We start from the raw sequence: 72,089 nt of genomic DNA on the forward strand, positions 1-72,089 counted from the left end.
AATTAACATGAAACTCCATTAGACTCTTGTTATTTTTCTTTCTCTGAATTTAACTTGAAGCTAATTATTCCACCAACCAAAGCACAACACTAGTTATTGATTAGATTAAACAATTAAACTTCATCGGATGAACAAAAGTTCACTGACATACAACCAACAAATTTCGATGTAGATGCATAGGTGTTCGTTCCCAAAGTTCCAAGAGCAATTTTTTTTTCTTTGTCTTCAACCATTCACCAAAGTTGCAGCGCCGCAAGGGGCTACTCCCTCTTCTTGAAAAGTGACTCTCAAAATCGTGTCTTTGATACCGCTTGTTAAACAAAGAAGAGTTTCACAAGTGATTTACAACACAAACCAAGAATCCAATCTCACAGACTTCTGTTACTTTCTGTGATAAACTAGAAAGAAACAAACAAAACTCTTAGGCTGCAAGCTATTGATCAATAAAACCCAAAACAAACCAAAGGACGGCTTATGCTTTATTGATAAAAAAGACGAACTAAAAAAATCCAGTTACATCAATTATCAAAGGCATATATATAATATCCTTTGAACTACTCCTATTTGAAATTAAATACAAAATTTGAAACTAATAAACTGACTTAACGGATAAAACTAACTTATTTGAAATAAGACTAACTTATAATTAAATAATAAACTATTTATTATTTTAAATCTCCTCAAAGCCACCCCATGAGATTTACCGAACCACCCTTAATGAAGTAATATTGCAACGTTTAATATTCCCCCTTTCTAAAATATTGCTAGACTAATATGTATATTGATATCATTTTTCAATTAAAATGGAAAGATTAGAATGAGAGATAAAGATACAATGTTGTGGTCAAATATCATAATCTATTATTCCAACTTTAGCCTTTGTCCTCAAACATACAAAATGAAGAAATTTATTGTGACCTATACTTTTTCATGAAACAAACTAATAGGTAAATGTACATCCGTAGAAAAAAAAAGGTGAATCTAAAGATTGAGCTACTTCTTATATATGGTTGATATATTAATGTGTTGGTGTTCCTTGACCAGTTATAAATCATGGTTTTGTCCAAGTATTGATGGATCGATCAGTTGGATACTTATTAGATTAACTAGTTAGTTAGATCACTTAGGATATGTGCGACGAATCTAGATCAAGATTTTGTTAATTAAATGGCTTGGATTAGATTGGATTGGATTGCCTTGCATTGAGTATACAATGCTTCAAAATGGTGTACAAGTATTGTCTTGGAGTGAGTGAGACATTGGAGTCAGTGACATTAGATGCCTTAGATATGAGATATCGAGAGTAACACATGATGAATAATGAATAGGTTCTTGAATATGAAGTATGAATTGTTAAGTAATATCCCACTGATAAAGAATTGTTGGAAAAGGGTAATCGGTGACTTTTATTAATATGGCAAGCATTACAATTATCATGGAAGTTCGAATTAAACGAAATAAATGATGAAAATAAATTGAAAATTTTATTGTTGGGATGACCAAGGCGATGATGCCAATTCTTGGTGGTGGTTTGTTGCATGGAGTAGACTTATGGTTTAAGAGGACATCACAGCTCATACATTCTGTTAGTTGCCGAGCCCCGAAGTAGCGGGGTTTGTGAATCCCGATCCTTGCCGACAAAAAACGAAAGAGTAAAATTGGATTAGAAGATTATTGTCAATTCAAAGTCGTGATATCGAAATAATGTTGCGGGATATGGATGGTACACAAAGGACGCTTTTAAGAATAAATGAGGTGTATGAGGCGTTAATGATAATTGAACCAATATGAGTTATAGGTAAACACGAACCGTCATCAATAACGAGTTCTTATGTTCTATCGTACGAAACATGGAGAGATAAGTTGTTAAGGTCATTTGTAACATGGTATCACAGCCCCGTTCAAAAATTTCAACCTTCGATCAATTCTCATTCTTCTTCTCCGCTCAAAAACATGTTATAAAATTAGTCGGATTCCCTTCTCATAAATAGCAAACTAAAAGACCTCACCATTGTTACTTTTCCTAGCACCCTCAAACTCACATCCACTAACTATTTGGGATGAAAAACACAAATCGAGGCATTCCTTTATGGCCTTGATTTATACAAATACATTGATGGCACGCTAAAAGCCCCAGCACCCAATGTTGCAACCAACGACTCTTCCACACCCCACTCCAACTACAACAATTGGTTTCGTCAGGATTGATTGCTGTTTGGAACCCTTGTTGGTAGCTTATCTCCACCCATTATACCTCTCATCACCCATGCATCCTCCTCTCATGAATCTAGGAAGATCTTGGCAGCCACCTATGCCTCACCATCACGGGGACACATCAAACAGATGCAACACCATTTGAAACAACTAACTAAAACCCCAACACAATCAATCACTTACTATAAGAAAACTAACAAAACTTTTGTCGATGAACTAGCCATTCTTGGCAAAAAGATGGACCAAGAGGATGTGAATGATTCGTTCTTAAGCAACCTTGATCAAGTCTCATACAAATCAGTCCTTGACTCCGTACATGCCTGAGACAACCTTATTTCCTTCCATGAATTGCATGAAAAACTCATTAACCATGAGCTTACTATTGCACAAAAAGTTGTTAACATTGGGATATTACTTAACAGTGGGATCCATCAATCCACATCAGTTTTCCATGTTCAAAATAAAGGAAATAAGTCTTGGAAAAACTCACGCCAACCCACCACATCCCATCAGTTTCATTGTTCATCATCAGCAGGACTACTTCCAATGCCTAACGGGCCGAACCGCAATCCATCTACTGGTGCTCGCCCGTTCCTAGGAAAATGTCAATGGTGCCATGAACGTGGTCACTCGCTTGCAAACTGCCCTATATTCAAATAGGTAAACCCTAATGTTGTCGCACCATCTTACAATCGCGACTCTCAGGTTAAATGAGCACATGCCAACATGATGAAAACATCTGCAACCCCCACTACCAACTAGTTGTTCGACTCTGGAGCTTCTAATCATGTTACAAATGACCTTAATTGTAACATCCTACTTTTGATAATAATAAATCAAAGGAATTTTCGTTCATTTAACGGGGAGTTATTATTTAGTTAAGTAATAAAACTAATTGAGTGTGGGCTTGGTCAATAAAATATGGAATAAGGGATGGTGATGGGTCTTAGGTCCATGAGCTTAAGCATATATAAACCCCTTAAACCTACCTAAAACCCTAAAACCCTCATTTCCACCAACCTTGCCTCCCTACATACTCAAAACTCACACACAAACACCTCTATCCTTTACGGATCAGATTTAAATCCGAACCAAGAAGTGTTTGTGCTAGATATTCTTCATACAAACAAGAAAAACGTCCTTAGTCATGTGTTGAGGCTAAACCGTAGCTAGAAGGATCTAAAAAGGTATGTTTTAGGTTAAAGGTCATGTTTTTAAGGTCAGTTTGGCCTAAGATTTGATACTAAGGAAAATTGGGCGTTTTTATGCAAGAAAAATATGAACTTGAACGTAAACGAGGTGTTTTGAAATGAAACAGGACAAACGGGTAACGTTTGGACCGGGTTATTGCAAGAAAACGATGTCGTTATAAACCAAGGCTCATTTCTTATGCAAGACGGTCAAAACGAGTCGAAAGGGAAGGCTAAAAAGTGATAAGAATGGAAACCATATGTGAATCGAGCCCTTAAGAAATGTGATTTAGTAGAGTAAGTAATCGAATCGAATAAGAAGAAGAACTAATTGAATCGTATATAAGAAAAAAGTAATCGAATCGAATAGAAGAAGTAATTGAAAAGAAGAGAAAAAGTAATCGAATCGAGTAGAAAAAGTAATCGAGTCGAATAGAAAAAGCAATCGAATCTAGTATTAATAAAATCGACTAGAAAAAGTAATCGAATCGAATAGAAAAAGTAATCGAATCGAATAGAAAAGTAATCGAATCGAATGGCCAATCGATTAGAATCTGTCATTCTATTAGAATCTGCCATTCGATTAGAAACTTTCATTCGATTGGAATGGTCATTCGATTAAACTTTTCATTCGATTAGATTAGTTCAAACTCCAATTTTTTTGATAAATTTTTAGTAAAGGGCTGTTAATGAAAATTAAATCTTTTCCAAGTTGACCTGGCAGCTCGACCCAAGCCAGGGGCTCTGCCCCTTGGACCATGCTAGGGGATGTTGCCCTTAGAACCTGCTGCCAGGGGTGCTGCTCCCGGACCCTGATATGTTGTAAAACATACTTACTTTCCTTATGATTTTATCATGGTTTTTATGCTTAATTTTTTATTTTATGAAAGTATTGGGGGTTAAGTGCAATAATTTACAAAGTTTAAATGTTAATTGTAGGCTTATGAAAGATGTTGAAAAAAGAGTTAAGTTGGAAGACTTTAGGGGCCTTTTTGGTCAAGTTTCAAAGCTACAACTCAAGGCCCGACCCAAGCCCACAAGTTAGAAGCCTTACATGATATTATATTAAGTTAATTAACTTAATTTTCTGCCACATAACAGCCCATCAATCCCGAAATCAGCCCCCAACTAGTAAAAAAATAACCCTAAAAGCTCACATTCAAGAGAAGAAATTCGTTTTTTGCAATTCTTGAGCCAAGGGAAGAAGAAGGAGGCTAAGGACAGTTGTGGATAGCAGCTACGGGGCATATACATTCATAATCTCAGCCATATAACCCTAAGTAATCATCCATAAACTTTGTCCTTTGTTCAAGAACCCTAACTTGTTAAGTTTAAGCTTTTTGTTGGATTGTTTTGCAAGTAATTTGAAGTTTGACTTGTGTTTAATTGTTCTTGATCATTGAATGAGTTTTATTATGTTTTGGTTGAGTTATTTGATATTTATCTTAACTATATCCTGCTGTCCAAAATCAATGTTAGGCTAAACTAGTTAGTTCTACCTAGGTTAGATGATTGTTGTTAGGTTTTAGTAAGTAGTTTGGATTGTTGATGATCATGGCTTAAATTGTTAATGTAAAGTTTGGTTTAACATTGAAATAGGTTGTGTTTATTGGCTGTGAATTTGTTAATTACACTTATAAACCTCTTGCTTTAATTAATTGAATGAGTTTTGATTGATTGTTGCTTGTTAGGACTCTTTACTTAGTGTTTAGGGTTTGTTTGCGGGTTGATCAACCGTAAGGTTTAAGTGAGTGTTTTAATTGAATATAATCAGCGGGTAGACACCTTCCTTAAGACCAAGAGGTGATACGAAGTAAACTCGTCTCATAGCTTTTACTTGTTAGGATTAGGATCGCGCGAGAGCGGGTTCGGTTCTTGTCGGGTTTGGGTTTGTGAGCGATTAGTTGACCTAGTTTAAGTTAAACTGAATTGTTCCTCTATCCTTGGTTGCGTAGTATTCGTCTCCATTAGGGTAGTGTGTCGGTGAGACCGAGAGGAGAGTCGGCATTAGAGCACATTAACAATTCGTCACCCGGTTTGTTCTTAAAATCAACTAAGTGTAGGTTAGGGCTTGTTAGTGAGACCGAGAGGTAATCTAGCTTCCTGAGTGAACCTTAGTTGTGTCATTCTTTAGGAACCGGTGCCGTGAGATTCTACAATCCAATAGCTTACTATACCTTCAATATGATTCTTACCTAGGTAGACGTTTTCTCCGATTGCAGTAAAGTTTCCAAGTTCCGTCAAGAGTTTCATTTAATTAAGTTAAGTTTAGTTAATTAATTTAGTTAAAGTAAGTTAGGTTAAGTAGTTAATTATATTAAAAATCATTTAAATATTATTAGGTGAGTCTTGGTTAGGGTTAAGTATCATATACGTTTTCAAGTGTCCTTGTGTTCGATACTCGGACTTCCTTAGGTCTATACTATTAGTAATCGGTACACTTGCCGGTTGTGTGTGGATTCGTTAGGATTTTCGTTTAATAAATTTAAGGCTTAGTTGTGAGTCATTTAGAAAGAGCATCATTATACACATATCAAGTTTTTGGCGCCGTTGCCGGGGACACGTTTAGAGGCGTATTAAGAACGACTCGAGTTAGGACTTGCCTTGTTTACTACTTGTTTTTCTTATTTGTTTTGTTTGTTAGTTTAAAATAGTTTAGCTAATTTTAGTTTACTTTGTTTATTTTAATAGTTGTATGCGACGTACTCGATCTCTAGGACCACCAGAAAACGAAGGATTTTCCAAACCAGAGAGAGCTTCGTGAGAGACGTCGTACAAACCCGTTTTCCAGTTCATCTACGTCCGTCGGTAATACATTCTCTTCTCCTGCTTTTTCTGAACCCGTCATTAGGGATAGGATTATGGGCGACGCGAATCCACCACCGAGGAGGACAGTTGCAGACTGGGCCCGTCCGGTCGATGCTGGCGCGAGATCCAACATTTCTCCACCAGCTGTAGGAGTTCAAACGACTTGGCAGATTCCATCTAATGTTCTGAACACGATTGCTCATTCTGCTCAATTTCACGGGTTACTCCATGAGAACCCACATGCTCATATCACTCGCATCACACGAATTTGCGACACGTTTCATCTTGCCGGCGTATCCGAAGACGCCATCAAACTCCGAATCTTTCCGTTCTCACTCGTTGATCATGCGAGTCTGTGGCTTGAGTCCCTCCCACAGGGATCCATTGCTACTTGGGCTGCCATGCAGACCCAATTTCTTGAAAAATACGATCCTCCGGCTAAGGCCGCTCGTTTGCATAACCAAATTCATTCTTTCCAGATGGAGGACACCGAGAGCTTCTACGAGGCGTGGGAAAGGTTCAAAAATCTACTTGCGTTATGTCCAAACCATGGCCTACAAGACTGGGTGGTTGTTGAGAAGTTCTACAACGGAGTGACGTACGCAACTCAGAGTATGCTCGACACAGCTGCAGGAGGTAACCTACTGACAACGAAGGATACGGATGAGTGCATTGCCTTGTTTAACGGTTTAGCCATGAGTGGATACCAGCGACCACCAGTTAAGAGTACCAAAACCGTCGATTCCCTATCACGCGACATGCATTCGGTCGACACGAGCACCACACTTGCAGCACAAGTTGAAGTGTTAGCAAAGATCGTGAAGGACTTGCAGGTGAAAAGTAAGTTATGCGAGATCTGTAGAGGGGGGCATGATACCGTTCAGTGTCCCGTAGGTTTCCGGGAGGAAGCAGTCGACTTCGTTAATAATCCAAACCGAAATCAAAACTCTTTCAATTCTTATAATTCGGGGTGGAGAGGTAACCAAAATTCCAACTGGAGGAACGAAAATCAGTCCGGCTTCCAGCAACGTCAGAGCCTATTCCAGGATTCCGGTGAGGGAACGAGTAGTGGGGAGAAGAGGCCCACGTTAGAGGAGATGATGGCACAGCAGACACAGATGCTGTCGCAGTATATGACTCGGGGGGACTCCCGTCACAAAGAGACTCAAGAGAAATTTCGGGAGCATGAGTCATTCATGAGAAATCAAGGAGCGTCAATTCAAAATCTTGAGTGTCAGATAGGAGAGATAGCAAGTCGTCTAAATGAGAGGTCGCCAGGTACACTTCCAAGTAACACTGAACAAAATCCGAAGGCGTTCGCGAAGGCTGTGACGACAAGGAGCGGTGCAGGGGCACGTAGCGAGGCCGTGATTCAAGAGGCGACGAGAGGAGTCGTTAACGAGCCTGCGGTAGATGTAGAGGAGCAGGTAGACGAGGAGATTCAGTTGGAGTCTCCACCGGCCAAGGTGCATCAGAGGCACAGCTCCGGAAGTTCAGCACAGGCCGAGAACCAACCATTACCCAGCACACCACCGAGAGTCTACAAACCTAGACTCCCATATCCCGGGAGAGTCCGTAGGGATAGAGACGAGGAGCAGAACTCCAAATTTCTTGATCTTCTGAAGCAACTTCATCTTAATGTCCCATTCCTTGAGGCACTCACGCAAATGCCCAAATATGCAAAGTTCCTTAAGGATATTCTTTCGAACAAAGAGAAGCTAGCCGAAGTCTCCTCCATTCCCCTGAGTGCTGGTTGCTCTGCAGTCTTGCAGAGAAAGTTACCAGAAAAGATGTCCGATCCTAGGAGTTTCACGATTCCCTGCATCTTGAGTGATAGTATGGTTGTTCATGCGCTGGTGGATCTTGGTGCCAGTATTAATCTCATGCCGTATTCCGTGTATCGCAAGTTGGGTCTAGGCGAACCGAGGCCTACCCGTATGAGTATCCAGCTTGCTGATCGTTCTGTGAAATACCTTCGAGGGGTGGTCGAGAACATGCTTGTTCATGTCGACAAGTTCATCTTCCCGGTGGACTTTGTCATCCTGGACATGAACGATGACGATAGTGTCCCACTCATCTTGGGCCGACCATTCCTTGCCACTGCATAGGCATTGATCGATGTCTGCGAGGGTAAATTAATCTTAAGAGTTGGGGATGAGAACGTCACCTTTGACGTTCGACAGTCACTGAAACACCCCAAGTCTGCTGATGACTCCTTATACTTCATTGATACCATCATGGAGCATGTCGGGGAGTTTCTCAGCGAAATTTTTGGAGGATCTGCCTCCGACACCCAGATTCTCGATAGGGAGATTCCAGAGATTGAGATGGTTGCCATAACTAATCAGTCCTTAGATGACGACACCGAGTCGCATACCCCTGAATCTGGCGTGTCTGCTAAGATCGTACGAGACGATCCGATGGACCGACCTTCGGTCGAGATTCCTCCTTCTTCCTTAGAGATTAAGGATTCGCCTGCCCACCTTGAGTATGCGTTTTTAGATGAAGAGAGGAAGCTTCCGGCTATCATTGCATCTACTTTGACGGAGGTCAAGAAGGCGAATGTGGTTATCTTGGATATCGAGGGTTGTCATGAAGAGCTTGTGGAGGATACCTCTATGGAAGTAGATGATACGCAATTTGACCCGGGAGGTGACATTGAAGGAATAGGAAGATTAATTTTCAGGGAGACATCACAGAAGAGGGAACATGTATACTTGGATCAAACGAACTTGAAAGTGAGGATACGACATACGAAACAAAATAAAAAGTTGACACACAGCAAAGATGACATCCTCCTTCATTACACGACTCGTATAAAGTTTGGTCTGGGTAAGTATAAGTCTTGGTGGTCCGACCCGTTTTAGTTTTTCAAAATTTCTATAAATTTTTCTGGTAAGTTTTTCCCAACTAATAGTAGACAAATAAAACAAAACGGGTCGAGTGGGAAACGGATAAAGGAGAAGCCACCTGATTGAAATTGAGATTTGGGGTCAGGCTGAGGACCCGTTAAACTAAGCGCTCTCTGGAGGCAGCCCGAGATTTAGAGTTTTGTTTTTTTTTTATTTTTATTTTTGTTATTTAAAAATAGAAAATACAATAAAAATTAAATATTTAATAAAAATAAAAAAAATTAAAAAAATTCAAAAACACAAAAATATGTTTATTTTTTATGTTTTTGTTTTCTGTTTTGTATGCCGCTACATGTGAGCGAGTTTGAGTTTTTACAGGTATTATTATGTGCATGGTAGCTCTGATGGCGTTTTGGAACTGGTTCACCCGAGGTTGCGGCCGCAAATGAAATGCTATACGGTCGTTCGTTCGAGTCATACACAGCTGATGAAGAATCTGCATCTAAACCAGGGGAGTAACCCGTTCTCTATTTTAAATTCTGTTCTTTCAAGTTTTAATTTTATGCTTTACGTTTTATTTTTATTTTATTTCTTTTCCTTGTTCTCATCGAGGACGATTTCGTTCTAAGTGTGGGGATGGGAATTTATTTTACTTAGTTGTAGAAAAAATTTAAAAAAAAAATTAATTAAAAGTTTTCACTTGTTTATCGTTTTCGTACGTTGTTTAAGTTAAAAAAAAAGATGTGTCCCTTGTTTTTAGTTTCTTTTGCATTAAAGTGGGAGATGATGATATTTATCGGAAATCGGTTTTTCAAACTACTAATAATATGAGATAAATTAAAGAAAACGCACTTAACTTGGGATGTGTCGGTAGGCTCAGCCTTGAAAATGAAAGGGCAAATTTGATAAAACGGTTAAACGAAAATCTTTTGTGGTTAAAGCGTTTTGTCCGTGGAAAATAAGCAATGAAAGGTCGGGCCATACTCAAGCCTCAAATTTTGATATGAAAAAAAAGTGGTAGTATCATGAGTTTTAAAAATTTGAATACGTTATCATATGATGCTTGGGTAGGTTTAACGTTAGAGTATGCCGTGTAGCCTGTGATATAAATCTTAAACTGCTAGTTTAGTGTTTTACACCTCATTGGCGTATGGTTTTATAACCTTAAATCCTGTATTGATGGGATGCTTCGGGTCCGGAGACCATGGGTCTGTATGCAATCTATTCATTTGGGTATTCACAATTCCTAAGTGGGCTTGTGGATATTTAAAATAAAGCCAAAGAGCAAACCCTTATAAGTCTATAAACATGATCACAAAAGTACAAATACACTACAGACTTGATCATCCACGTTGTTAGCCATGTGGGGTCCCCTTGCTCGCGTCTCATTACCATTAAGAAACGGACCACAAGGAACACGCTACATGTAAGCCCTACAGATGAAATTTTGCATACTCACCTATGGTGATGGATTTGGGGTATTGCTTGATAACGGGGGTATGTCATGTTGTGGGGATCACTAGCTATAAATAAATTGAACCTTAATCGTATCTAATGGCTGCTTGGTATACTTTGATGCTTAAGCTTAGGTGGATAAACAATACCCTTGATCGTCTTAACTATTCATAAATATTAAGCAACAAAGTTTTAATTCTGCTAATTTTGAGGTTTAAGTCAAGTTGGGGTGGTCTGGTCCGGTAAAAGCTGAAAATAAGCGGGTCTTAATTGTGTAAACCACTAAGTAATATTATTGTCGGATCTTAATTGTCACGGTAAAGATTAAGGCATGGGTTTAGGGGGACAACAATATCGATGATCGCGGTTTTTGCGTTTTTCTGAGCTTTAAAATCTAACCTATATGTTTGATTTGACTATGATTTTCCGATTCTGATCCAACTACAGTCAAATCTTTTTCAGGGACGAAAAAGTCTTAAGTGTGGGGATGTTTGATGTGTTGTAAAACATACTTACTTTCCTTATGATTTTATCATGGTTTTTATGCTTAATTGTTTATTTTATGAAAGTATTGGGGGTTAAGTGCAATAATTTACAAAGTTTAAATGTTAATTGTAGGTTTATGAAAGATGGTGAAAAAAGAGTTAAGTTGGAAGACTTTAGGGGCCTTTTTGGTCAAGTTTCAAAGCTACAACTCAAGGCCCGACCCAAGCCCACAAGTTAGAAGCCTTACATGATATTATATTAAGTTAATTAACTTAATTTTCTGCCACATAACAGCCCATCAATCCCGAAATCAGCCCCCAACTAGTAAAAAAATAACCCTAAAAGGTCCCATTCAAGAGGAAAAATTCGTTTTTTGCAATTCTTGAGCCAAGGGAAGAAGAAGGAGGCTAAGGACAGTTGTGGACAGCAGCTACGGGTCATATACATTCATAATCTCAGCCATATAACGCTAAGTAATCATCCATAAACTTTGTCCTTTGTTCAAGAACACTAACTTGTTAAGTTTAAGCTTTTTGTTGGATTGTTTTGCAAGTAATTTAAAGTTTGACTTGTGTTTGATTGTTCTTGATCATTGAATGAGTTTTATTATGTTTTGGTTGAGTTATTTGATATTTATCTTAACTATTGTAACACCCCGTAACCGCAGCGGAAACGTAAAACGGGATGCAACAGACGCCTCTGATATCAACCACATTGTTTATAAAGAAAACTGAATGCAATAATATACTTCAAAATTACATTATCTCGTATTTCATTACCGTCTAGGTGATACACACATCATACAATACGATACATAATTCTATTTATTATAATGTATCCTAACATCCAGCACGCAAATCTTACACACATCAAGCACTTAGCACGTAAGCAATCACTTCATCTTAGTTGTACCTGAAAAGCATGTGAGAAAACGGGTCAACTACGAATAGTTGGTGAGTTTCACAATTCGAGTAAACCATGATAAATCATTATCAAAATATAATATTATCGATGTAATTATGCTGAGCCCACAAGTGAAACCTCTGACTATCACACACAACCCCCGTGGCATATCCCCCGCCCACGGACCCGTGGCATATCCCCCGCCCACGGAACTGCCCCAAACCGCTATGTCTAACATTACATAGCAAAATAAATAACAACAAAATAGACATGTGCAACTGGCTGGGAAACATCAGCAAATCCATGCCGGACTAGTTGGGTTTGTCAGACCAATAGTACTATCCACACTCTACCGGCTTTCAGTTAATCACTCGTGTTCCGGGGCCTTAGAATGTTAGCAATTCAGACAATTACCATCTTAGTACATTTCCGTACGATTCCCGTACAATAAAATATATATAAATCCACGCAATTCCATGCGTTCAGTATATACTTAAACATTTCAGGAATAACATGCTTCCGCCCCGGGAAAATATTTATAAACGATTCAGAAAAAGGGGCTCGTGAAACTCACCTTAGCACTTGCAAGCAGGTAACAACAATCATTATCAATTAACACGTCCAATCTGTAATATGATCCCTACGATCGTTATTATACAATTATTGTTTATATAACCTTTTAACCGTATCAACCGGTACATCTGGGGACACTGTTAACCCAGTACTGTACCTGTTCCGGGGGCAATGTTAACCCAGAAACACTTCTCCGGACTCAGATTGTGATATCGTTTAGAGTTCCATGGTCATAATTACTATTAGTTGTTTTTCTCGTTTTGCGTGACTAGCACGGTTATCCGTTTTTACGTTTCAAAAATGAGTTTGGTCACACACGATCCGAAAATAGTGGTTGACTGATAATTTAATTAAAGTTGTGAAATTTGAGCTCGGTTTAGACGCCCCGATTGGCCGCGGGACCCGTTTCCGTCTTTGGCGTACCGGAAACTGTTAAATCGGTTAAAAAATACCCAAATCATCCGAATTACTTTCGGATGATTCATTTTTACTTGTTTAACTCTATTATATGAAAATAGTTCATTTTTAGGGTTTTTATACACCAGTCAGTTCGTTTAGACGAACTTTACCGGTTTATGCGTTTTAGACTTTAAAAGTTTGTTTTTATCTTCTTTTTAGCACAAATAATTATCCGTTTAGTATCGGATCTTGAAATTTTGCACAAATCACTTTTTGAAAGTGGGGAATTTTATAAAAATATTTCCAGAATTAAATTTTATATTTAAAATTTATTTATCTATTTTTAAACACCATTTAAACACTAAATATGTCGTAAATACCAAACGACCTTAGAAAAATCCCAAATTTTTCCTGGATGTCCCCTGCCATCCACATAGTCCCCTGTAATTTTTCCAGAACCAAAATCTTCTTTTACATGCCATTTTCACTAAAACCGATCTAGAAAACCCTAGAACTCGTTTAACCGGAAAGCCTACCTAGACTTCTCCAACTGACCTAAAATTTTGTGTGTGACTTTTACATGTTATAAAAAGCTTATCTGCAATTTTCCAGAATGTTTCATGATATTTAACTGATTTTCACCATTTTTGGCCAAAACCGAGCATTAAATTCACCAAAATATTCATCCTTTGTCCAAAAATTACCAAAAATTCACAGAACTCTTATTTTCATGTGTAGAACATCCCTGTAAAATTTCATGACCTAACTCTAAACCATCAACAATCTGTCCACAATTCTAAAACCGAACATAAACCGAATATACATTTCGTTTTCCGCCACTACAAGCTACAAACTCATTTTTCCGCCTTATCTACCACTAAATACAGAACCTACAACCAACATACCACAATACCAAGCAAGTTACACTCACGATCAAGCCATTTCTTTCATGGTTTCGGTTATGATTCATAAACAAAGATTTGACCGTAAAAATTCGTTTTTGATTCGTTTAACTCCTTTCTTGGACCAAGATCCCTTGTATAACCCGTATATATCACTTGATCATGCAAGAATCGGTTTTCATCATTGAAACCTCATTTTCTTGCAAACAAACTCAAGAAACGAAGGTGAAAACGTAGATAACTCGATCCTTACCTCGTTGTTCTTGCTACAAAACTCGGTTTTTAGATGATGAAGTGGAGAGGATTGATGAAGGAGATGGAATGTTTGTGTAAAAAAGAAAAAAAAATAAAGAAGGAACAAGGGAGCCGATCGGAATAGATAGGGGGGTGGGGTGGGACCCACCTCTCCAATTCTAGCCACACAATTGGATTTCCGTAATCCGGATAATGTTTTGGATAATCTGGTTCAGTTCGTTTTTCGGTTAAATGTTTAATTCGGCTTAAAACGAGGCTAAAACGGTCGTTTTTCGGCTTAAAAATGAAATTTATATAAAACCGATTTAAAAACTTTAAAAACTTAAACCCTGACATTTATTAACTTAAAACATCATATTATTAATTATCGCGCATCTTTTTCGGCTTGATCGATCGTCTCTTGCTCGGTTTGGTATTAAAGGTTTCGTTTAACGTACCGACGTACCATTAAATCGAAAATTCTTTTTCTGTGCCGTACTTTACTTATCCCGAAGCATTAATGCATCGTAAAATCACTAAATGTTATAGATATCGTCTATAATTGAACCCTCGATTCGTTCGGGTTTCAATAACTATCGATCGGTTAATCGCATAATCAATACGATGAAGTATATATTCACGTACAATCAATACAGTGATCCCTGTATTCTCGTATAATTACTATGGTAATTCGTGTACCCGACATTAAATATGACGTAACTATTGTCTACCGGTTAGGGTATACCGGGTTTTGTCGGAATCGTTACAACTATATGCTGCTGTCCAAAATAAATGTTAGGCTAAACTAGTTAGTTCTACCTAGGTTAGATGATTGTTGTTAGGTTTTAGTAAGTGGTTTGGATTGTTGATGATCATGGCTTAAATTGTTAATGTTAAGTTTGGTTTAACATTGAATTAGGTTGTGTTTAGTGGCTGTGAATTTGTTAATTACACTTATAAACCTCTTGCTTTAATTAATTGAATGAGTTTTGATTGATTGTTGCTTGTTAGAACTCTTTACTTAGTGTTTAGGGTTTGTTTGCGGGTTGATCAACCGTAAGGTTTAAGTGAGTGTTTTAATTGAATATAATCAGCGGGTAGACACCTTCCTTGAGACCGAGAGGTGATACGAAGTAAACTCGTCTCATAGCTTTTACTTGTTAGGATTAGGATCGCGCGAGAGCGGGTTCGGTTCTTGTCGGGTTTGGGTTTGTGAGCGATTAGTTGACCTAGTTTAAGTTAAACTGAATTGTTCCTCTATCCTTGGTTGCGTAGTATTCGTCTCCATTAGGGTAGTATGTCGGTGAGACCGAGAGGAGAGTCGGCATTAGAGCACGTTAACAATTCGTCACCCGGTTTGTTCTTAAAATCAACTAAGTGTAGGTTAGGGCTTGTTAGTGAGACCGAGAGGTAATCTAGCTTCCTGAGTGAACCTTAGTTGTGTCATTCTTTAGGAACCGGTGTCGTGAGATTCTACAATCCAATAGCTTACTATACCTTCAATATGATTCTTACCTAGGTAGACGTTTTCTCCGATTGCAGTAAAGTTTCCAAGTTCCGTCAAGAGTTTCATTTAATTAAGTTAAGTTTAGTTAATTAATTTAGTTAAAGTAAGTTAGGTTAAGTAGTTAATTATATTAAAAATCATTTAAATATTATTAGGTGAGTCTTGGTTAGGGTTAAGTATCATATACGTTTTCAAGTGTCCTTGTGTTCGATACTCGGACTTCCTTAGGTCTATACTATTAGTGATAGGTACACTTGCCGGTTGTGTGTGGATTCGTTAGGATTTTCGTTTAATAAATTTAAAGCTTAGTTGTGAGTCATTTAGAAAGAGCATCATTATACACACATCAGACCCCTGTTCGTTGAGGGTTTTATTAAACTAGAGATATGCTATGGATATGGCTAGTTAATTGATACTTGTAATTGTTATACAATTAGCGGCACCCAGTTAAGGAAAGAAGTTACTATTAACTCTGAATGGAATCAGACCCAAGTGAGTTTCTAGCCCAATTTCCTTGTTATGTTTTCAGGGCTGTATGCATACTCGATGTGATTAGTTAATACACTTACCTTAAGTGGTATGTGTATGATATGTGAATGTGTTATTTTTTATGTGCGAATGATCTATGAACGATTTAGAAAATGTTAAGAGTATGTGTGAGACTACCTAAATATGAAAGTAATGAAATGAATGTATGATTGTAAGGTGGCATGGGAATATGGGCACCGAACCCTAATAATATCCGAGGATGAAGGGCACCGGACCCATATAATATCCGAGAGAGGAGGGCACCGGACCCTAATAAAATCCGAGGATGAAGGGTAGTGGACACTAATAATATCCGAGGTATGTAGGGCGAAATGCTCTTTATAATGTAAGGATAGTTATGAATGTATTGTGTATGTTAAAGAAAGAAACTATGAAAAAATGAAAGTGTGTATATATGGAAGAACGATAAAGATGATAAGTATGTAATACGTACCTTCGGGCACGTATATGTGAATTTAAAGTATGTTACCTGATTAACTAGAACTCACTAAGCGTAGCTGACTTTTAGTATGCATGCAGGCAAATAGGTTAAGGCAGCTAGCTTGAACGAAGACACATGACATTGGACTGAAGAGGCTGGCATCTTTAGAAGAATGTTGTGATGTTTTAATATGACTTTTGATGTATATAAAATTATACATTTTTTCAGCATCAAATAATCTTTAAAAACTGCAACTTCTATCAAATAACATAGCTCGAAAGGCTACTTATCATAATAAAATGCAAATTCAGGTAAACCCAAGCCTCAAACGAAGAAACAAGCAAAAAAACAAAGACAAACGGAAGAAAACACAAGAAAGACAAGAAACACGCCCCCATGCTCCAAGAAACACGCCCCCATGCTTCTTATCACAAGAAAAGACAAACACTACAGACAAAAGCACGGGGTCGTGCCTCCTCAACCACGGGGCCGTGGTCACCTTCAGATAAGACAAAAGGAATTTAGGAACATGTCAATAAAAAGCACGGGTGAGTGCCCTAAGCATACCCCCGTGGTGAGTTATCATGTACGATCTGATAACATGCAACTGGGACACGTGGACACAGGGCCGTGCCTCATTAAGCATGTGGACGTCCTCCTCCCTCCAGACAGCCTATAAATAGAGGCTTAAGTTGCACTCATTTGGTGTGCTTGAAGTAGAACTTTAAATGGGTTTCTCTTATAAAAACACCCACATTACACTCATATTGAAGATCTTGTGAGGAGTTTAAAGGCTTGGAGGTTATCATCGTCATCCATCATCATCAACATCACCATAATACATCATCATTAAGAAGGGAGATTCATCCACATTTGGTTAGATTGTTCTAGTTTAATCATGTGTTTGCTATTATCATCTCTTTTTATATTCATAACAATACTCATTATGAGCTAAACTCCAATTACCATCTATAATCTATGAAGAAACTTTGTTTTACTTGATGATTATGTGAAACATGTGGTTTAGTTTGGTATAGTTACATGGTTATTTTGTAATTATTCATTGATGAAGAAATGTTTTATCACTTTAACTCAATACATCAAAGTTGACGGTTTATAATAATTCATGTTAACTCATGTTCTTGGAAACTAGAAATGGTAAAAGAATACTTTGATATCTTATTCAAGATAAAACATGGATCCTTATGTTGTACTTAGAAATGATGAGATATAAGCCATGATCTATTTCTCTAGTTTTGATACTTCTGAAATAACATTGTTAACACGATTTCTTAGGTTATCATTCTAGTTAAAGAAATCATATGTTAATGGAATGTGTAAGTATAACCTAATTAAATCAACCAAGGGGAGGTTGTGTGAGTTAACTACAACCACTCGAAGTTGTTAGGATTGGTATTTGAGAAATCGAAGTCAATCCTAATCGTTCTATTATACCAAATGCTTGTCTACTTATATTGACATTCTCGTGGTAGTATGACGATAGGAAATGATGGACTTTAAAATGTGCATGCTACTTTCTTTTATGTCATAAAATATGTTCACTTGGAAATGAGGGACTATTCTATCATATATTCTTAGGAAAAGTTTATCACATGTTTATTTAATAACCATCAAGGAAAAATGGAGTGGATTCTTGATATTAGATGGTAAACCTTCATATAATTGAATTACTCACTTAGAATTTCTCTTCTTGTCACCTATATATTATATATAAGTATTTCCATTTTATAAAAAGTTTAAAAATCAATCTCAAAAATGATTAAACCCTCTGATTAAAGTAAGACGAAGATTCATTATTAGAAACATTTGTGTCCACGGATCGATACTTGGTTCTTACCAATACTATCCAACATATACGATAGGTACACTTGCCTATTTTGTGTGTGTTTACTTCTAGTAGAAATCACTTTTATAAATTTAAAACACAATCTTGTGGAAAGCATAAATCTCCCAGTTATCATTTTTTAGCACTCACGCTCACACCACATCAAGTTTTTGGCGCCGTTGCCGGGGACACGGTACATTTCTAAGAACGATGCAAGTTTTAATTTAATCATTGTTTATAATTATACAATTTTTTAACTTTTATTTTATTTTCTATATTAGAATTAATTATTTCAAGGATAGCCTAACCTTTACCTTTAATTACCTTTACTCTAGTTTAATTAGCTTATGCCTTAGTTTAGTTATAGAATAGCTTAGACTAACTTTTAGCTTAATTTTAGCCTAACTCTTAGTTTATTATAAATAGTTTAAAATTTTATTTAAACCCATGTATGTCCTTTACTGCAGAAACCACCGAAACAATCAAACACGAGTTAGTAGACTCCATGACATCAGGAGGAAATCAAATCTAAGAAATGATGGAAATACAAAACAATGAACCAAATATGAGCCAGTATGCGAAGCCAACTCTCGAAGGCTACGGCACTGGAGTGGCTCCACCCGATATCACCGAACATTTCGAAATCAAATCAAGCACCAATCATATGGTGGAAAATTCAGTTCAATTTCATGGTCTCCTCGACGAAGACCCTCTTTCCAATATATCTCGATTCTTATGAATCTGCGGAACCTTTAAAATTCAAAATTGTTCAGAAGACCAAATCAAACTCAAACTCAAACTCTTTCCTTTCTCTCTAAGGGGTCAAGACTTAGAATGGATAGAATCCCTTCCTTCTGGTTCCATAACTACTTGGGACCAGATGGTTGAACAGTTTCTCCTCAAATACAATCTGCCTGATAAAACTGTCAAATACCGAGCCAGCATAACCGGATTCCGGACCGATGATGATGAGTCGTTACACGCAGCATGGAAGAGATATAAAAGTCTTCTGAGAATATGCCCATACCATGGACTAAGCGTATGGTTGCAAGTACAAACTTTCTTTGACGCACAATCCAGTCAAAACAAACAGGCCATCGACCAAGTCGTCGGTGGAGACCTGGGATCCAAATCACCTAATGAAGCATTTGAAATCATGGAAAAGGAAGCAAAGAAGAGTTTCGCTTATAACCCACCAAGATCTACACCAACACATAAAGTATTGCACCATGTCGATTCCAACACTCTTATCACCACACAGCTTGAAGCCCTTTCTAAAAAATTCGAACAGCTTCAAGCCGAACTATCAAAAACCTAACTCATCTGTGACACCTGTGGGGGAACTCATAAAACGAGTGACTGCAAACAAGTCATTATGGTTATGGAAGAAGTTGATTTCATCGCCTGTCAAAACAGCGCTTTCAGCAACAACTACAATTCAGGATGGAGAAACCACCCGAATTTCAGTTGGAAGGACGGAGGTAACACTCAAACCCTACCCGAATTCGAAAAAGTCCGATGAATCAATCCTTCCAACCCAAAACACACAATTTCAAGACCAAAGTTCCAGTAGCCATCAGAACCCAAGCTACTCAAAAATCGAAGAAATGTTAATCCAAATCATAACCAAAACAAACGAGCGGAAAAGAAGGCCGACTCAAGAGCTGTTGATATCAGCGGAGAATTGTTGAAACTTGAAGCTGACCTAAAAAGTCATCAAGCATCACTACAAAATCTAGAAACCCAAATTGGACAGATTGCCCGACAATTATTCGAAAGACCACCCGGCGCTCTTCCAAGCTACACAATCACCAATCCGAATGCAACAGCTAATGCTGTTACACTCAGAAGCGGTACAACCATTGTTGCCTCACCAACTTCAGAACCAGTTATGGAGAAGGAATCCCCTGACAAAACACAGGAGGTACTGATTCCAAGTTTCCAACTGGCACTGTACAACCCAAGGAACCAGTCCAAACTTATGTTCCACCTATTCCATACCCTGGACGGCTGAAGCAGGAACGATTGGAAGTTTAGTACGAGAATTTTTTAGAACTCTTCAAACAACTCCACATCAACATCCTTTTTATCGAAGCCATTGCTCAAATGCCAAAATATGCTAAGTTTCTTAAAGAAGTGCTGACAAACCAGAGGAAGCTGGAGGAGCTATCACATGTCATCCTGAGTGAAGAATGTTCAGCTGTCCTCTAAAACAAGCTGCCGCCAAAAATGGCTGATCCAGGGAGCTTTACTATCCCTTGTCTCATAGGAAATTTGTCTGTTAGCAATGCCCTGGCCGACCTAGGAGCTAGTATTAATTTAATGTCTTATGCGGATTTTACAAAACTAGGGATAGGAGAACCAAATCCCACCCGCATGAGCATTCAGTTAGCTGACCGACCCGTTAAATATCCTCAGGGAATTATTGAAAACATGCTTGCCAAAATTGACAAAAAAAATTTCTAGTAGATTTCGTAATTCTAGATATGGAAGAAGACAAAAGTGTACTTCTGATTTTAGGAGGAACCTTTCTAGCCACTGCAAAGGCTATCATTAATGTTTGCACCGGCAAACTCACTCTCAAGGTTAATGAAGAGGATATCACTTTTGACATGGGAAAATCTATGCAACATCCACAACATCACGACGATACATTGTATTGTGTCGACGTCATCGATTCCATCGTGAGTTGCTATGTGCGGAAATCTTCTATTAATACCCCATTAGAAACACAGATCTTAACTGATGTAAACATTAAACCCACCTTAGAACACGATAATATCAATACTAACAATAACTATCAAGAAACATCTGAAGTAGTATGTGAGATCACCAACCATAATGAAAAATCAAAAACATCAATCGAAGAACAACCAGCCTTAGAACTAAAAGAACTCCCAAACCATCTCGAATATGCCTTTCTAGAAAAAGACTCTCAACTCGCAGTAATTATTTCATTTCATCTTTCTAAAATAGATAAAGACGAACTTCTTTAGGTTCTCAAAAACCATAAGAAGGCTATCGCATGGAAGATCATGGATATTAAAGGCATCAGTCCTTCCTTTTGTACTCACAAAATCTCATGGAGGAAGAATACAAACCTGTGGTCCAACATCAACGACGTCTCAATCCCAACATGCAAGATGTGGTGAAGAAAGAAGTAATCAAACTCCTTGATGTCGGATTAATCTACCCAATCGAACGAGAAAGACGAGCAAATCCCAATGAGGACCATCAAAGGCTGGCAAGTTTGCATTGATTACCGGAAGCTTGATGACGCCACAAGAAAAGATCATTTTCCATTTCCTTTTATCGATCAAATGCTTGAACATTCATCTGGAAAAATGTTCTATTGTTTTCTTGATAGATTCTCCGGATACTTTCAAATTCCCATTGCTCCTAAAGATCAGGAGCAACCCACCTATACATGTCCGTATGGAACCTTCACCTACCGAAGAATGCCATTTGGACTATGTAATTCTCCGGCCGCCTTCCAACGTTGCATGATGGCCATCTTTCAGGAAATGATCGAAAACTCTATGGAAGTTTTCATGGACGACTTCTCATTCTTTGGAGACTCATTCGATCATTGTCTAAAAAATCTACACAGAATATTGGCTAGGTGCGAAGAAGTGAATTTAGTACTCAACTAGGAAAAGTGCCACTTTATGGTCAAAGAAGGCATTGTTCTCGATCATAAGATATCTCAAGCAGGATTAGAAGTTGATAGGGCAAAAACATAAACCATCTCTAAACTTCCGCCACCAACTTCAGTCAAAGCCATTAGAAATTGGTCATGCAGGATTCTATCGTCGTTTCATAAAAGACTTCTCCAAAATTGCTAGACCTATGACTAAACTTCTGGAGAAAAACGCACCATTCGTCTTCTCTAAAGAATGTGTTAAATCATTTAACACATTAAAAGACAAACTTGTCAACGCACCAATCATGACTACACCCGATTGGACCCTTCCTTTCAAAATCATGTGCGATTCAAGTGCCTTTGCAGTCAGAGCCATACTCGGACAACGCAAAGAAAAACACTTTCACCCAATTTACTATGCTAGTAAAACTCTTAACTATGCACAAGAAAATTATACCACGACAGAAAAAGAATTACTAGTAGTTTTTGCCTTTGAAAAGTTTAGATCCTACCTAGTTCTTTCCGAAACCATAGTTTACACCGACCATGCCGCCATACGATACCTCTTCAACAAGCAGGATGCCAAACCTAGACTCATCCGATGGATTCTCTTATTCCAAGAGTTCAACATAGAAGTCAAGGACAAGAAAGGATCAGAAAATGTAGCCGCATACCATCTTTCACGCTTAGAATGCCCAGCTTTAGAAGAACCTCAGAAAGAAATTATCAACGATAATTTCCCACATGAAGTTCTTATGCATATCCAAGCAGTCATGCAAGAGGAGAATGAAAGTCCTTGGTTTGCCGATTTCGCAAACTACTTGGCTTGTAAAATCATAAGAAAAGGGCTAACTCATTAACAGCGGAAGAAGTTCTTTTCTGAACTTAAGTTCTATATCTGGGTAGATCCATACTTGTTTAGGATAGGTGTAGATCAGGTTGTTCGTAGGTGTGTATCAGGAAAGGAATCCCTAGACATCCTCAAACACTGCCATGAAGGACCAAATGGTGGTCACCACAGTACTGCCACCACGGTTAGGAAAGTGTTTGATGCAGGATTTTTCTGGCCCACCATATATAAAGACACACATGCTTTGATTCAAGCATGCAATGCTTGTCAAAGAGCCGGGAACATCTCAGCCAAAAATGAGATAGATCAAAAGGGCATTCAGATATGTGAAGTCATTGATGTATGGGGAATAGATTTCATGGGACCATTTCCTAACTCATTCGAAAACAAGTACATACTTGTAGAAGTTGATTACGTGTCTAAATGGGTAGAAGCCTAAGCTCTTCCCACAAATGATGCTTGAGTAGTTGTACTTTTTCTGAAAAAGTTATTTTCACGCTTCGGAACTCTGAAAGCCCTAATTAGCGACAGAGGTACTCACTTCTGTAACGCACTAATGGACAAAGTCTTAGCAAGGTATGGAGTCTACCACCGACTGGCTACACCATATCACCCTCAGACTAGTGGGCAAGTAGAAGTCACGAATCGGGGAATTAAGAGAATCCTTGAAATAACTATAGGAATGAATCGCAAGAATTGGGCAGAAAAGTTAGATGACGCTCCCTTATGATAGCCTACAAAACCCCCATAGGAACAACACCTTTCAAACTCATTTATTGAAAAGAATGTCATCTACCCGTAGAATTAAAACACAAAGCTTATTGGGCTCTCCAAGCAATGAATTTTGATTTAAAATCCGCCAGTAAAAACTGGGAAGATCCGATTCATGAGATAGAGGAATTAAGGTCACTGGCTTATGAAAACTCCTGGCCTTACAAAGAAAAGACTAAACGTTTACACGATGCACATTTGAAAGGAAACACGAAGTTTCAAATTGGTGATAGAGTACTGTTATACAACACACGTCTACGCCTTTTCCCAGGAACACTGAAATCTCAGTGGAAAGGTCCATATGTAGTTAAATCAGTTTTTGACTATGGGACAGTTGAGATCTCAAATTCTAATGGCCACAACTTCAAAGTCAATGGACATCGGTTAAAACCATACATCGATAGGCCCTTCGAAGAAGTTGTGGAGGTACTAATCCTCCGCACGAGCCAATAAATACCGTCAGAAGGGTCTGGCCAAGACCTTAGTTGAACTAGGCCTTGTAAATATGTTCCTATGTTTTACTTTGTTTTAAAAAAAAATAGTACCAAAATCACGGGGGCGTGCTCCTAGAAGCACGGTCCCGTTCCATAAAGTGCGGGCAGGAATTTTCGCTGCAAAAATCTCAGTCAGACTTATTTGTAACAGAATTGTCAAATTAAAAACACGGGGACGTGCCTGGTAACTGGTTGGCTATAAAAGGCACCCTTTTCCAATGCATTTCTTTCACCAACCCAAATACAAAACACTCTCCCCTGAGATCACAACATGCCTATTGAGATGAGCGAAGCAATCCTCGTCCCTCATCTACGGAGGAACGAAACCCAGCACGTATCCAAAACCGAGCTTTTTATGAAGCTTCAAGAACTCGTTAAAGAACTCACCGAAATGAATCTCCTTGCAGAGATGCGTCTCGTTCAACTCACAGAAAAAGTGGAGAACATGAAAATGGAGCTTCAAGGCATTAACAAACAACTCCAGTTCCAAGTTCTCGATTTCACGTACTTTCCGACACCAGGACCATTCGGTGGAGGAGAACCCTTCGGAGAGATCTAGGAACCTTAATTCTCTGTTTTCTTGTGTAAACAAGTGTACTAGGCACATTGTGCTAGGACCCTCGGGCTTAACCTGCTTATTTTTCATTTCTAAGAAAACCGGGCTTATCCCATAATTGTTTTAGGACTTTTAATTTTAGTGAAAAGTAATTTTAGGATGGTCAAATTGTTAAAATAACATGTTAAACATCATTCTAAAAATTCCGGCTCTCGCAATCGGCTGAAAAATCAAATAAAATTTCAGTGACAAAAAGCATGGGGCCATGCTTCTTGAAGCACGGGGCCGTGGTCACCCTAGAATCTTCAACTTAATACGCGCTGACTCCGTACAATTCTCTGAATCAGAAACATTTATTCCCCTAGAAGCATGGGGCTGTGCTCCAAGAAGCACGGGTCCGTGCTCGACGTTACAGTCTCTATATAATGCATGCAAAATTCACTATTCAATCCATACCAAACACAAGTTTACTGAAATGGAAAGTAAGAAAATGGAATGGAGACCAGTGAGAAGGGGCAAGCATGGTGATTCTTCCTCAAACCTTGAGGAAGAAATCATGAGGCTCCAATGCATTGTGAGAGACCAAGTCAAAAGTAATCGTCTAATCGAGCTGACCAACAAAGTCGAACTATTGCGGTTTGAGAATTTCCATGTTGTGGATAGCCACAACAAGGATGCGGATTTCTAGCTCAATTATCTTAACCGGGAGATCGCAAAGCTCGATAAAAAGTTTTCCGAGCTCTTGGAAGCTGAAAGAGCCCCACCACACATTCAATACTTGTTCGGGAATGGTGTTCGTAAGAAGTCCAGACTTTGTCAGGAGTTACTCGTGCTAGTTTTATGTTTCGTGATTCGGGCTTGTTGTTTACTTTTCTTTTCTAATTTGTTAAATTATGTGTTTTATGTTTAATGAAGTTTAGGATTTTAATTTTTATCTTAACTTTAAATTTTTAAAGAAAATCAGTTAAAAACGAACCAGATCGACAAATAAACAGCAAATAAAAAGGAATCTGACTGCTACATGCAGCACGGTACCGTACTTCCAAAGCACGGGGCCATGCTTTTGTGTCCAGTACAGTTACGATTTTTATTTCAATAAAATAACATTTTCCAAACACTTAACCCTAACACCACTTCATTCTAACACCGAAAACCGCCGACCCTTAACCAATTTTTCAAATCTTTACCTCAAATCTTCGATTTCCAACAAAAGGTATGTTAATTTATCGAATCTAATGTTCAAATTCATCTTTTAAGGTCTAAATCAAACCCCAAATCTCACCAATTGATAAAATCAGGTACAAATCCGGAAATTAGATGGGTTAATTGCTTAGATCTAGGATAATGAATTGTTAGATAGATTTACACATGTGTTTTGTTAAGAAAAACGATTCAGGTTCGGATCTTGAATAATTTGTTAAATACTTGAAACCCGAATAACATGACAAAACCGGTTGGAATCATAAGTTTGAGTCTTTTTGTGGAATATTTAGGATTAAAAACACGGGTTGTGCTTTACAAAACATGACCCGTGGTCACCTGCTGGTCAACGAAAAGTCAAAGTTAGATTCTAGGTTAAACTGCCAAAGACCCACAGCATGGGGTCATGCTTGTAAAAGCACGGTACCGTGCTTGTTGAAAACATGGGGCCGTGCTTCAAGAAGTTCCCGACAACAACTGGGCTACCTCAATAACCGCCGCCCCAAAGCACATTTCTATGCTTGCAAGGACACACTAAAGCAAGTGAATCAGTGGGAACGGTACAAACAGTTCGTGGAAAGACCATGGAGACGTGTGTTGAATCAAAAAGGTAAGGCTGTGACAGAACTAACCAAGGAATTTCTAGCCTCGTTCTCTTTCAAGACAAGAAATTTGAGTATGTTGGATGAAGAAGCTGTGGAATTCAGGTGTGGGGGAGAATGGTACACGACATCAATGACCCAGTTGGGTATTAATTTGGGGATATACACGAGTGATGAAACTGATAAATCCATCTGGTTCGAGTCTATGATTACATTTTTAAATGAGGATGCGGACGAGTCAGCAGAAGTGGGTGATACCCTAAAGCAAGCTTGGGAACTACTGAGTTATGGGGATGAAGCCTACTATGCTAGCAGCTCAAAGAGCACCGCCTTACGCGACCCACTCATGAGATACATTCACCAATGATTGAGCCACATGGTAACAACACGAGGTCAGAGCAAATGAGTGGTGAACCTGAGGGATTTATGGGCCTTGTACTGCATAAAGAACAATATGGCTTGCAATATCACATATCTGTTTTGTCATCTTTTCAAGACGAATGCAAAAAACCCGAGTACCCCGATCTTTGGAGGTGCCTGGATTTATAAACTATACGAAGCCTATAATGCAGACACAGAAGGAACCCAAAGCCCGAGACCGATCGCACTCAGCCTCGATTATTGCATCATGCAAATGGTCCAACAAGTCAGCCGAAACCCGGAAATGTGGAGGTTCTACGATGCACTGAACCAGGTTTGGGATCCTGAGGACCCGACTGAGATGCTGATTCAAGACATACCCGAGAGGAGGGGAGGATCACCACCCCGACAGACAGGCCGCCGCACATACCATCAGCAGGGAGGCCCATCATCATTAGGGGTCTGCCCTAGCTCGTCACACGACAGTCGATACTCATTTGAGGGTATATACGGCCTCATTGAACAATTCCAATCTAACACTACCGCCTCGTTTGACAGGATCACAGAACAAATTGCTGCATCTGACGCACAACGAGCAGCAGAATACGCGAAAACGAGGCGATAGATTGTCCGTTTGGGATATCGCATGGACAGACAGTGAGGACCATTCGATCCGGACACGGGTAATTGACAAGCAGCGGTGATGGTTGGTCTAACGTAGGTCTGGAACGGGTATGGGCTCGTGACATTAGTATGCTTGTTGGAACAATTTACATTCAGTCGTTTACTTGTTTGTTTGTTGGGTTGGATACTTTTTATGGTCATGGGTGCCAAGACATCGTAGCAGGTACTTATTTAGCCCGTGTGGGCAGGGTATGGATGTTTACATACCCAATTTTCAGTAGAATTATGCTTGGTTGTTTGTGGTTGTTTGCAGTTTTAAATTATACAGGTACAAAACAAGAAAACGGACGAAAACAGGGGACGCTCTGTCGAAATTTCGTTAACCCGTAGGGAAGTACCTCTCCAATTTACCCACCTTACTTCATTCGAATTTTAATCTTTTTATTGAATCTTGTCACATTGAGGAAAATGTTAGATTCAAGTGTGGGGAGGTGAATTACTTGACAAATTGCTTGATCAACTAATTATAAAGTTCTTTATTAAACTAAAACTTTTGTAGCAAACAAAGGCTATTTTTTATAATCAAACCAAAAGAAAATCTAGGAAAATTTTTGGCAAATAATCAAACTAAAAATCTTTTATAACCAAAAAGTGAAAAAGTAAAAAGAAGTTTTGTAATATTGAGAATAAATTTATGAAAAATATGGCATTTAAACCCAATCCCTCCGTTACTGTGAGATTAACCTCATGCCATAAATATTTATTCGGAAACTTTGAGTGAGTCATATGTTTCGTGTGAATTAGAACTTGTCACAAATAGTCATTTCAAAACCGCACGAAGCGTTATATAAGGAAGAAGGTAATATCGCTACAAACCTCTCAAACCATTCTCCAAATTACAAAAACCTAAACCAAAACCTTACCACTTTACCCCTCACAAACCGATAAAATACAACACTGGTCTTTTACCGGCAGACTCTGAAGAACTGGAAATGCTTTCTTTCGATTTCAATTTCCTTTGCTGCATACATTTCGCAAAACCTAGGTTGCCTCCAGAACTTAGGGAGAGAATCTCTCTTAAGCAATGAGGTGAGGAAAAAGTGGCGCCAAAACGAACAAAGGCCTCCATTTTGTGGAGTTTCCAAAAGCGCAATGAAAAGAAGAGCAAAAAGTTATGAAAGATGCTTAGGATGCGGAAACTGGTCCCACGAAGGAAGATGTAGAAGAAGTCAAACTCATTCTCAACATGAATATACCAAACTAATGAGGGTGGGGGGGCTATTAGGCTCAAAGCCGAATGATCCATTAGAGTTGGGAGTTATGTTCAAAGTAGAATTGAGGAAGAACTAATTCATATCCTCGACAAAACTGGTCTTGACGATCTGACCTTAAAAGAGTCACTAGGTTTGTAAAAAAAATCGAGTTTCACAAACGGGAAAATAAAACTAACCATTGAAGACATTTTAAGATTCCCGAGAAATCAACAAAAGTTGTATTTACCATCCTCATTAACCGAAACCCTTGAACCACCACAAAACACCCAATCCCGATTCAGACAAAACCAACCCAAATTACCTTCTGGTCTATGCAACCCTTCACATAGGTGGAGATTTGAACTTGTTACAAGCTTATTTTTCACAAGTCACATCATGACTAAAATTGTTCACATGCATACAGCACATGTATGATCAGATATATAAACAAAGTGAGAGTGAACATTGTGAGAACGTGACGTTTGCATAAACAAAAGCTCATAAAAACAAATCATCTTTTTATATATATATATCACTACATATATTACTATGATTTAAGGTTGGTTATTTTGTTCCCATTTTCTTATAACTCTTTTGGGATATCTGAAACTATGGTCCTAACTTGCTATTTTAGAATTTATAAGTAGCTTGCTTGAGGACAAGCAAGGTTCAAATGTGAGGATGTTTGATGTATATAAAATTATACATCTTTTTAGTATCAAATAATCTTTAAAAAATACAACTTCTATCAAATAACATATCTCGAAAGGCTACATATCATAATAAAATGCAAATTCAGGTAAAACAAAGCCTCAAACGAAGAAACAAGCAAAAAGACAGAAAAATGGAAGAAAACACAAGAAAGAAAAGAAACACGCCCCATGCTCCAAGAAACACGCCCCATGCTTCTGATCACAAGAAAAGATAAAAATCTACAAGAAAAGAAAAACACTTAAGACAAAAGCACGGGGTTGTGCCTCCTCAACCACGGGGCCGTGGTCAACTTCAGATAAGACAAAGGGAATTTAGGCACATGTCAATAAAAAGCACGGGGGAGTGCCCCAGAAGCACACCCCCGTGGTGAGTCATCATTTATGATCTGACAACATGCAACTGGGACACGTGGACACGGGGCCGTGCTCCTCCCTCCAGACAACCTATAAATTTAGGCTTAAGTTGCACTTATTTGGTGTGCTTGAGGTAGAACTCTAAATGGGGTTTTCTTATAAAAACACCCACATTACACTCATATTGAAGATCTTGTGAGGAGTTTGAAGGCTTGGAGGTTATCATCATCATCAACATCAACATAATCCATCATCATTAAGAAGGGAGATTCATCCATATTTGGTTAGATTGTTCTAGTTTAATCATGTGTTTGCTATCAACATCTCTTTTTATATTCATAACAATTCTCATTATGAGCTAAACCCCAATTACCATCTATAATCTATGAAGAAGCTTTGTTTTACTTCATGATTATGTGAACCATGTGGTTTACTTTGGTATAGTACATGATTATTTTGCAATTATCCATTGATAAAGAAATGTTTTATTACTTTAACTCAATACATCAAAGTTGATGATTTATAATCATTCATGTTAACTCATGTTCTTGGAAACTAGAAATGGTAAAAGAATACTTTGATACCTTATTCAAGATAAAACATGGATCCTTATGTTTTACTTAGAAATGATGAGATATAAGCTATGATCTATTTCTCTAGTTTTGATAATTCTGAAATAACATTGTTAACACGATTGCTTAGGTTATCATGCTAGTTAAATAAATCATATGTTAATGGAATGTGTAATTATAACCTAATTAAATTAACCAAGGGGAGGTTGTGTGATTTAACTACAACCACTCGAAGTTGTTAGGATTGGTATTTGAGAAATCGAAGTCAATCCTAATCGTTCTACTATACCAAACTGCTTGTCTACTTAAATTGACATTCTCATGGTAGTATGACATTAGGAAAGGATTGACTTTAAAATGTGCATGCTACTTTCTTTTATGTCATAGAATATGTTCACTTAGAAATGAGGGACTATTCTATCATATATTCTTAGGTTAAGTTTATCACACGTTTATTTAATAATCATCAAGGAATAATGGAGTGGATTCTTGATATTAGATGGTAAACCTTCATATAATTGAATTACTCACTTAGAATTTCTCTTCTTGTCACCTATATATTATATATAAGCATTTCCATTTTATAAAAAGTTTAAAAATCAATCTCAAAAATGATTAAACCCTTTGATTAAAGTAAGACTAAGATTCATTATTAGAAACATTTGTGTCCACGGATCGATACTTGGTTCTTACCAATACTATCCTACATATACGATAGGTACACTTGCCTATTTTGTGTGTGTTTAGTTCTAGTAGAAATCACTTTTATAAATTTAAAATACAATCTTGTGCAAAGCTTAAATCTCCCAGTTATCACTTTTAAGCACTCACGTACACACCACATCAACTTTTTATATTATGTTTAAAGACAAAGTTTGTTTATTATGGAAAAAATTTGAATGATTATGTAATATATGGTTGATGTTTTATATTCTGCGAAAAGTTTTAATGAACTCTGATATTTAGAACTGTGTTTATGAGTAAATACAACATCCAACTATGGCACCGGGATCAAGGCCTTACATTAACAACCTATCTCTCCACGCTCCATACGATGGAACATAGGAACTCGTTATCGGTGACGGTTCGTGTTTACCTATGACTCATATTGGTTCAATTATCATTAACACATCACACACCTCATATGTTCTTAAAAACATCCTTTGTGTACCATCCATATCCCGCAACATTATTTCAATATCACGACTTTGCATTGACAATAATATTCTAATCTAATTTTACTCTATCGTTTTTGTCATCAAGGATCGGGATTCACAAACTCCGCTACTCTAGGGCTCGGCAGTCAACAGAATGTATGAGCTAAAATGTCCTCTCAAACCATCAGTCTACTCCATGCAACAAACCACCACCACGAGTTGGCATCATCGGCTAGGTCATCCCTACAATAAAATTTTCAATTTATTATCATCGTTTCTTTCCTTTAATTCAAACTGTTTGATGTGTCCCCGTGATGGTGAGGCATAGGTGGCTGCCAAGATCTTCCTAGATTCATGAGAGGAGGATGCATGGGTGATCAGAGGTATGATGGGTGGAGATAAGCTGCCAACAAGGGTTCCAAACAGCAATCAATCCTGACGAAACCAATTGTTGTAGTTGGAGTGGGGTGTGGAAGAGTCATTGGTTGCAACATTGGGTGCTGGGGCTTTTAGCGTGCCATCAATGTATTTGTATAAATCAAGGCCATAAAGGAATGCCTCGATTTGTGTTTTCCATCCCAAATAGTTAGTGGATGTGAGTTTGAGGGTGCTAGGAAAAGTGACAATGGTGAGGTCTTTTAGTTTGCTATTTGTGAGAAGGGAATCCGACTAATTTTCTAACATGTTTTTGAGCGGAGAAGAAGAACGGGAATTGATAGAAGGTTGGGATTTTGAACGGGGCTGTGATACCATGTTACAAATGACCTTAACAACTTATCTCTCCATGTTTCGTACGATAGAACATAAGAACTCGTTATCGATGACAGTTCGTGTTTACCTATAACTCTTATTGGTTCAATTATCATTAACGCCTCATACACCTCATTTATTCTTAAAAGCGTCCTTTGTGTACCATCCATATCCCGCAACATTATTTCGATATCACGACTTTGAATTGACAATAATCTTCTAATCCATTTTTACTCTTTCGTTTTTTTCGGCAAGGATCGGGATTCACAAACCCTGCTACTCCGGGGCTCGGCAACTAACAGAATGTATGCGCTGCGATGTCCTCTTAAACCATAAGTCTACTCCATGCAAAAAACCACCACCATGAATTGGCATCATCGCCTTGTCATCCCAACAATAAAATTTTCAATTTATTTTCATCATTTAATTCGAACTTCCATGATAATTGTAATGATTGCCATATTAATAAAAGTCACCGATTACCCTTTTCCAACACTTCTTTATCAGTGGGATATTACTTAACAATTCATACTTCATATTCAAGAACCTATTCATTATTCATTATGTGTTACTCTCGATATCTCATATCTAAGGCATCTAATGTCACTGACTCCAATGTCTCACTCACTCCAAGACAATACTTGTACGCCATTTTGAAGCATTGTATACTCACCGGACATGAGAGATTGTTTCAAACGTTCTGAAAAAAAAATTACACAAAAACTTAATGAAAACATTATTCCTACATGGCATCTATTAATAACTTCTTTTATGTATATATGTTTATTATTGTGTCATCTTCATATAGACACACACCACCACCTTTTGGTCCCCGTAATTCCCTGCAATACACCAATTTGATTCTTTAGATTCACAAAAATCTTCATAACTCACCCATTATTTTATATTTATATATATATCCACATTCCACAATCTTCATATTTATTTTCCCGTATTTCCTCATCATCTTATGATTCCCATTATGAAACTCGGTTGCAGGCTTTTTAACCAAAGCCGAAGCGTTTTCGGGTTCATCAAATCCCCAAATCGCAACCTTCACGTCTCGTTTCCACGATTCTTGCGTCTTCCATGCAAGATCAATCAAACCCGGAAACATTTTTCCCTTTCCTACCCGAATTGGGGCCAATCTAGAGTTTTTCCCGCCACATGTTGTAGTTCTAGCACTAGTAGTAATAATAATAATAATGATGATAATAAGCATGATCACATTTCGGATTTTTCGACGAAACTGGAAACAAATGACAAGAATTCGGAGGAGGGCGTTGTTGGTAGGACGGAATCCGAGATGGAGAAGGAGGCGTGGCGGTTGTTGAAGGAGTCGGTGGTGACGTATTGTGGGAACCCGGTTGGGATGTTGGCTGCGTGTGATCCTGGTGATAAGACGCCGTTGAATTATGATCAGGTTTTTATTCGGGATTTTGTGCCGTCGGCGTTGGCGTTTCTGTTGAAGGGAGAAGGGGAGATTGTTAGGAACTTTTTATTGAATACTTTGCAATTGCAGGTAATTTTGCCATTTTGGGGGTTTTGATATGATTGTGTTTGTGAATTATTAGGTAATGGGCAGTATGACAGGCGGAAAATGGTCACATGGGTTGTATGAGGAGCAAATCATACTATTACGTGTTTAACTGTCAAATGTAATCGATCATATGGCCTGTATAACCATCTTTTTGTTATCATATGGCCCGTGTGATGTGACATGCTCTAGTGTGCAGACTTGATTTGGGTCGAGACAAATCATACAGTTTGTATGATCTATGTGACCAACAAAGAAATGATGACTACCGACAAAGTCATACGGTTTGTATAACCATTTCATGCTCTATGAACAGCTCGCATTAGTTGTTTGAATGTTTGACTAGCAAAACAATGAGTGATGCGACCATTAACAAAGTCATGCAGCCCGTATTTATATAACATGACCATTCTTGTTATAAACTCACTGAAATCATTAATGCTTGTTTGTTATTTTGTTAGAGTTGGGAGAAAACAGTGGACTGCTACAGTCCTGGACAGGGGCTAATGCCTGCAAGTTTCAAAATCCGAACCGTACCCCTCGACGACACAAAATTTGAAGACGTTTTAGACCCGGATTTTGGGGAATCGGCTATAGGCCGTGTTGCACCAGTTGACTCGGGTAAAAAGTCAACCTTTTTTATTCAAGAAGTATGCTAATAATCTTATAAGTTGTGACCATTTTTCACATAATTCAGGATTATGGTGGATAATATTATTGAGAGCATACACCAAAATCACAGGCGATTACGCAATGCAAGAATGGGTCGATGTTCAAACGGGCATTAAACTAATTCTTAACTTGTGTTTATCAGACGGGTTCGATATGTTCCCTACGCTTCTAGTCACAGACGGGTCGTGTATGATTGACCGAAGAATGGGTATTCATGGCCACCCTTTGGAGATCCAAGTGAGTTCTTGTTTGACTTTTGACCTTTCTTGACTGTTGACTTTTGACTTTTCTTTCCAAATTCGCAGTCGTTGTTTTACTCAGCGCTAAGGTGTGCACGTGAAATGCTTGCATCCGATGAAGGGTCCAAGAATCTAGTGGGAACTGTTAATAATAGACTCAGCGCGTTGTCGTTTCATATCAGAGAATATTATTAGATAGATATGAAGAAAATAAATGAAATATATCGGTACAAAACCGAAGAGTATTCAACTGAAGCAATAAACAAATTTAACATTTATCCGGAACAGATTCCGTATTGGTTGATGAACTGGATACCCGAGGAAGGTGGTTACATGATCGGGAATCTGCAGCCCGCGCATATGGATTTTAGATTCTTTACACTTGGGAACATTTGGTCAATTGTTTCCTCTTTAAGCACACCAAAACAAAATAATTTGATACTGAATTTGTTGGAATCAAAATGGGATGATCTTGTTAGTAATATGCCTCTTAAGATCGTGTACCCCGCGTTGGAAAAAGAAGAGTGGCGCATAATCACTGGCAGTGACCCGAAAAACACGTGAGTTTCTTTTTTCTTATTTTGTAAGGGTGGAAAGAAAATGTGCGGGCGGGTCGGATAAATGGGGTAACCGATCAAAACAGGTATATTTTGTTGTAAATAATAACTACTGTGTCTCATATGGTTACAAGTTATATTATGTAAATATAATCTTGGTGATTTTGCTAAATTGATTTGAAGGTTTTATACTCAAAAATCACACTTTGGGCAACTTCTGTTTAGTTGAGCCTTCCAAGCTGTTTGACCCGTTTGACCTAATAAAGGTTAAACATAACCAAAAAGCGAACGAGTCAAACAAGCCGCAGAGTCAGGTGACAGGCCAAACAGGTTGGGGTCAAACCTCAAATGGGTACACTTTTTTCTTTATCAAAAAGGTTAAAAAAAATTTTATTACAAACGTATATTATGTAATAATAGTAATTTTGGGAGGTTTAATAGTTAATACTCAAAAATTACACTTTGGGTGACTTCTACTCCTTTGACCCTTTCAACTTATTTGACCCGTTTGAACTGATAAACATAACCCAAATCATGCATGTTATGTAAATGTGGGAAATGGGCGTGTCAAGCAAGTTGGCTAACGGGTCAAATGGGTACAGTTTTTGGCAATATATATATATATATATATATATATATATATATATTGTTTATAAATAACTAGTACGTCCAAATGTCCAATATGATTAGAAATTTATACTATGTAATAATAATTTTACTAAAATGATTATGGAGATTTTATGCTTAATGATTACACTTTGCGCGGCTTTATATGACCGGTTTAACTTGATAACAGTTACATGTGCATATTAAGTAGTGCTAGAAAATGGGTGCGTCAAGCAAGTTGGGAAACGGGCCAAATGGGTTAGTATCAAACAGGTTAATTTTTGTCTAAAATTTTAAATTTTTTTATTGTTAACTAGTGTGTCCAATATTGTTTACAAAGTTATATCATGCAGCATTAATCTTATTAATCTTACTAAAATGATTTGGAGGTTTAATACTCAAAAATCACTTTGCGCAACTTGCTACATCAAATTATAACAATCTCTTAACTAATTACAGACCATGGTCATATCACAACGGCGGATCTTGGCCAACTCTGCTATGGCAGGTAATTTCTCATTTTTATTTCCTTTTTGTAAGCATTTCATAAAAAATAAAAATAAAAAATCACATTTTTTTTTTCATTTCTTGTGTATCTTAGTTTACATTAGCCTGCATCAAGATGGGCAGAATCGAATTAGCAAGAAAGGCGGGCGATGTTGCTGATAAAAGATTGTACACCGATCACTGGCCGGAATATTACGACACCAAAAGTGGTAAATTCATTGGAAAACAATCTAGAATGTACCAAACATGGACCATTGCAGGATACTTGACATCTAAGATGCTTCTAGAAAACTCTGAAAAGGCTTCACTTCTGTTTTGGGAAGAGGACTATGATCTTTTAGAAATATGTGTTTGTGCTTTAAGCAAAACTGGCAGGAAGCTGTGTGCACGTGGGGCTGCTAAATCACAGATTCTTGTGTGATAAAAGTTAAAGGTAGAAGAACATGAACCCCTTGTGTATAGTAAGTAATATACCATATGAAAATTTGGAGGAAGTTATAAAAAAAATGTCATTTTTTTGTTATTTTGGGCAGGGGTGTATATATGAGATTTTTATGCTCATTGTTGTTTGGTTAATTATTTATATGTGATAGTTTTGACTTTTGAGTGATCAATCTTTGAAATGTCATTCTTGTAAATGCTAGAAGGAGAGATGATCGAATATAAGCAAAAATTAAACTTGCTTTAGTATTATTATTATACTAACGTTATTTTTGTGATCAGATTAAAAGAATTAATTATTCGAATGTTCCATGTGATAAAGCCAAACTGATGTTTTGGCCTAACTTTTTAAAACTTGCATTCAGTAAATCAGTCGTAACACGTTTGGTCTCTAACATGGTTAGGTAAGGGATGTTAGAGTTGACGGTTTCTATTTTTTATTCATGTTCAAGCTCAAGAAGAGCTTCAATGGCCCCAAGTGAAACGGGGTCATTTTTAATTTTATGTATGTTATTTAAACAAATGGGTAAAATGGTCATTTTGTAAAAATGAAACGGTAGGTCGCTTCAAATACCAAACGTGTTATAACAATGAAGACCGTTGATATAATTTTTGAAAAGTTAGGGCAAAAAGCAGCATTCTAAAACTATTTGTGCAAAAAAGTTATATTTAATTCTTCAATACTGTTTCAAGTTCTCTCATTTAAACTAAAAAAAATACACGTTCATCACCAAGCATAACCAATCTACTTTAATTCTAACTACCTTGCGTAAAGAATGAACGATAGAAGAAACCACGCCCTTTGTCTCTAGATTTCAATAGACGCAAAGAACAAAAGAATGAAGTAAAGTTTTATTGTATATGCTAGTATAAGAATAATTGTAATCACGAGCCACCATGTTGCCCCTTCTCCTTTAATGATGCTACTGAAACATTTACGAATTAATTATCAATAGCTTAGAAAACTTAGTAGCATCCGACTTAACTCCATCCTCATTATCTTCAATCGTTGGGCCTCAACGGTTAAAGTAGCCAAACCAAAAAAGAAAGACTAAAATGTCATTTATCTACATCATTTTCCACATTTCTTCAAGAATATTTTCATTTTCTTTGAAGGGTATAAGTGAAAATGATATGCTATTAACCAGTTAAATATACACATGGTGCGTTTAATAGTCAATTAAAATAGAGAACTGTGAGAACCGTATAAAATTTTGTCATATCATCCCGAAGGCGGCCTTGTTGTTCCGTCGCTTGCACACAAAACTTTAGCTCATTATTTTGACATGCTAACCTACTTAAATCTCTCTGAAAAACAAACAAAATCAATAGAATTAACAAAAAAAATAATACCACTTTAATGTTTCCTAAAATTTCACATACTCTCACCTACAATAATAGACAACATTGTCGCTTCGCCCTATAAGTTTGAACCCTATTTTCCAATTCAACAATGTACGCATCTTCCTTTAGAACGAGCAGTCGATTAGCCAAAACGCTAACATTATTCAGAACCATATTTTAACTGTCAAGAAATCCAAAACTTAAATAAAGCGATGATTAAGTTAAAAAAAGTTACACGCCTTTTGACTCTCTTTGGAATATTTAAAGCCATCTCAGCAAGATTCTCATTCTCCATGATTTCCATAAGCTTGACCCCTTTAAACATACTGTTTCCAAAATCCAAGCTGATTGTATCTAAACTCGCGTCAATTGAATCAGATGATGGTAATTTATGTATTTGCCCTCCCGGAGACTGCAACAAAGTAAGTGATTCATCAACCAAGTTCACGCCCCCCCCCCCCCTACTACACTATCCGTGGACACACTTATATAGTGTCTTTTATCAGAATTCTGCATATTATTATCGCTGAGCATTTTTAGTTATATTGTTGATTAAGATTGACGATCAAACAATGCTACAAATGTTAAAGACAAATTTTTCCTAGCAAGAGATACATATCAACTAACTTCACAAGATGTTATTGAATATTATTTTGCAAATGTTAAATCGTTAGTAAATATAATTATATTATACATAATAGACTAAAGTACAATTTGCATCCCTGTGTTAAAGGGATGGAATCAACTTGTGACCCCATATTTTTAAATTTCACTATATAAGTTCTTTTGTCTTGTCTCCAATTTCGTTACAACTTGTGTCCCTCCCTTTAACATCATCAAATACTTGACAAACTGGGGGTAAAATCGTCTTTTCACAATAACAACAAAAAACATGTTATCATTGTCGTCCTTCATTTTGCCACGATCAAATTTATTGCATCCCTCATCTTCCCCACTCACCAAACGACGACCACCTCCTATTGCGTCTCTCCGTTCTTCCCCACCCCCTCCGACCGGAATGGCTGACATGATAATAGTGGAGGCGACGATTGACGCTCCCCATTTGCTATATAGTTATCACTCATTGATTGGTTGGTTGTTTAGTGATGATCGAACTAATTTCGATTAGAACTTGAACAAACATAAATTTGAACATTTTGTAGGCGGGATCAAGGGTGAAAGCCACCCCGAGCCGCCAACGATCACACTTAAAGGTGGTGTTGAATTTTTAGCCCAGCATGTACTTCACTATCCGATTTGAAGAAACCAAGGAAGAAATCAAGTTACGTTAAACATATCTGGTTTTTTTGTACTATATTAATGCCTAATTATGTCGAATAGTGTAAGTAATCATTTTTTTGTATGATCAAGGCTTCTTAGTGATCATGGTTTGTAATGAATGATCAACTCGTTATATATCCTTTGTAACGAATTACCTTATCATCCATCCTTTTTGGTTTTATTTATTTATTTGAATGGCCAACAAACAAAAAATTGCTTAAGTATTTCGTACTAGGCGACCCAATGACAAAAGGCTACCGCCAGCTGGTCCAACCTAGCCGTACGCCTCCATTTTATTTCCAGTTGCGAAGAAAATCCATCTGAAGATGGCAAAAAACATGATATCCTTGGTCGAGCCATGTTAATTAGTGTTGTAAATGGGAATCACCACAAGCAGGGACGGACTGAGGTAGTAAGTAAGGTGGGCAATCGCCCCCCTTAAAAATTTATTTTTAGTGTAACTTCTAAGCAAAAATCTCGATTGCCCCCCTTAATATTTTGGTTAAGCCTTCCTACTACCCCCGATCCTCTAAACTCTAGCACCAACTCATATAAGTTTTTCCAGCAAACAATGGTGGCACACAACGGTTACTGCAGGTTATTGAATGTAAAGAAGATGTAGAGAAAGATGATAAATTTCACCTGTTACTTGTTAGGGTTATTATGTACTTTAACTAATATAATGGGTTTTTTAAAACAAAGCAAACAAAGCCCACGTAAAATTTGAAAGTACAAATTTTATATATAACGCTATGTTGGCCGGCAAGTTAAAGCAAGGTAGCATAAGTTGTAATATTTTATTAAATTTTAGTTTGTATTATCATGTGTTACCTTATTTTACTTTTGCATTACTTTATATAAATGTTTGATTTGAAATTTGCTAACATATTATTATTTTATAGGGGCAATTTCATATAATAGTAACTAAGTTTCAAAAGTGTTATAATTAGGTCACTCAACTTTAAAAAGTGTTCTAATTAGGTCACTCAACTTTCATATTTTATTAAATTAAAGGTTTTAACATGTTTTTTTAACGCTTTTAATTTTTGTTTCACATAGAAAATCTTTTTATTCTTTTTTTTGATGTTGACGTTAAGTGGTGGCGTGGATTTTATTTTTTATTTTTGAATTTTAATATAATAATTTTTTAAAAATATAACTACCTATATTGCAAATTCCGACCCCCACATCTTATCCTCCATTTCTTTATTAACAAACAAAAAAATCGGCGAGACTCGATTTAAAGATTTAGTGACCCGATTTGAGAAAAATATGCATGAGTGACCTAATTGGAACACTTTTGAAAGTTGGTTACTATTCTATGAGATATTCCCTTTTATTATAAATATATATAACTACTGCATATAATTTGTGGAGTTAAGATAGTAGGCATGTCCATATCTTAATACAAACATTACGATGTTTCAGTTAAAATATTTTTGATTCCGCAACTGATATAACATAAAACATCTTATTATAATAATAATAATAATAATAATAATAATAATAATAAAGTTTAATGATAAAATTAAAAAGCATTTATGTCCTTTTTTTAGACGATTGACATTTTGACACGCTTTTGTTATGTATGTTAAATGTAGTTTAGTCTTAACTTTTTACCATCTTCTTGGATTGACCCGACCCGGTATGAACCGAAATAAAACTATTATATAGTGATAGTCAGACGGTTCTGATAATATTCTGACCCTATGAAAAAAATTTCTGAATCCGTCACTGATCACAAGAGTCAAGAACCCTTTTATTTTGTTATTTTAAGCATTAATAATTTTATTATTTCTATCAGTTGGGGAATTAGACAGTGATGTTTTATGTTATATCAGTTGGGGAATTAGACAGTGATGTGACCCACCGAGTTCAAGTAGGATGGTGTAGATGGAAAGCAGCCACAGGTATATTATGCGTCAAGAGTTTCCCGACTAATCTGAAGGGAAAATTCTATAGGGTGGCAGTTAGACCTGCAATGCTATATGGAACAGATTGTTGGGCCATCAAGAAGGCACAAGTGCGGAAGATGGAGGTAGAAGAAATGAGAATGCTACGTTGGATGTGTGGGTACACAAGGCTAGACAGAATAAGAAACGTTGTGCTTCGCGAGAGATTAGGGGTGGCGAACATAGCAGACAAGATAAGAGAGTGGAGATTGAGATGGTTTGGACATGTAAAGAGAAGACAGACGACGAATCCTGTTAGATCAGTAGAAAACATTACTATAGAGGGGAGGAGGGGTAGAGGACGACCGAAATTGACTTGGGATGAGAGGATTAGGCATGATTTGATAGACCTAAACCTCTCCGAGGACATGGTTGAGGATAGGAATTCGTGGAGAAGTAGAATTAAAGTTAAGGATTTTTAGAGAGAATTGAATACCTTATGGCTTAGACTTAACTTATTTAGGTCACATACCATAATGGTATTTCCCTTACATATTTTATTATTATTATTATTAGCTTTTATATTGCGGTTAAACTGTGACCTTTTTATTAATATTATTATAATTAGTAGTAGTTTTTATATAGCTGTTAAACTTTGATTTCCTTTTTTTTTGCTTCATACACATGTTCTTAGAGCCGAGGGTCTCTCTGGAAGCCACCTCTTTATTCCTTTGGATAGAGGTACGGTGTGCCTATATCCCACCCTCCCCAGTCCCTACCTATAGCTCTGCTGTCGGTGGGATTTTACTGGGTATGATTGATTGATTGATTATTTCTATTCTAATTGATTTATTCATCCATCGGTTTTTACTTTAACTTACTTTCCTGGTCGATGAGAAATTAAAACTGGTGGCTCCTCAGGACTCTGTTTCAGTAACCATCTATATCTATATATACAACAGTTATTTATTTATTTCGGTTTCGGGTTAAAGTGATGATTCATCCAAAGCCAAATTATGAAGCTTTAGTATTCCGATCAGTAATCAGAATATCCCAAATCATATCTCTCAGGTATTCCATTCCATTCATTCGTTTTTAAAACGTCGGTCAATCATACTGTTTGTTAATTTAGGTTTCAAACTTTATATATAATAATCAACAATTTTATTTGATTACATTGTTGTATGAAGAATGGAAGAATTGGGGTTAGGGCTTGTATCACTGCTCCGAATAGCATGGATTGCTGCTACTTTACCTATTATTGTTTCTTCGTTGCCCCTTCCGGGCCTCGGTTGGTTCCGTAAAACTCTGTTGGGGTTTGCCAGAAGAGGCAAGATTTTGCAATCCAACACTGTGAGTGATTGTTCATTTAACTTTAAACGGGCACTGACACGTGTTCGTTTATTTAATAAATGGATATGTATGTGTTCGTTTGTTTAAATTCTAAACCAACAGTTCACCAACATAAATGAACAAATATTAAACCATTAAGTAGATGAATCTTATATGCAAATGAACATTCACGAACATAAATGAATGAACGCAACATGTGTTCATGTTCGTTCATTTATTAAATAAATGAACATAAACGAACCTCCCGCCGAACGTTTGGTTCGTTTACAGGCCTAAAAATAAGTAGGGTGATCTTCGGGTTGTACTTTCGGGTTTCTTGGGTAAGGTTCCTTGGGTTTGGGACTTTGGGATTTTAAATCTAGAACCAAAACCTGACCCTGATCAAGGGCGGACCTTTATGGGGGCGAGGAGGGGTTCCGGGCCCCCTGTTTTTGGGCTCATAACTTCTAAACATAGCAGGTATATTTTTGTTAAATATAGCACATATATATCCAGTAATGTTTTTGGCTCAGAAGTGGTAATTTATGCTTTTTTATAGCTCAAAACAAACCAACTAAAAGAACTCGTTATTTATTTTTTTTTGGAGGTTTATGGCTTTATTTGGTGACAAAATTTTGTTTTTTTATGTGTAAGAACTTAATATTAATTTCTAATATTTTTGGCCATTCAATTAAAAAGTTCAAGTTCCGCCACTGACCCTGATCTCTCCCGGGTTCTTCGGCTTCTGGTTTTATCAGGATTAAACAGACTTCGATGTTTAACTTAGAAAACTAAAAATTAAATTTAATGCTAAAATTATAGCAACATTATCGGGTTGGGCTAATCGGGTTTCGAGTATTTGACCTAGCCCAATGAACCAATCAAACAATGAAGGAATGCAAAACAAAGATGGGTACGTACGAGTACTGCAATACACCATCTGAAACTAAAGGTTGTTTGAGTTTAAAGTCAAAATAAACACACTAATATTTACAATGAAATCTATTTGCGAACAGTGGAACTGATGGATTCGGGTTCTTTCAGGTTTGGGTTAACAGTTTCTCGGGTCGGGTTTCGAGTTACAAAGTGACAGGCCTAAATTCATAAGTACACAAAGATTTAAATTAGTTAACAAGATATTAATGTTTTGTTTGTGTGTTACAGAAATTAACAGTGCCTCAAAGATTCTTCTCTCACTTTTATGTGGTGGCTATTTTCTGGACAACAATGTTGCTTGCTGCAGTATGGTATTACGCAATCAAGATGCTACCATCACTTATTGAACAAGACCTGTTTTCAACTATAACCAGTCACCTAACCGGTGGGTCACATACCTTATCATTGCACAAATCTTTGTCAATGAGAGACCACGTGTACAATGTTTGGCTGTCTGTGTTCCTCCTTTTGCTAATGGAAGCTCAAGTTCTGAGACGGTTTTATGAAACAATCTATGTTTTTAACTATAGTCCATCGGCCCGTATGCACATCTTTGGTTATCTTGCGGGATTATTGTAAGTCTTGCTATGTGAAATCCTTTTACTTTTATATTGAGTAAATTACAGATTTCATTCTTTATGTACATACCCAATTGCAGATTTGGTTCTTAATCTTTATTAACTATATGGAGGTATGGACTGCCTTAAACTAAGGGATTTGTAACAATAACTGATGTCAGAATTTTCAGCTAAATTCATGTTAAATGACCAATATGCCCTTATTGAAATGCATTAAAAACAGAAACGTAATTGTCAGTCTTGCGTAAATTCCAGTTAGATCCATGTTAAAACTAAGAGACGTATACACTTTACTTCTTTACACTAACTGGTATAAGAATTTCCTTTTTATTAATAAGGGCATATTTGTCATTTAACATAGATTTAACTGAAAAGTCTAATGCTAGTTAGTTTAAAGGACGTAAAGTGTTACGAACTTCTTAGTTTATGGACGTTCAGTATAGTTAGTAAAGACTAAGGATTTTAAGAACCCCACCTGCAATTGGGTATATACATAGAGGATGAGATCTGTAATTTACTCTTTTATATCTGAACTTCCTTATTGCTTTTTGAAGGGTTTTTCTGATTTGAATGATGTTGTTGAACTAGTTTTTATACAGCAGCTCCATTGTCACTATGCTGTACTTTTGCACCTGAAGTGTTTGACTTTGTGAAGAATTTGGTGGCTGAGTTTATTGTTAAGGGGAAGGACCATATGTCTAAATCCGAGTTTACTATATGGATGTTTGTGACGCCGTTTTTGAAGCTTCGGTGGTATGCGTGGATAGGTGCAGTTATATTTTTTTGGGGATGGGTGCATCAGTACCGTTGTCATGAAATTCTTGTAAGTTCGATTTTTTTTTTCTTTTAAAAACTTTAACAGTCACTATATTAAAGGGTCGGTTTTTCTTTCTGTTTTATTAACTAACATGTTATTTTAAAACTGATTATTAGGGTTCCTTGTGAGAGAAAACCGAGAAGCTAGAGGATTATGTTATTCCGTATGGTGATTGGTTTGAGTACGTGTCATCTCCACACTACTCAGCTGAAATTGTAAGCCTCTTGTTTGTTCTACAAACATAATTTACTATGTTAGAAACTTATAATTACTGAAAACATGATTCATATTATACAAAAATGTTGAAATGTGAATAACTTTTCTTTAACTAGTCTGTTTGTATTCGTCTCGTGTGTAAACGATCAGAGCTACTCGAGACTGGCTCGCTAAAAGCTCGAATCGAGCCGAGATTAAACGAGCTCAAGCCTAAAATTAAGCTTGGTTACTTAAACAAGTCTGAGCCCGAGCTGGCTGGCCAGCCTGTTATTTATATTATTTTTATTTAATATATTATTATTATAATATATAAAGTAATGATAAAAGTAACTAAATAAGTTATATTATGCTATATATAAGAATTATAATTAAAAAGTATATATAATAATTATTATATATGTAGATAATTAAATTAATAAATATTAAACAGGTCTTGTTCGCAGACTGGTGGATCCAACCCGAGACAAACCCAAAATTATACACGAACTCGCATACGACCCTCATATTCGCGGGTTGACACGAAAACGACCTGTTTGACCTGAAGTTTTTTATATTGTTTTCACATATATTTAAATGCTCATTTATACAACATGAAATACAAATTTATATAAAAAGTTACATTTTATAATTTGCATAAGATACCCAGTCAATTTAGCTTATTACATAAAACACGTTTTCAGACAAATAAAACGAAATATAAACGGGTCAACTTGCGAACCCGCCAGGTGGATCCGAACACGACCCGTTTAGCTAAACAGGCTCGCAGATTCGACTTGAAATTGTTTATATCAAACCCAACCCCGCAAATTTCGTGTTAGGTTTGTGTCGTGTCAGAAAATCACACCCTACTCAAGCTTTAGAAATAAAGCTCGAAACTTGCTGAGCTCGAGCTATTGTAAGTTAAACAAGCGGAGTTCGAGCCTAGTCGAGCTCAGCTCGGCTTGCTTCACATCCTTATCACTATGTTGTTTATGAAGGTCATCTATGGTGGTATGTTGGTGGCTAGTGGCGGTGCAGATCTCTCATTGTGGTTGCTTTTGCATTTGTGGTATGTCTTCATCCCTTATGACACAGTTTGACTCTATTAGTCCAAAATTAACAAGAAATGTAAAATTTTCACGTGTGCAGGTGGCGAATCTTGTTCTTGCAGCAACAGAAACACAAAGGTGGTACCTGCATAAATTCGACGATTACCCTCCTAATCGGTATGCGATTTTCCCGTTTGTTTATTAGCCAGTTTTGCAATTGAGTTGTTTGTGTAGAGTTGAGGAACAATTTTGTTTACACTTTTTCACATAGTGTTGTGATCATAAATTGAAAATTATTTTATTAGGTGGTGGTTGAATAAGTTACTACTTTACACTCAGCACTGACTCTCCTTTCTTAGTACCTCAAATAAGTTTGGATCAAAATGCCTAACGTGTCAGGGCATTCAAAACAGGTTGGGTTGACCCGCGGATATGCACTTTTAGACGTATATCCTATGTTCTTCCTAAAATACACATACATGAGTAAAAAAAAAGATTGAAAGTACAATTTTAACAAATTGAATAGCCTAATTTTGATGGGTTTAGGTTAGAACTAGAGTGACCGTTGATTCGTTGAAACAAATCAAAATCAAACCAAACTAAGCAATTTTATATAACTTTTAGAGCTATGTAAAATTATAACATGTTATCGGTTTGTCGAGTACTAAAAACTAACTGAACGATTTGTTCCTTATTTCCTTTTGTGTCATTTAACGCCAAACAATTTTCTTAAACCAAATCGTACTGAAATGTAAAAATATTACGCACATGGAACAAGACCGGCGGCTTGCTTGAAAGGACAATGCCTTGGTAACCTATATAAAAAGGATAAGATGCCAAAAACCTGATGACAAGGACTAAGACTATGTGGGATCCCATTATATATTCTTCGATACTCTCCCATGATCACACTCGTTTATTCTATGAACCTCTCCATCCTCTCTTTATCGGAATATTGTTATCCTACAAAAACCTTGACTTAAATTGTCTCAAAGCCTAATTTTCTTAAACCAAATCGTACTGAAATGTAAAAATATTACGCACATGGAACAAGACCGGCGGCTTGCTTGAAAGGACAATGCCTTGGTAACCTATATAAAAAGGATAAGATGCCAAAAACCTGATGACAAGGACTAAGACTATGTGGGATCCCATTATATATTCTTCGATACTCTCCCATGATCACACTCGTTTATTCTATGAACCTCTCCATCCTCTCTTTATCGGAATATTGTTATCCTACAAAAACCTTGACTTAAATTGTCTCAAAGCCTTAGTCATTGATGATTGGTTTACATATGACCTACATCAAGAATCAAGCAACAAATTTTGGATTTTCGTTCTTGTTTTTAACACTTCAGCCAGCAGCGAAAGTATACCGAGGAGCAATGGACAATCCTCAAATGCACACGGGAAGAAGATGAATCTCTGCCAAACTTCATCACTCGCTTCAACTCAAAGAAGTTAAGTTTGGGCAATATCAGCGAGGATCTTGTTCGCGCAGCCTTCATCCAGGGCGCGCAAGACCCAGAGCTTATCCGCACCCTAACGGGTAAAGATGGAATGCCATCCACATGGGATGGCATCATGACAGCAGCCAAACGCTATGCGGAAACGGAGAAGCAACTGGGTAGAGACCTTCCGCAGAACACAAACCTTTACACCCAGAGGACGAGAGAGGACAACGTCCTCACCGCCCGATTGAACAAAAAACGGAAGCAAGGCATTTGGCAGTCAAGGGTAAACTTTGACACCTCATCCGGCTTACAGCACCGATTGGGTGAAAGGGATAATGTAAAGCCGCACCGGAACTCCAGATGGACGCCACTTACCAAAAGCGTCACTGACATATTTGCTACTGAGGAGCTCCCATGGCCAAAGCCTCCAGTAATCCGGCATCGTCACGATGCTGATCGGAGCAAGTACTGTGACTATCACAGAACAAAAGGCCACAACACTGAAGAATGCATAGACGTAAAAGACATGGTCGAAACATTCGTCAGAGATGGGACGCTCGCGCACCTCGTGGCGAAATAAAAGCTAGGCAGGCGAGTGCGTATAGAACCCCAGCTGGGGAAAACACGAACCAATTCCAGCTTCAAAAACGAGACTACATGCTGCGTAAAGAACGAGATCCCGAACCAGGTGCGTATCGGCTCGATGGCACTCCCATCCCAACATGGAAGGGAGTTCAATTACACAGTTTGCATGTAATCAATTCCAATTTGTAAAGAGAAGGCCAAGAGCCACTTCTAATGGAAATGATTCTCTTTAAGAATATCGAAGCTGATGATTTTACATTTATACTTTTCTGGACACTAATATGCCGGTTTTCACCGCATAATTACGTGAAGTCATTGCATGGGAAGGCGGTCCTACCCGCACGAACCCAATAACGTGACAAACCTTCACGCAGGTCAGTTGAAGGGGAAAAAGTTCAGCACCCAAAAATGAAAGTGCCGGTCTATCCGCATGAATCATTAAGGAAACTGAATAATAACCTGTCAACAACCGCGCGTCGAACGGTTAAAACTATCCAACACTGGTGACGACATTCACATTACGTGAAGTCGTTGCGTGGGAAGGCGGTCTTACCCGCACGAACCCAATAACGTGGCAAACCTTCACGCAGGTCAGTTGAAAGAGTTCATCCCATTAAATGAAAGTGCCGGTCTATCCGCATGAATCATGAAAGGAAAATGAACACTAACCTATCGACAACCGCGCGTCGAACGGTTCAAAACAAAATTCTTAAAAAGATGAGAAAAACCTACACGCAGGTCAGATAAGGGTAAAGTTCTGCCATCCTACTAAGTGCAAGTGACGGTTCTACCCGCACAATCACGAAAGAGGAAGCAAAACTTCACCTATTATCAACCACGTTCAAAGGTTAACTTATCCTCAAAAGATGAGAAACCTACACGCAGGTCAGATAAGGGTAAAGTCCTGCCATCCTACTAAGTGCAAGTGACGGTTCTACCCGCACAATCACGAAAGAGGAAGCAAAACTTCACACCTATTATCAACCACGTTCAAAGGTTAACTTATCCTAAAAAAGTAAGAAAAACCAGCACGCAGGTTAGATAAAAGTTAAAGTTTAGCCATCCTACCAAGTGCAAGTGACGGTTCTACCCGCACAATCACGAAGGAGGAAGCGAAACTTTAACCCACTATCAACCACGTTCAAAGGTTCTTATTCTGAACACTTGGAAAATTGCTAATTTAAACTAAGTATGCAAGTCATAAGTTTATAAAGCAAGGAACCCAAAGAAGGAAATAACAGTCTTATACGCAAAAAGATTAATATTTCAATGATGTAATACAGTGGCCGGGTAACTACCCGCCTAAAAGAAATCTATACAAGGCTAAGTCTATCCTAGCAGTGGGAAGGGATCTTCAGGATCAGGCTTCAGGGCCACCTCCACTTGGACCAGCACCGTCAGAGCGCGGCTGCCCAAGGAAAGCCTTAAGGATGCTTAGCCCATCATCAGCAGCAGCAGCTTCATTCACCTTCTCCACCACTGGATGCGGGAAGGCAGCGTACTGGTTCACAGCTTGGTCATAAGCAGCTTCAGTATTAACATTGAATAAAGGGAAGTTGGAGGGCGGAAAGCCTCTCTCAGCAAACCCTAGACCAAGCAGGAAGCCAGTCTTCTCCCCATCCTCATGAGAAGCGTTGAGGGCTGCGCTCATCGCATCGTCATAAGAGGTCTCTGAAAGGACCCGACGCGCAACCTACAAAAGAATACAAGTTAGAACATTTTCTAATTACGAGCGGAAAGCGTAAAGAAAAAGATAAAGATACCTGAGGCAACGCTTCTCGAAGCAGCCATTGGAGGGTAGCTTGACTTTCTTTGTAAGCACGTTCGGCTCCGTTTTTATCAAGGTTGGCAAGTTGAACTTCCTTGGCGGCAGCCTCTTCGACGCTTTTGAGTTTCCTTTCAGTGCGGTCAAGCACCCCCCTCTGGTCAAGGATCTCCTGCAGCTTCTTGGCATCTTCCATTGCCAAGGCGTCATGAGCATGCTGAAGAGCCTTTAATTTGCATTTAAGCTGCTCATTCTCTTCGCGAAGCGGCTCAACAACAGCTTCAGCCTTGGCAGCCCTCTCAGTTGAGTTTCGCGCAGTCTCCTTGGCCAGCCGAAGCTGTTCATTCACAGCTTGGGCAGCCTTGGAGCGGGCCTCGAGTCGCGCCTGGACTTCAACCTCGAGGGCCTTGAATGCCTTCTCCTTCTCGGCTGCGGCAGCGGCCAACTGCCGGTTCTCCTCCCGAAGAGCCCGCGCTTCAGATACATCTTTGGCGCGAGCTGCTTTTAACTTGTCGTTTTCACGACAAAGCAGCTCGACGCGGGGCTGCGTCCGGGCCTGGAGAACCCGAAGCTCATTGGTTAGCCTACCCTCTTGGTAGCTAGCCATGGCTTCCCCCAACGCACCATGAGGAGCAGCGTGGCGAGCCCAGTCCACGCACTCCACAGGGGTACGAAGGGTTGTTCCTCGGCGTATGTTCCATCTTGGAACATACACTTCATTGGAATCCGACACTGCAAAAGAAACAAAGGCAGTTAGGAAAAGATGATAAAAATATATAAGGGAAAAAGAACCCTACGTACCTGTAGGGTCAATAACAGGCCGATAGCCGCCAAACCCATCACCTGAACCTAAAGGAAATCCATCCAACAGGTCAGGCAGACGGGAAGGTGGCATAGATCGGCGGGAAGCCTGGCGCATACCTGATGGTCCGGCCGTCGGTGCCGGTGGCGCAGGTATAGTGGCAGCCGCTGTGGTAGCCATGTTTGGCGCCACCTCCTCAGCAACAGTAACCGCCGGCTCCGTGAAAGATGCTGTAAAAATTGCACTCACGGCCGGCGGAGACACCTTCTCAGCTGGAACAGCCTCAGGAAGGCTGGAACCAGCGGAAGCAGGCGTAGACGCCTGGGTCGACGCCTCGGGAAGGCTGACCGAGCCTACCGTCATTGGCGGGGGAATACTTGCTCCAACTCCACCCTGGAATGCGTCAACATCCACACCTGCACAAGCAAAAGTGTTAGAAAAATTTATTTGAAACGACAAATCTAGACAAGAATTATGGGGGTACTCACGGGGTTTCTTGAGCTTGAACGCACGGACGAGCGGGGGAGAACCCGATGGAGCCGGCCTCTTGACACCGGTAACCGTCGTCGTCGCTGCCTCCCCGGAGGTAACACCTGCAGCCTCCGGAGCGGTGGTCTCCTCACCACCGGGCTTCCCCGCCACCTCTGCATTATCTGACTCCGAGTCAGATAGGACTACCGGGTCGGCCGTAGAGGCCACCTTCTCCTTGCCCTTCCCGACGGCAGCCTTTTTCTTCCGCACCAGTGGAGGACCTTCTGCGGATTCCTCAGAAGAAGAAATGTCATGAACTCCAGCAGCAGGCACAGCATTGAGAGGTTCAGGGTAGAAGATAGGCTTACCTGGCCGTCGGTGGCTCAGGATCTCTTGGCCTGGCGGGTAAACCTCCACGAACCGACCCGCGGTCTGCTCTAAGATGGGCAACTCGTTCTCGTCCAGAGCACGAGTACCCATCCGCGCGGGACCATCTTCCTCCCGCGGGTTCAGGAGCGACTGAAGATCGTTCCCCTCTGAAATCAACAAGAAAGTTAGTAAAAATCGAAGTCAGCAAAATGAAACAAGACGTACCATAAGGGACAGAGTTCGAACCATATTCAAGGACGATCGGAACCTTATCCGCATTCGCCGCCTTCCACACCCGGCTCATCCCCAACATCACCATCGCCGACTCCGGAAAACGGAAAACCGGGGACTGGACCCGGGAAATCTTCGAGAACCATTCCGCCTCCTCGTAGTTGAGGGCGGGAAGGTTCGGAAGCGCCTGGCCATTCTTGAACTTCATGGCGATGGGGATGGCGCGAGCGGATATGAAGAAGAACTCTCTTCTCCATGAGCGAAGACTCCGCTCGGTGGTACAAATCTTTAAACCCTTGATACGGGTTGTAAGAGTGTACCACCCTTGGATGCACCTCCATGTATAGAAGGTCATCAGGCGATCAACGAGGGGCTCAAGGCCCAGTATCCGGCACACCCACTCAAAGTGCCGGACCTTGGCAATGGCCATGGGGTGCACCTCTGTCAGGTGCACACCGTGCCTCTCTAGGACACGGTACACAAACTTTGTCAACGGAAACCTAAGGTTCCCGTAGACAAAGAATGCAGCATAAACCCCGATCTTGCCACTAGGGGCATCGTACACAGTATGGTGGGGTTCAGGAAACTCAGGCTCGAGAGACTCGAGCATGAACTTCCTGATGATATACTGGTACAGATCGACAGGAAGAGAGCACTGGCATTCGCCAGCAGTCTTCTGGTCATCAGCATCATGAGAAGACATGGTGGAAGAAAGACGAAAAGAGATTTCAGGGTAATGCTTTACTGAACAGAAAAATTCGCCGGAAATTACTTGAGAAGAAGAGATGAAAGTGGAAAGTGTGAATTGCAAATAACCCTCTCCCCCTTTATATAGTAATCGCAATTAATGCGGTGAATTTAATGCGGAGGAGAGAGAAATCAAATGTGCAATGAAACTATGACACGTGGCAAAAAGCAAGCTGGCAACAGCTGTTGAAAGGACGTGTGCCAGTAATTTCGCGGCCACGCGCCCGAAAAATCGCTCCCACGCGCCTGAAAAAGCGACTGGAATGACCATGTTCTGTCACGTCACCATAACTTCCTGCACGTCCTGACACAGTCAGAAGAAACCGTCGCACGACGTTTCAGAGGTTTATCTTTTCACCAACTCTTCGAATTTCAAAATTCAAAATTCGAAAGTATTAAAAAGTAAGCGGGAAAATACTGTGACATCTGCCCCGATCCGACCCGACCCAGGTACCCGTTTCTCTGACCCGATCTCTTTCTTTTATGATTTAGTATTTATTTATACTTATATTTTACTTTTAATAATAATAATATACTTTTCCTTCCCGCCTCTTTCTCTCTCTTTCTTTCCGCCGTCTCGTCCCTCTTCCCTCTCTTTCCGCTTTGTTTCCCTCTTCTCTTTGCTTGTCCTTTGGTTCTTCCCGCCTAAGGATGTCTGCAGCTCCACGCGCCAGACTCCTTACATGGAAGCCTGCGTGAAGACATCTTGTTCTGCGATGCGTGAAGAGAACTCTTCTCGCAGCGCGCTAAGAATGCATGTTCTTCCCGCAATGCGCTAAGAATGTATGTTCTTCCCGCGATGCGCTTAGAATTCTTGTTCTTCACGCAGCACGCTAAGGATTTGTGATTCTTCCCGCAGTGCGCTAAGGATTGTGGTGCCAGCCTTCGCGCTCGCGCACTCAGCCTTCCCGCGCTTAACCATTGTATCTTCTGTTTATTCCAGCCTGTATGCTTTGTGTTGTCTTATCTTTTGAGCTGTTGACCTAATCTGCTTTATGTCTGAATAGTTACTTTCGGCGCAGCATGCGTACCAACCCCCATTGGTTGGTAGATAAAGTGACTGACATTATCTTTTGAGATCTGCTTTTGCCATGCTTGACCAGTACCTTTATCTGACCTGCCCATAGCCTTTTTACTGTTCGCTGACAGCTTTATCTTGCCCCCTGCAGCTGCCATATCTTTTGATATCTTTTACTTTTTGATATCTTTTGCTTTTTGAGATCTTTTCCCCTTTTCTAGGATTGTGTTCCCTAGGGTTTCTCTATAAATAATAGTATTATTTTTCCTAACACATCACACACAAAACACTTAATCTCTCCTGTTCTCTTGCTCCTTGCTCTCTCTGCCGTCTTCCTCTCTGCCTCCGTCTTCCTCCTTGTTCTTCCTGCTTTTCCGGTAATATATATACTATATATAATAGTTTACTTATTAATTATGCTAACTTATAATCAAGACTTAAAACCAATCGTTAAAACAATAATCTTTAATTATAGGTTAACTTTGCTTGTTTAAGAGTTGATTCTTGCATATCTATCACCGCATCGTTTATCATGTGAGTTATCTCGTATCTAATCCCTTTTTATTTTAAATGCTTTGGGATGTTCATGTGTTCATACAAAACTTGAGTCTTAAACTTGTTTATGAACTTTAGTCGCGCAGTATCCCATGTGTTGAGGACGTTTACTTGGCTGTTTATTTGTATGTGTGTATCATTAACCGCTTTGTTCGGCCTATTCCGCAGTTCCGTTGGTACCATTAGTTGAACACGGGAGACCTATCGTTTACGGTTTTCTTTGTTTACACTTGCACAGATGTTTTCTCGTTTTTATGCTCAATTGGGAGCATGGATTGAACTATGATCTATGAACTATCTTAGGCTTGATCACAATCTGATTACACCCTTGTTAAACTCTAGACATACACGTGTTGCGCGCAGATTTACTGATTATCTATGATTATCTATTAAACTTGATTTCTCACCAACACGCAAGTGTTTGACGTTTATTTTAACACATGTTCAGGTTTGCAGTAGCTGTTTTGGAGCTTGTGGACACGTAGGACGTTTTTACTTTTGGACCTAGAATTAAAATGTATCAAGACAAGTTCATGTTGTTTGAATGTTATAATTTATAATATATTGATTTATGTTTGATTTATGTTCTTTATTTTCCCCGTTGCGCGTAGCGCGATAAAATGTGTATTAATAAATATTGACACCAATAGTGTCGCGAGTAATGAAGCAATATGTGGCGCCCCGATGTATAATCCGCCTTTGGTCGGGGTGTTACAGATTGGTATCAGAGCTCGTTGACTTTAGGATAGGTGGTTAGACGTAACGGCCTAGAATACCTAAGAGTCCCTTCTCGCGCATGAGAGAAATCTCATGTTTGCGCGCTTATTGTTAATTACTCGTTATTTATGAATATGCTCGCGCTTGCGCAGTATATGATTTTATTCCGCGATATTTCGACTTTTGTTGAATTTCGATTTTTATTGATTTTACTTACATATTCGTTTGTGGGATTTGAAAATCCGAAAAGTCATGGTGATACATGAATAGTTGATTTTCAATTTCCATTTACGATTATGTTCTGAGGTTGGAGACTTGAAAAGTCATGGTGATACATGAATTGTCAACCTCCAATACTCATTTTCTTGTATATTTTATATTGAAGATTGGAAAGTCATGGTGATACATGAATCGTCAATCTCCAATACTCGTTTACTCATCATTTTAAATTGGGAATTCGGAAAGTCATGGTGATACATGAATTGTCGATTTCTGATTCGAATTTGTTACCTTTATTAAGTCTGCATTTAGGGTCATTTATTTTACTTTAACTTTTGATAGTATCTAACTCCGTGAAACCAAGCTTTTCGAGGTTAAACTTTGTGCTAAAACTAAGATATTAACTAAAATTAAAATTTTTATAGAATGCCTCCGCTATCTCGCCGATTTCAGAGAAGAGAAGCCTCGCGCATACGTAGACAGCAACGTTCCCAGGAAATGGCCGCCGCAATAGCCCAAGCCTTGAGCCAAAACAATACCAATACCTCCAGTTATAACATTAAATCCTTCAACGCGGGTAACCCTCCAAAGTTCACAGGTCTTGAAGGAGCCACCGTGATGCTCCAGTGGCTTGAGAAAATAGAAAACACTTTCCTCCACACCCAATGCCCCTCAGACAGACGAACCCTGTATGCTTCCAGTGTCCTGGAATCTAGAGCGCTTACATGGTGGAATGGAGTAGCTCATGCGCGTGGCGCAGAGGCTGCTTCTAGCATGACATGGGAGGAATTCAAGGAAATTCTTACGCGAGAATTCTGCCCTCCCAACGAAGTTAAGCGCCTGGAGGAGGAATTCTGGAACTTGAAACAATACAGCGGTGAAGCGCGCGAGTACGCGACGCGCTTCCACGAGCTAAGCTTACTGGTCCCTCACCTTGTTACCCCTTCCCGCCGAGCCATAGAGAAATTTCTTGGGGGTCTTCCCATGGAAATTCAAGATTCTGTATGGGCCAGAAACCCAGTAACCCTCTCTGACGCCATCGAGTTGGCCGCTGTGCTCAGCGACAACCATGTCAGAGCAGGAACCCTGTTCCTGCGGGGAACTGAGAAGACCAAGACTGTCCCTGAACCAACAGAAACCAAACCAGAACCCTCAAACCGTAACAACCTCAAGCGCAGGCGCAAGGCCTATGCGCTTACCAACCCGCCCATTGTCCAGCAACCCGCTTACCAGCCTCTAGCATACGCCCCTCAACCTCTGTCAGCCTACCCAACACCTCCTATAGGCCACAACTATGCCTTAACCAATCCAGCACTCCCTGCCCCGCCAACTAAGAAACCTTACACAGGAAACCAACCCTTTTGCCCAACCTGTAGACTTCATCACCCACCTCAAGTCCCGTGTCGACAATGTAACCGATGTGGCCGCGTAGGTCACTCCGTTGAGTACTGTAGAACCCCTCCCTCCAATCCGATTGCGCCAACACCACCAGCCTACCCGCAGAACCCACAGCCAACTTACCAAAACCCACGACCCAGATCGTGCTTTAACTGCGGTGATCCAAGTCATTTCCGGAACGCGTGCCCAAGGCTACAAGTTCAGATTACTCAAGCGAATCCGGTGAACCAAATTTCGAACCAAGTGACGCGTGGCCGAGCTTTTAACATAACCGCGCACCAAGCGCAAGCGAATAACGACGTAGTTAATGGTACATTTTTGCTTAACGGATTTTATGCATCTGTACTTTTTGATACTGGCGCCGATCGAAGTTTTATTTCTCGCGCCTTCGAGCAGAAGCTTGCGCGACCGCGCAACGATTTAAAAGAAGATTTTTCAGTTGAATTGGCTAATGGCGAAACTGTTTTAATAAACTCGGTAATTAAAGATTGCACGCTTAACCTTAACGAAAACGATTTTCTGATCGACCTCATCCCTATGCCTCTTGGAAGCTTTGATGTTATCATTGGTATGGACTGGCTCTCGAAGAATCGCGCCGAAGTTATTTGCGCCAAGAAATTGATTCGCATACCTCGAGAAAATGGTGATCTTCATATCTACGGCGAAAAACCCTCCAGTGGTCTTAAACTTATGTCTTGCGCCAAAGCCCAAAGACTCATGCGGAAGAAGTGTATTGCATTTCTAGCCCATGTGGTTAAACCCGATGAAGGAAAGAAGCTTCACGATATCCCTGTTGTGCGTGATTTTCCTGAAGTTTTTCCTGATGATCTCCTGGTATCCCTCCCGCTCGTGAAGTCGAGTTTCGTGTTGATCTTGTCCCTGGTGCTTCCCCCGTTGCTAAATCTCCTTACCGTCTTGCACCCGCTGAGATGCAAGAATTGGCCAGCCAACTTCAAGAGTTGACTGCTAAAGGATTCATTCGCCCTAGCTCTTCGCCCTGGGGTGCTCCGGTGTTGTTCGTTAAAAAGAAAGATGGATCGTTTCGCATGTGTATTGATTACCGCGAGTTGAACAAACTCACCATTAAAAACCGGTATCCCTTACCGCGTATTGACGACCTCTTTGATCAACTCCAAGGTGCCTCTTGTTTCTCGAAGATCGATCTCCGTTCTGGTTATCATCAGTTGCGTATCCGCGATGAAGATGTTCCGAAGACTGCTTTTCGTACTCGTTATGGCCATTTTGAATTCTTGGTCATGTCCTTCGGTCTAACCAACGCACCCGCCGTTTTCATGGATCTTATGAATCGGGTGTGTAGGCCTTTCTTGGATAAATTCGTGATCGTGTTTATCGATGATGTTCTGGTGTATTCTAAGACCAAGACCGAGCATGAGCAACATCTCCGATTGGTATTGCAAAAGCTTAGAGCCGAGCAACTCTATGCTAAGCTTTCCAAGTGTGAATTTTGGTCTGATGAAGTACAGTTTCTTGGTCATGTTGTAAACAAGATGGGTATTCATGTCGACCCATCCAAGATTGAAGCAATCAAGAACTGGATTACGCCATCCTCTCCTTCTGAGATCCGTTCCTTTCTGGGCTTAGCTGGTTACTACCGGCGATTTATTTCGAACTTCTCAAAGATCGCTTTGCCTTTAACAGCTCTAACGCACAAAGGTAAACCATATATTTGGGGCTCGAAGCAAGAAGAAGCCTTTCTAACGCTCAAGCGTTTGTTGTGTGAAGCTCCTGTTCTTGCGCTACCTGAGGGTAATGATGATTTTGTCGTGTATTGCGATGCATCCAACCAAGGTCTCGGTTGTGTTCTTATGCAACGAGGCAAGGTTATCGCTTACGCATCAAGGCAACTTAAGGTTCATGAAAAGAATTATACAACTCACGACCTCGAGCTTGGTGCAGTTGTTTTTGCCTTGAAGATCTGGAGACACTACCTTTATGGTACTAAGTGTATCCTCTACACTGACCATAAAAGCCTTCAGCATATCTTTGATCAAAAGGAACTTAACATGAGGCAACGCCGATGGAACGAACTCATCAGCGATTACGATTGTGAGATCCGGTATCATCCTGGTAAGGCTAATGTGGTAGCCGATGCGCTCAGCCGAAAACCCTGCCAACTTAACTGTATCTTGCCGCGCACCCAGCTTCACTTCGCGCCGATTCAAAGCAACCTTGAATCGCGTATTCGTGACGCGCAGCGCGCATCCATCAGTAATGGTAACCTTCGCGCCGAGTTAGCGTGTGGCGCGGAAGCACTCTTTGTCCCTAATCTGAGTGGAATTCTCTGCTATCTCAATCGCATCTGGATCCCTTGTGATGAGAATCTTCGCGCTGATATCCTGAGTGAAGCGCACAAATCTCGGTATTCTATTCATCCCGGCGCTGATAAGATGTACAAGGATTTGCGCATTACTTATTGGTGGCCCGGTATGAAGAAGGATATTGCTGTGTTCGTAGCTAAATGCCTGACTTGTTCTAAAGTAAAAGCTGAACACCAACGCCCATCTGGTTTGCTCGAACAACCAGAAATTCCTACGTGGAAATGGGAAGGTATAGCGATGGACTTTATTACCAAGTTACCTTTGACAGCAAGCAAACATGATAGCATTTGGGTAATAGTGGATCGATTGACTAAATCTGCTCACTTTCTGCCCATTCGTGAAAACTACCGTGTTGAGCATCTCGCGCAGCTTTATGTCAAGGAAATTGTCTGCCGCCATGGTACTCCTTTGAGCATCATATCCGATCGCGATGGCCGTTTTATATCTCGCTTTTGGAAATCTCTCCAATCTGCGTTAGGAACTCGCTTGGACATGAGTACGGCATATCATCCTCAGACTGACGGTCAGTCTGAGCGAACTATTCAAACTCTTGAGGACATGCTCCGATCTTGTGTTCTTGATTTTGGAGGTAATTGGGATTCGCACCTGCCTTTGATTGAGTTCTCTTATAATAACAGCTATCATTCCAGTATCGGTATGGCCCCATTTGAAGCACTTTACGGTCGTAAGTGCCGCTCCCCGATTTGTTGGAGCGAAGTGGGTGAAACTCAAATCACAGGACCCGAACTTGTTCAAGAGACAACCGATAAAATCGCCAAGATCCGTGATCATTTGCTGACTGCCAGAAGCCGACAGAAGAGTTACGCAGATCGTAGGCGAAAGCCTCTCGAATTTCAAGTTGGTGATCTTGTTCTCCTCAAAGTGTCGCCTTGGAAAGGTGTTGTCCGCTTTGGGAAGAAGGGTAAGCTTGCTCCTCGTTACGTTGGTCCATTCAAGATTCTCGCGCGTGTGGGAAAAGTTGCCTACAGACTTGACCTGCCGCTCGCGCTCAGTAATGTGCATCCAACGTTCCATGTTTCCAATCTCAAGAAGTGTTTAGCTGACGAGAACCTTCACATTCCACTTGATGAAGTTCAAGTTGATGAATCCATGCATTTCATTGAGAAGCCTGTTGAGATTATGGATCGCGAGGTTAAGCAAACCAAGCGCAGTCGTATCCCTATCGTGAAAGTTCGCTGGGAGTCCAAGCGCGGAGCCGAGTTTACATGGGAAAGGGAAGATCAAATGAAGATCAAGTACCCGCACCTGTTCTCTGCGCAACCTACTTCGAGATAAATTTCGGGACGAAATTTCTTAAAGTAGGGGAGACTGTGACATCTGCCCCGATCCGACCCGACCCAGGTACCCGTTTCTCTGACCCGATCTCTTTCTTTTATGATTTAGTATTTATTTATACTTATATTTTACTTTTAATAATAATAATATACTTTTCCTTCCCGCCTCTTTCTCTCTCTTTCTTTCCGCCGTCTCGTCCCTCTTCCCTCTCTTTCCGCTTTGTTTCCCTCTTCTCTTTGCTTGTCCTTTGGTTCTTCCCGCCTAAGGATGTCTGCAGCTCCACGCGCCAGACTCCTTACATGGAAGCCTGCGTGAAGACATCTTGTTCTGCGATGCGTGAAGAGAACTCTTCTCGCAGCGCGCTAAGAATGCATGTTCTTCCCGCAATGCGCTAAGAATGTATGTTCTTCCCGCGATGCGCTTAGAATTCTTGTTCTTCACGCAGCACGCTAAGGATTTGTGATTCTTCCCGCAGTGCGCTAAGGATTGTTGTGCCAGCCTTCGCGCTCGCGCACTCAGCCTTCCCGCGCTTAACCATTGTATCTTCTGTTTATTCCAGCCTGTATGCTTTGTGTTGTCTTATCTTTTGAGCTGTTGACCTAATCTGCTTTATGTCTGAATAGTTACTTTCGGCGCAGCATGCGTACCAACCCCCATTGGTTGGTAGATAAAGTGACTGACATTATCTTTTGAGATCTGCTTTTGCCATGCTTGACCAGTACCTTTATCTGACCTGCCCATAGCCTTTTTACTGTTCGCTGACAGCTTTATCTTGCCCCCTGCAGCTGCCATATCTTTTGATATCTTTTACTTTTTGATATCTTTTGCTTTTTGAGATCTTTTCCCCTTTTCTAGGATTGTGTTCCCTAGGGTTTCTCTATAAATAATAGTATTATTTTTCCTAACACATCACACACAAAAACACTTAATCTCTCCTGTTCTCTTGCTCCTTGCTCTCTCTGCCGTCTTCCTCTCTGCCTCCGTCTTCCTCCTTGTTCTTCCTGCTTTTCCGGTAATATATATACTATATATAATAGTTTACTTATTAATTATGCTAACTTATAATCAAGACTTAAAACCAATCGTTAAAACAATAATCTTTAATTATAGGTTAACTTTGCTTGTTTAAGAGTTGATTCTTGCATATCTATCACCGCATCGTTTATCATGTGAGTTATCTCGTATCTAATCCCTTTTTATTTTAAATGCTTTGGGATGTTCATGTGTTCATACAAAACTTGAGTCTTAAACTTGTTTATGAACTTTAGTCGCGCAGTATCCCATGTGTTGAGGACGTTTACTTGGCTGTTTATTTGTATGTGTGTATCATTAACCGCTTTGTTCGGCCTATTCCGCAGTTCCGTTGGTACCATTAGTTGAACACGGGAGACCTATCGTTTACGGTTTTCTTTGTTTACACTTGCACAGATGTTTTCTCGTTTTTATGCTCAATTGGGAGCATGGATTGAACTATGATCTATGAACTATCTTAGGCTTGATCACAATCTGATTACACCCTTGTTAAACATGGTGGAGACGAGACGAAAAGAGATTTCAGGGTAATGCTTTACTGAACAGAAAAATTCGCCGGAAATTACTTGAGAAGAAGAGATGAAAGTGGAAAGTGTGAATTGAAAATAACCCTCTCCCCCTTTATATAGTAATCGCAATTAATGCGGTGAATTTAATGCGGAGGAGAGAGAAATCAAATGTGCAATGAAACTATGACACGTGGCAAAAAGCAAGCTGGCAACAGCTGTTGAAAGTGTGCCAGTAATTTCGCGGCCACGCGCCCGAAAAATCGCTCCCACGCGCCTGAAAAAGCGACTGGAATGACCATGTTCTGTCACGTCACCATAACTTCCTGCACGTCCTGACACAGTCAGAAGAAACCGTCGCACGACGTTTCAAAGGTTTATCTTTTCACCAACTCTTCGAATTTCAAAATTCAAAATTCGAAAGTATTAAAAAGTAAGCGGGAAAATACCCCTTACCCCTTGGCAAGCAAGTAACCGTAAGACGGATGCGGGTACAGTGTAAAGGCAAAACCCTTCACATACCTAGCACCCGCAGGGAATTGAAGCCAAATAAACCTTGGCAAACAAGTAACCGTAAGCCGGCTGCGGGTACAGTGTTAAGGCAAAACCCTTCACATACCTAGCACCTGCAGGGAATTGAAGCCAAGAACCTTGGTGAACAAGTAACCGTAAGACGGATGCGGGTACAGTGTTAAGGCAAAACCCTTCACATACCTAGCACCCGCAGGGAATTGACGCCAGGAATACCTTGAGAGTAAAGTAACCGTAAGACGAGCGCAGGTACAGTGTTAAGGCAAAACCCTTCACATACCTAGCGCTCCGCTGGGAATTGAAACCAAGAAGGATCTTCTGGGCAATGCTTGCGGAAACGGAAATAGCATCCCCGCATAGCGGGAACATCGAGAACTACGTTGTTTGAAGCTCCAGGATGGAATTGGTGGTCTTAACATAATTGATCACTATGTTCAAAACTACCAAAACCTCATGGAAAATACATACAACTGGGACTCAATGCTCCTGACTTGCGAGGAGGTTACAGACCTACCCGCATCATACCCAAAGACCAAGCAGGAAACTCGGGCATTTCTGCAAGTGACAAGGACTTCCGCGGAAAGAATCCCCATGGAAAACCTTACAAAACCCTTTTCAAAACCCTTTGCTCAAGTCCAAAAGTTCACCTCACTTCATTAAACACTCATGAGAAGAACATTGGACTGGGGGGACTTGAAGAGGTAGGTCCCAGCAGAGCCCAGTTGGACCCGCAAGACTCACCTTAAACAGGGACGTCTGCGCAGAGACCAACTGGATCCGCAGGACCAACCATGCTCAGAGACGTGACGTCCTTACGCGCAGTACGCAAGCTGGTCCCGCAGGAAATGCCTCCCAATGGTGAAGGACTCCGCCTGTCCCCGCAGCCTCGGATACAAGCCATTAGGGAAGGCCACCCGCGCAGCATGGCTACACGCACAAGGCACTTAGCTCTCAAATCGTTCAGTGTCACCTGAAGGAATGAGCCAAGCCGGGAGCAATCCCGCACAGAGGCGGGAGGGGGAATACTCCCGCCCAAATAAGCCAGTCCGTATACTGAAGGATCTTTTACTGTACCTGACGAGGTATGGGCAAAAGATCTGATCAGAGATGCGACAGCTCACTGACAGCAGCATGGCAGACAGCACGCCACAGCACTGTGACCAATAGCCGCCGCCTACCCACCAACTCCTGCCATACCACGTGCCTAGCCTGTAGTTGGCAGAAGAGGAAGAGTGCACGACACGCCTGCTCTGTGTCAGCCGCTACCTATCCACCACTCACAGGCAGGGCACGTGCATAGGTTACAGTTGGTAGCGTGTTGGGCCGGCTAAACCCCTTGGAAACCTACCTTCGGCTATAAATACCACAAATGGTATGATCATCTCATCTTATCATATCTTATCATATTATCATCATATGTACCTGATATCTGCTCTAGCAATCTCTTAATATACTTTTATATTTAAAGAGCAATCTAGTCTGATTCTCACGCCGGAGGGTGGTCACAAGGAGGAACCCCCCCCTTCTCAGTGACGAGCTCACGGTGTCTGTTTTGCAGGTTATCAGAAGAACCATCTTCCAAGGGTCTAACCCCTCGTGGGAAACATCTCTCCAACCCCCAGGTTACTAGTAACCTGCCCGGGGTCCGGTTAGTGTTTCTTCAGCTTATATACTGAAGTATATACGTTTATTTTATTATATGTCCAAACAATCAACTTGTAGAAATTGCAAATGTGAAGTTTGTTAAGATAATTTGATAGTATGATCACAATACCATTTTTAATCATCCGACACTTTACTGAAAAACTAACACTTTGACAGGATTAGGTAAAATGCAGTTTATGTTGGATATGTTAATTTTAAAATGTTATGATAGAAAAGAAATACATGCATGATCGAAACAGAGACCTAAATTAGAGGAGAATCATGTGTTGAAATACCATTTTTTGACCATTGGATTAAGGGGATGTGAACTTCGATAGGAGAACTTGCATTACTAGTGGCTGAAATGCTGAATAGACAAAGATAATAATTTTTTTAGTGTTTTGTAAAGTGGTTATTTCAAAAGAAAAAACAGATTAAATAACAAATGGTAGTATATTCTATAGATGAAAGGTGAAAAAATTGACTTAAACTTTATATATATATATATATATATATATATATATATATATATGTATAAACGAAACTTTTAAAAGCCCTCTGGTTGCTCTAGGCTGTCCAAACTGCTCGCCGCTCGTTCGTCGCTCGCTTGAAAATCGCTCAAAAAATGCTCGTTCGATTTCCGCTCGATTTGGAAATGAGCCGATGAGATCGATTCGATTTGAAAACAAGCCAAGCACGAGCAAAGCTTTGCTCGGTTCGGTTCGTTTTGTTTTGTTCGAATTGGTTTTTTAGTTTAAAATTTATATATAATATGTATTTATATGAAAAATATACAAAATTGTAAGGACTTTTAAATTTCCTACTTTTGTGTTGATTTCGAAGTTTAATTTTAAACCATGGCTACTTGTTCAGTACTTCCACAATTCCACTTTTCCATAAACTTTTATGCCGTTCATTACTACGATTACATCTTTGAAAAACTAGCTACCGGTTCTCGTCACATTTGATACACGAACTCTATTTCCTATTGTTAGGAGAAAATATATACTAGGTATCCTCCTTGAACTTATCATGTATGTTTTACTACTAACTTTGAGTTTTAGACATTTTACAGTTGAAACTCTATACATTTTTTTAGTCGAAAGTTTTCATTTAATGACATTTTGAAGTTTTAGAATTTTAAAATTGAAAATTTCGTACGAAACCAAACAAAACCAAGCCGAACCAAGCCGCTCGATTTAAAACCAAACCAATTTCAAGCATAACAAATCGCTCGTTTCTTTAAATTCAAGCCGCTCGATTCGGCTCGGTTTCAAACCAAACCAAGTATGAGCATGCCTGCGTTCGGTTCGGTTAGGTTCGTGAACAGCCCTAGGTTGCTCCCTACATTTACTCAAGCCACCATATTACATTATTTGTAAATGGAGGCATCTCATATTTGACCCGAATTCACGGGTATGGGTCTTATCAAACCCAAATATTACTTAAGCGGGTTATAACATATAATTAAATTAAAAATAAATCTCACCAAATATTTGATATGAAAATCCTATAAAAGAGGGATATACTAAAAATTAATATTTGATTTCTTTAAAAAAATATATATATTATTTATAGTAAAAAAATAATTTTATAAGCGGGTTATGGATCTCACCAAACTAAATAGCTTTTAAACTGATTTATAACATCTCATTTATATGTGAAACTCTTTTATCATCAAATACTAAGTATATTACTAACTTCTATACAATAAATAAAATTAAATTCCAAAAAATAAATTGTAAGGCCCTGATCCCGGTGCCCTACTTTGGTGTTGGATTTACTCATAAACACCGTTCTACAAATCAGAGTTAATTTAAAATTTTCGCGGAATAATAATAATAGTCAACCATTCATTACAAACATCCATAACTTGTTTTTTAAAACGTAACATAAATGATAATATCAAAACATCATGACAAATCTTTAGATGCCAGCTTCTTCGGATCCTGCTATGTGTCTCCCTCAAGCCAACTGTCTCAGTCGATTAACCTGCGTGCATACTAAAAGTCAGCTACGCTGAGTGAGTTATAGTTAATCATACGACATACAATACATTCACATACTTACATATGCACCTTAAGGTACATACCTTCTTATTTACTTACATACTTACACACATACGTACTTTCATACTTACATACATACTTTCATTCATACGTATATGTTTTAAAGAGCATTCCGACTTATGACCTTCGCCGATGTTATTAGGGTCGGTACCCTACATTCACCGATATTATTAGGGTCGGTTCCCTACATTCGCCGATATTATTAGGGTCGGTTCCCTACATTCGCCGATATTATTAGGGTCGGTACCCTTTCTAACCTTATCTTCCGTTCGTCATATAGCCATACGTACCTTTCTTTATATAATCGTCCTTTGATGTACATAAAATTATACATATTTTTAGCATCAAATAATCTATAAAAACTGCAACTTCTATCAAATAACATAGCACAGAAGGCTACTTATCATAATAAAATACAATTTCAAGTAAAACCAAACCCCAAACGAAGAAACAAGTGAAAAGACAAAGAAAAACGGAAGAAAACACAAGAAAAGAAAGAAACACGCCCCTATGCTTCTGAACACCAGAAAAGACAAAAAAATCTACAAGAAAAGACAAATACAGGGTACAAAAGTATGGGACTGTACCTCTTGACCAGGGGGCCATGGTCGCCCTCAACAAAAAGACAAAACGAATTTAGCACATGTCAATAAAAGCACGGGGGCATACCTACCTAAGCACGGGGCCGTGCTTCATCCTCCAGACTGCCTATAAATAGTGGCTCATGTTGCATTAATCAAGTGTGCCTTGAAGAGAATTCTATACGGTTTTCACTTATAAAACCACCCACTAACACTCATATTGAAGATCTAGTGAAGGGTTTGAAGGATTGGAGGTCATCATCATCAACCATCATCATAATCATTAAGAAGGAAGATTCATCCACACTTGGTTAGATTGTTCTAGTTTAATCATGTGTTTGTTATCATCATCCACTCTAATGTTCATAACCATGCTCATTATGAGCTAAACTCCATTTACTATCTAAATTCTATGAAGAAGCTTTGTTTTACTTAATGATTATATAAAACATGTGATTTAGTTTAGTAAAGTACATGGTTATTTTGCAATTATCTTTTGATGAGAAATGTTTCACCATCTTAATTCAACAATTCAAAGTTGGTGATTGGCAATCATATTGACAATCATTCACGTTCTTGAAAGATAGAATACTTTGATAATTTATCGAAACATGGATCCTTGTATTGTATTTAGAAATGATGAGATATAAGTTATGATCAATTTATCTAGTTTTGGTAATTCTGAAATAACATTGTTAACACGATTGCTTAGGTTGTCATGCTAGTTAAAGAAATCATATGATAACGGAATGTGCAAATATAACCTACTTAAATCAACCAAAGGGAGGTTGTGTGATGAACTATAACCACCCAAGGTTGTTAGGATTATTAAATAAATATTTGAGAAATCTAAGTCTATCCTAATCTTTCTACTTTACTAAACTACTTGCCAACTCAAATTGACCTTTTCGTGGTAGTATGACATTAGAAAAGGGTTGACTTTAAAATGCGCATGCTACTTTCTTTTATGTCATAACATATGCTCACTTAGAAATGAGGGGCTATTCTATCATATATTATTACGGCAAGTTTATCACATATTTATTTAATAATCACCAGGGAACAATGGAGTGGATTCTTGATCTTAGATGGTAACCTTCATATAATTGAACTACTTGTTTAGAATTTCTCATCTTGGTCACCTATATATTACACATAAGTATTTATATTTTATAAAAATTTCAAAAATCAACCCCAATATGATTAAAACCTCCGATTGAAGTAAAACGACGATTCATTGTTAGAAACATTTGTGTCCACGGATCGATAGTTGGTTCTTACCAATACTATTCTACATATACGATAGGTACACTTGCCTATTTTGTGTGTGTTTAGTCTTAGTAGAAATCACTTTTATAAATTTAAAACACGATCTTGTGAAAAAGCTAAATATCCAATCCCATTATAATTTTACCAACACCGCACGCACACATCAAAGTTTTTGGCGCCGTTGCCAGGGACATGGTACGTTTCTAAGAATGATCCAAGTTTTAATTTAATCATTGTTTATAATTGTACAAATTTTTTACTTTTATTTTATTTTATTTTTACTAACTATTAAACTATATAATTTTACGGCTAGCCAAATTTTAACCTTTATTTACCTAACCTTTGCCTTAGCTTAATTAACTTAGACCTTAAGTTTAGTTTAGAATAGCTTAGCCTAACTCTTAGTTTAACTTTCACTAACCTTTAATTTAATTTAATAGTTTAAAATTTGATTTAACCCCCATGTATGTCCTCTACATTCGGACCTGAGCTTGTTTCTCCAATTTCTGAACCGGAACGACTCTTTCGTCGACGAACGCATAAACGGACTGCAGAAACCGCCGAAACAATCAAAGACGAGTCAGTAGACGCCACCACATCAGGAGAAAATCAAACCGAAGAAATGATGGCGGCCCAAAACAATGAGCCGAACATGAGCCAATATGCCAAGCCAACTCTCGAAGGCTATGACAATGGAGTGGCTCCACCCGATATCACTGAACATTTCGAAATCAAATCAAGCACCATTCATATGGTGGAAAATTCAGTTCAATTTCATGGTCTCCTCGACGAAGACCTTCTTTCTTATATATCTCAATTCTTACGAATCTGCGGAACCTTTAAAATCCAAAACTGTTCAGAAGATCAAACAAAGTCAAACTCTTTCCTTTTTCTCTAAGGGGTCAAGCCTTAGAATGGATAGAATCTCTTACTCTGGCTCCATCACTACCTGAGACCAGATGGTTGAACAGTTTCTTCTCAAATACTTTCCACCTGATAAAACCGCCAAATACCGAGCCAGCATTACCGGATTCCGGACCGATGATGATGAGTCATTACACGCAGCATGGGATAGATACAAAAGTCTTCTAAGAAGATACCCACATCATGGACTGAGTGTATGGTTACAAGTACATACTTTCTTTGACTCACAATCCAGCCAAAACAAACAGGCCATTGACCAAATCGCCGGTGGAGACCTGGGATCCAAATCACCTAACGAAGCATTTGAAGTCCTATAGAAGGCATCAAATAAGAGTTTCGTTTACAGCCCACTAAGATCTACACCAACCCATAAAGGAATACACCACGTTGATTCCAACACTCTTGTCACCGCACAGCTTGAAGCCCTTTCCAAGAAATTCGAACAACTTCAAGCCGAACTATCAAAAACCAAGATCACATGTGACACTTGTGGAGGAATTCATAAGACAAATGCCTGTAAACAAGTCATTATGGATATGGAGGAAGTTGATTTCATCGCCCGTCAGAACAACGCTTTCAGCAACAACTACAATCCAAGATGGAGAAACCACTCGAATTTCAGCTGGAAAGACGGAGGTAACACTCAACCCCTACCCGGATTCGAAAAAATACCGATAAATCAACCCTTCCAGCCTAAACCACAATGTCAAGATCAAAGTTCCAGTAGCTATCAAAACCCAAGCTACTCAAAAATCGAAGAAATGTTAATCCAAATCATGACCAAGACAAGCAGAAAAGAAGGCCGACTCAAGAGTTGTTGATATCAGCGGAGTATTGTTAAAACATGAAGCCGACCTAAAATGTCAACAAGCATCATTACAGAATCTAGAAACTCAGATCGGACAAATTGCTCGAAAATTATCCGAAAGATCACCCGGTACTCTTTCCAAGCAACACAATCACCAATCCGAATGCAACAACTAACGCTGTTACACTCAGAAGCGGTACAACCACCACCCCACCAACTTCAGAACCAGTTATGGAAATGGAATCCCCTGATAAAACGCAGGAAAGATTGATCCCAACGGGCACCATACAACCCAAGGAGCCAGTCCGAACTTATATTCCACCTATTACATACCCTGGACGGCTGAAGCGGGAAAGATTGGAAGCTTAGTACGGGAAGTTTTTAGAACTCTTCAAACAACTCCACATCAACATCTATTTCATCGAATCCATCGCTCAAATGTCAAAATATGCCAAGTTCCTCAAGGAAGTGCTGACAAACACAAGGAAGCTGGAGGAGCTATCACATGTCACCCTAAGTGAAGAATGTTCAGCAGTCCTCCAAAACAAGCTGCCAACAAAAAAGACCGATCCAGGGGCTTTACTATTCCTTGTCTCATAGGAAATTTATCTGTTAGCAATGCCTTAGCCGACATAGGAGCTAGTATTAACCTAATGCCATAGGCGGTCTTTGCAAAACTAGGGATAGGAGAACCAAATCCCACCCGCTTGAGCATTTAGTTAGCTGACCGATCTGTTAAATACCCTTGGGCCATTGTATGAAAACATGCTTGTCAAAATTGAAAAGTTTGTTTTCCCAATAGATTTCGTGATTCTAGACATGGAGGAAGACAAAAGTGTACCTCTGATTTTAGGAAGACCATTATTAGCCACTGCAAAGGCTATTGCTGATGTTTGCACCGGCAAACTCACTCTCAGGGTTAATGACAAGGCAATCAGTTTTGATATAGGAAAATCTAGGCAATATCCGCAACATCACAATGACACATTATATTGTTTCGACATCATCGATTCTATCGTGAGTTGCTATATGCGAGATTCCTCCCTCACTAACCCACTAGATACACAAATACTAATCGACATAGACACCAAACTTGTTTTAGAAAACAAAAATATCGATACTAATGACAACAATCAAGAAACATCAGAAGTAGTATATGAGATAACTGAAATTAATGAAGAGTCAAAAACATTAAATGAAGAACGACCAGCCTTAGAGTTAAAAGGACTTCCAAACCATCTCGAATATGCCTTCCTCGAAAAAGACTCTCAGCTCCCAGTAATTATTTCATCTCACCTTTCTAAAGAAGAGAAAGACGAACTTCTTTAGGTTCTTAAAAACCATAAGAAGGCCATCGCATGGAAGATCATGGATATCAAGGGAATCAGTCCCTCCTTTTGTACTCACAAAATCCTCATGGAAGAAATATACAAGCCCGTGGTCCAACATCAAATACGTCTCAATCCCAACATGCAAGATGTAGTGAAGAAAGAAGTAATCAAACTCCTTGATGCTGGATTAATCTATCCAATCTCAGATTCACCTTGGGTTAGTCCCGTTCAAATAGTACCCAAGAAGGGAGGAATGACAGTTGTAATGAACGAAAAGGATGAGCTAATACCGATGAGAACCATCACATGTTGGCGAGTTTGCATTGACTACCCGAAACTTAATGACGCCTCAAGAATAGATCATTTTTCACTTCCTTTCATCGATCGAATGCTTGAACGTTTATCTGGAAAAATGTTCTACTGTTTTCTTGATGGATTTTCCGGATATTTTCAAATTTCCATTGTTCCTGATGATCAGGAGAAAACCACTTTTACAAGTCCGTACGGAACCTTCGCCTACCGAAGAATGCCGTCTGGACTATGTAATGCTCCATCCACCTTCCAACGTTGAATGGTGGCCATCTTTCACGAAATGATCGAACACTCTGTGGAAGTATTCATGGACGACTTCTCAGTCTTTGGAGACTCTTTCGATCATTGCTTGAAAAACCTCGACAAAACGTTGACTAGGTGTGAGGAAGTAAATCTAGTACTCAACTGGGAAAAGTGTCACTTTATGGTTAAAGAAGGCATCGTTCTCGGCCACAAGATTTATCAAAAGGGTTTAGAAGTTGATAAAGCAAAAATAGAAACTATCTCTAAAATTCCGCACCCAACTTCAGTAAAAGCCATTAGAGGTTTTCTAGGTCACGCAGAATTTTACCGTCGTTTCATAAAAGACTTCTCCAAAATCGCTAGGCCTATGACCAAACTTCTGGAGAAAGACACACCATTCGTTTTCTCTGAAGAATGTGTTGAATCATTCAACATATTAAAAGACAGACTTGTCAATGCACCAATCATGACTACACCCAATTGGACCCTTCCATTCGAAATCATGTGCGATGCAAGTGACTTTGCAGTTGGATCCGTACCGGACAACACAAAGAAAAACACTTTCACCCAATCTACTATGCTAGTAAAACTCTTAACGATGCGCAAGGAAATTACACCACAACAGAAAAAGAGTTACTAGCAGTAGTCT

General features: G+C 39.2%; 2 pseudogenes across 2 annotated transcripts; both read left to right on the forward strand.

Moving 5' to 3' along the window:
• Positions 1–33,160: 33,160 nt before the first annotated feature.
• LOC143565222 (alkaline/neutral invertase A, mitochondrial-like) lies at positions 33,161–36,880 on the forward strand (annotated as a pseudogene). The gene is made up of 6 exons (XR_013141030.1): positions 33,161–33,760; positions 34,237–34,396; positions 34,473–34,684; positions 34,753–35,246; positions 36,309–36,357; positions 36,451–36,880. The product of XR_013141030.1 is annotated as an alkaline/neutral invertase A, mitochondrial-like (transcript).
• A 5,426-nt stretch (positions 36,881–42,306) lies between these two features.
• LOC143565323 (polyprenal reductase 2-like) lies at positions 42,307–46,503 on the forward strand (annotated as a pseudogene). Its single transcript, XR_013141055.1, has 7 exons — positions 42,307–42,385; positions 42,505–42,667; positions 43,811–44,157; positions 44,749–44,983; positions 45,094–45,192; positions 46,171–46,245; positions 46,322–46,503. The product of XR_013141055.1 is annotated as a polyprenal reductase 2-like (transcript).
• Positions 46,504–72,089: the final 25,586 nt, after the last annotated feature.

The sequence above is a fragment of the Bidens hawaiensis genome, unplaced genomic scaffold, assembly GCF_021521415.1.
Source record: "Bidens hawaiensis isolate Kalapana, Puna unplaced genomic scaffold, B.hawaiensis_p1.1 tig00000097_1, whole genome shotgun sequence".
NCBI lineage: Eukaryota > Viridiplantae > Streptophyta > Magnoliopsida > Asterales > Asteraceae > Bidens > Bidens hawaiensis.